This window comes from Tetrao urogallus (assembly GCF_951394365.1).
Source record: "Tetrao urogallus genome assembly, chromosome: 3".
NCBI lineage: Eukaryota > Metazoa > Chordata > Aves > Galliformes > Phasianidae > Tetrao > Tetrao urogallus.
Window position 1 is genome coordinate 79113613 of NC_136815.1, and position 72089 is coordinate 79185701.

General features: G+C 40.8%; 1 protein-coding gene across 1 annotated transcript; it reads left to right on the top strand.

The window, feature by feature from the left end:
- Positions 1-9629: 9629 nt before the first annotated feature.
- On the top strand, positions 9630-35321 carry MYLK4 (myosin light chain kinase family member 4; the record flags this gene model as incomplete). Its single annotated transcript, XM_079533909.1, has 13 exons — positions 9630-10286; positions 20087-20162; positions 21125-21554; positions 22380-22399; positions 25176-25281; positions 26180-26273; positions 27348-27457; positions 28544-28685; positions 31975-32045; positions 32705-32833; positions 33345-33497; positions 33846-33918; positions 35274-35321. The coding sequence occupies 13 exons, from the start codon at positions 9630-9632 to the stop codon at positions 35319-35321; spliced, it is 2109 nt and encodes a 702-aa protein (XP_079390035.1).
- Between the last annotated feature and the right edge of the window lie 36768 nt (positions 35322-72089).

The window sequence follows — 72089 nt, forward strand, 5'->3', positions numbered from 1 at the left end:
CTGCCCTGTCTCAGTGCCCTCCAGGATAGCAAGTTCTGTGCAAATATAATATTCAGAGAATGCATGAATGAACTGACTGTGTGAAATCTCTTTTGTAAGAGCCTTAGAAGCCAGTGATGTTTAAGTGTTTTTTTTATAAGTTACCAAGGGGAGGTAACTGTCAGCAGGACTCCTCTCCCCACTGTTTGCATAAGTGGCAATAGCAATATATGTAGCAGATATGTAATGTCTTTATTAAGTTTCTTTTTCTCTTGGAAGTCTGAATTCGAAGTTTTTTACAATATTAAGTCCAAAAGTTATGTTCAATTTTTGGATTTTTTTTACATTGAACTTTTGAAGTTTGACAACTTTATTCTCTTAAGGAAAAAAAAAATTGTCATGGAAGATATTGATGATTCTCAGTTTAGATAACATACCATCATTCTGCCAGCTACCATCTCATCTTTCGGATCTCATCAGGTAATTGAAATCTGAAGTACCACGCAGGATCTTTTTAATGCCTTGATACTGATGCTGGTATTCATTTCTCTGAACATCTTCAGCTGGACAGTGATGGAGGCTAATCTTTACAGCCAGGTGGCTGGGCATATGGAATGATCATTTACTTGGAACATGAGGGAGTTCAGGGATGCAAAAATAGGTGATGATTGTGATGGCTTTCAAAGTTCAGCTGTAAGGTTAAGAGCTGGCCATGTTTCATTTTGTTGGGATGATTGTTCCACGTGGAAGAAAATAGCTGCAAAAGAAGGCACGTAGCTGAAAGTATCTGAGAATATCCACCATTGCAAAATGGTGTTTGTTAGCACGTACCCGGAGCGGGACAGAAAGACAGGAAGACAGATTTCAGGGACCTTTACCTCACATCCATTCATTCTGTCATATGAAGTTGAGCAGCATGGGTTACTTGTTTGGGAATGAAATTAACGGATCAAAATGGAGAAAAACTATAATTTTTAACTTCCTGGATTTTAGGGCTTTTTAACACAGCTCAGAAGCTGAATTTTATGTAACACTTTTTCTTTGAATTCTCCTCTTCTAAAGCATAAAAGTATGCTATGGAAACTTGCCAGGCACAATTTACAATCTATTAAAATATCAAAAAATATACACCCAAATGAGCAAACCTTATGAAAATCAACTCAAATTACCCTTTCTCTAAAAACACAGGTCTCTGGTGTGTGCGTCTCAGGATGCTTGTCCTTCTTCTACACAGCCTTGGATTCTGACACTTATGCTACGTATGAATGTGCCGTTTATTTCACACTTTTCTCACTAGACTTCTAGAAGAAGAAATCGATCAAGGTGTTTTCAGCACACTGCTTTTCGTGTTGATTTGCTTAGTTAAAATCTGTTTAATTCCAACTCTGGTTGCAGTCATGGTAGTAAAAAAAAGTGTTTGCTTCAGCAGAGCCTGCCTGGGTAAACAAACACTGCTCTGGCTCACCTGCAGAAGGAGCTGGTTCCTGGTTTCGTACAGTACCTCAGCAGCACAGGAGAATAAAATAATTTCTTCACGAGTATATGATGCAAGAATAGGCAACTAGTGTTGTGGAGAGAGTTTACTGATATTTTACAAAACAAACAAGCGAAAAAACCCCAAACTCTTCTTCCCACTTCTGCACTTCCATAAGCAGTCTCACAGCGGAGGCAGCGGGGAACCGCCAACGCAGGTGAAAATGAGTTTCCCTAGTTGTCACTCTGAGGCCCTCACTCGCCTCACTAGATAGGGGATTGCTATCTCTGCATTGTTTCACAGTAAGGAAAACAGTAGGTTAAGGTATGATGAATCTGAAGGTAATTGCCTTTGCTTGTTGAAGATTTGTTTTATAAAGCTATCCGACCACAGAGTGGCAGCCCGAGACCCATGAGGAGGATCTCAGCTGCTCCTTCTGTTAGTATTACCTGTTGGGTGGGCAGCCACCATAGACAGTGCTCACTGTTCCTGTTACCATGGGCTCTGATACTGCAGACTGGACAATAGGTGTTAGGTTTTACAGCTCTATCTGAGCTGTCAGTGTGCTCCTTCTGGAGGAGATAATGCGTCATTTATAACTCTTCTACCTCCCAACAGGCCAGGCAGCTCTGGGACTCTTCTCCACAGCTCTTTTAAAGATTTTTTAATCAATATAGTTTCCCTTTCTCACTGAAATTACTTTTGCTATATTTTTAGTATGTTCTGATGGAGCGAAAGGTGTTACTTACATCCAATTTTCCATATAACCACTTCTGATGACTGTCTCTTTCAAGTCTTTTCAGCCTATCCATCCTGAATTAACTTTTTTGTTAGAAAAGGCCATTCGTGGTTTATAAATTTTAATACAGGATGCTAGCTGCCAGAAAGTTTTGGAATGCTACCAAAGACTTTAACCAGTCTACCCAGCAGATGAAATGAGGTACAGCTCCTGCTGCACCTGGAGACAGTGCTCCTTTCATTGCTCTGTTTCAGAGTTATGACACCTCGGCTTTAGCCTCAGAAAGTCAGGAATTTTCCTTTAAACAGGCTTCCTGGAAATAGAGTTTTATGCTATTAATGGGTAATTTATCACACAGTATTTTTCAGCCTTAAAAAACTCTGGGTTTTGAGGTTTGTTTTGTTTTTAGTGTAGTAAAATGGAGACAGCTAAGCAGAGGTGAGACTTTTGAGGTGGTATCTTGACAGCGGGAGATGATAGTGGTGACTAGCCCTTGGTGGAAGACTGTCATGCTTTTTGATGGTGCTTCCATCTTCAGCTGCTAAGCATACAGATGATGATTATAGTGCCTTCTGTATGCCCTGTGTGGTTCTTACCCAGAGAAACCCATTAGCTGTGCGATGCCACTTGTGACTGAATTGTGCATGACCTGCACAAATACTGCAGCTCACAACTCACAGCGGATGAACCCTCCTAAGCACATTCTTTGCCATACAAAAAAGATCTTCAGAGTTCTGCAGTGTGGGGAATATCACCCCCAGAGTATGGGTATTGTCTTCCATCATCGTTTTCATCTTCAAAGAGCTAGACATTTCCTAAAGTGATACACATAGAATCATGGAGTTGGACTGGATCATTAGAGGTCATCTAGTCCAACATAGATCAGTTCACTTTTTTTTTTAATTTCTTTTTCTGCAAAAGGTGGTCCTATGAACACTTTCAGAGAGGTTCCTAATTTGGAGGTGATAGTATTTCTGAAAGGCCAGCACATGGCATATACAAATTGATCACCGATCTGTAACCAGACTCACTGCAGTTTGTTTCGGAACTTGCTTTTGGGGATTTATCGCTGCAGTATCTCCAGGATACTTAGTTACCAAAGTCATTATAGTAAAGGAAGTCAGAATTCGTAATTAATTAACAGGTCGCAGAATAGCTGTGTGCAGAGAGCCCTGTGGAGCAGTAAATTCCCTAGTCGTACCTCATGAAGTTCAGTGCCAGACTTCCTCGCTGTACTCTCCTGCCCTGTATAAAGCTATTTCCTGTTCTGACCTTGAGCAGAGTTCCAAACTAATGTTTTGGGCAGACCCCGGGGGAGCCATAAACGTATATCACTCATGACACAGTATGTCGCTTAATCTTAGCCATACAGTTATTTCAACCCCCACAGTGAAAGAGTCCAACACGACTGCTGATTGTAGAAATGCTTCTTTTTGGTTCAATTCCCTGATCCATGCTATGTGTCTTTGGGGCGGAGAGGGAGAGGAAGGAGGGGAAGAAGAAGAGCATGGTTTTCCTCGTCAGCTTACCATCACTGACATCTATGAACTTTCAGTACACAGTGTGGCTCTCTGAATCCGTTTCAGAGGTTTCATGCTTGCTCTCTAGTCTGTGTCAGAGCTGAGCAGTTGTAAGCTTATATTGTTTCTCAGGGAGCTGTTGTGTACTAGAGACAGAGCAGACACGGTTTAATTCTCACTCGTGCACTCCTATATACAGTGCTTTCTCTGCTTTGTGACTAGGACATGCAATCCCTGGGTGTTCTAGACAGCAGCTCTACTGTTTCCTGATAGCCCAAAGCTGTTTCTTATTTGAGGCTGCAGAGATTTCTACTTAAATATTCTGTAAATGATGAAGCAATCTTCTCCAAAACATCTTATTTGCGAATGATTTAAGGAGACTTCTTTGCTAAGGATGTCTGCAGTTTATGATCATTTCACAGTAGGTAAGAAAACCTATGATTTCCCTGTGAAACACAACTGATGATTCAGAGATAAACAGTACTATTGGAACTGCTCTGCTAAATCCTATGGCTTAGTCCAGCCATAAAATGTACATCCCTATGGCCAATCTGGGAATAGAACTTGCATCTCCCTTGATCAGAGTTCCATAAAAAGATTTGCCTTTGCTTATTTGCAAAACACCTCCAGAAGAGATCCTTGCCTACTGGTAGCCAGCTCTTAAATAGGTCTAGGAGGGCTGGAGCCTGGCTCCACCTGTTCTGGCAGCACAGGAGAATTGCCTTCACCTGTGCTCCTCTGGCTGGCTCATGGCTCGCCTCAGGTGATCAATCAGAGGTTCAGCCGTTCCTCAGCCATGACTCAGCCGTTCCCATACAACAGGCCATGATGGCATGGTCTAAATTAGCACTTGTAAGCCAGGGCTAGTTGTTCACGCTTCTTTTTCCTTAACATATACCCCATGCAAGCCTGATTCTTGCTCAGACATAGGTTTGGGAATGTCAGAAAAACACATTTTGCTTACACTTAGGAGCGAGCAATGGTTGGAATGGGGAGCATGCATCACACAGGTGCTGCAAACTCCTGAATGGCAGGGATCTACATTTTATTTATGAAGAAAGAGCAGAGGAGAGACATTCCAAGCTTCTGCAGTAGTAAAATATCAACCCAGACATGGGAGTTCAGAAGGTACGTTGTCTAGAACAGCTTACAGTTGATGAGCATGGTACTGTACTCTCCAGATAAAGTTCAGTATAGCATATCCTGGCACACAGCTTAGAGCCCAAAAAGTTGGAATTTGACTCAAACATTTCCACTTGTGCTCTTGTTTATTATAATGGTTGATGCCAGCAACCATAAATTTACGAGGTGCTCTGTCTGGGCCTTTAACAGTTATGAAGAACTGAGCTGAACTGAGCTAAACTGAACTCAGGTTAAAAAAGGGATTGGGGAGGAAAACTCTTTATGATGTGAGTCTGATAGAAGAAAAGGTAAGGCAGGGCAGTTAGCATCTCAGCAGAATGGTCAGAGGACCAAGAGCTGGTGAAAATCAAGAGTACAAGTCTTTTAAGCAGAAAGCAGTTATCAGGCTTTATTTGCACAGATAAATTATCACATATGAAATATATGTTAAAAAGCAAGTATTAGCTCTTCTTGCTGATTAGATTGGGTGTTCTGGACTAGCAGGATATTTTTCTGAAGCTGTGTTGCTCTTACGCCTGTGAGACTGATATCCAATCAAAAAGATCAGAGCCTGCTAAGAGCTTGGTCTGGGCACCTCTGAGCCTGAGGCTTGTGATTCAGAAGCACAAAGCTAACAGAGCTGGGGAAGCAAACTGGCTTGTCTGTGATAATTTCCTAATGCTAGCCAGATTTTTCATATTCAGGTGTACGGAGAAAATAACACTGACCACGGTGTGAGTTCAAGAGAGAAAGCAGAAGGGAGACTTTTTATTTCTCTAGCCTGCCTGGTCTTCACCTTTAACCCCTTTATGAGTCAAATGGCTGAAATGGAACCTACCTATTTCTCTTGTTGACAGATGTAAAGCTGATGCTACACACAAAGTTTTATCTCATGTCCTGCAGACTTGTTGTGTCTTGTGTGTAGAGATGTTAAAAATATGAAAGTCACTGGAACTGTCACTTATCCACTGCTACTCCTTTTGCTTTTTCTTTTGAATTTTAGACGTATACTTTTTTGTTTCCCATTCAAGAAGGGTTACAGTTACTGCAGTTTGTGCCCTTAATCTCCTACAGCCATTTTTGCCATTTTGGTGCTGTGCAAATCCAAATGATTGACTGTTATCACAGTGATACTGAGAGCTGAGGAAGAATGGCATGGATGAGGAAATACCATCCAGTCAAGCTGGTATCACTTTTTTTTGCCTCAGAAGAGAGAACTGAGGAACTTCAGAACTCAGAATCATTCAACAGGCTTTCCAACCATCAAACCAATGATCCTGAAATCTGGCACCAGAGGTAGCAGGGATAAAACCATCCTCCTCTGTAGTCACCATGGGAACTGCTGTTGCAATTCTACATCCAGTGTTCTGGCTTGGCGGGTAGATTTGGGTTGGTTTACATGGACTGTTTAGAATAACAAGAATAGAAATGTGACAGAAGTATTTTTCTGGGGCGAAGTGAGAACTGAATGTAGTCAGTGAGCTCAAAGCTCATTAATGAAGCAGGCCATGGGTAGTTGAACATAAGGAAAACAGGAAGAAACCGCTATAGTAAACTCAGTCATCGCTAAAACTTGTAAGAGGAGAAAAAAATAGCTGTTTTACAGGTTTATTTCATAACCATATATATGTAGTCAATAAGAGATTATTTAAATTATTGGGAAAAACATTCAGGTATTCAGCTGTTAAAATATCTCAGATTATTCATGTATACTGTTATTACATGTTATTAAATTTTATCACGTAATTGTGGTAATGATGCTCACTGCAAAGAAAGAAATGTGCAAATCCTGTAAATAATACTAGTTTTTATAGCAGTCATTACCTGAAATAACTGACTCTCACTGAAAGATATCATAGAATCATAGAATCATAGAATCACCAAGGTTGGAAAAGACCTAAAAGATCATCCAGTCCAACCGTTCACCTATTCCCAATAGCTCCCACTAAACCATGTCCCTCAACACAACATCCAGCCTTTCTGAACATGAAAGAGTATTTCCAGTTTGCAGGGCAAGAGGCAGCAATCAGCTTCCTAGTTCTGAAGAACTTAACTGGCAACACCTCCCTGGACCCAGGAAGAAAACTGCTGTTAAATTTCTTTTTTTTGCTCTTCTAACCTCCACACAGCAGTACTCTCTCCTAACTCATGTCAGCTTCAGACAGAGCTAACACATACAGATAGGCTTGTAGTAAAGCATTTTCATAGCTGGTTTTCTACATTTGAAAAGTGCCTGGCATTTTTTCATGTTGTGGCATAATATAAAATCAATAGAACTTCACTGAAGATATCTGATAATAGGATTTTGCCTCACAGACCTTAACATTTTTATTAGTATTTATAGTATTGGTTTGAGGTATTTCACATAACATTTCCCTGGGCAACTGTTAGAAGAGATTTAAATGTTTAACATATGTGGCTGTGCGCAGTAATATAACACATGATTTTGCCATTACTATCCACGTGTCCTTTTTTTTTTTTATCATTTCCTTGCTGTTACAACATAATGTTCCTTTTGGAGAGGATCCCTGCAGCTGACAGGCTTTCCCTATGAAACCCCCTGAGCAGGAGCCCTAACTGGGTGGCAAGGCACAACAAACCTTTAACCTCGTGCTTGTGCAGGGCAGTGGGGGTTGGAGGAAGCTCCCAGTGAGCTTCTGAGCTGGCACTTCACACAAGATAAATGGCTCTGCAAACCTGGCCATTTTACAGGCATGCAAACACCTCTCCTGGAATTCTGTGTCTAACAGGCTTCTGCAGATGTGAAACTGTCAGGAGGGTTTAGTTTATCTTTCTAACAGGGATGAACGGAAAAAGGCAAAGGGATTTAAACATAACTGCTCTCTGCAGGAGCCTCCATGATTTTCTTTGCTTCAATCTTCTTTTTTTTAACTGCTGCTCTGTGTATTATTCTTCCCATGAAATAGGGATCCCTAAATTCCCTGTCGTTTTCTTCCCTCCTGTCCTGCTTCCTATTTTAAAATCATTTAACCTTCTCGGTCCTCTCAGAGAACGTGCTACGCACAATGACATGTGGTGGTCACCTCTTGGTAATGTCTGTTATGTAAAGAAGAGATTTTGTTCCACGCTTCAGCATCATGCATGGACACAGTTCACCTTTCAGTCACAGTAACACGCTGCTCCCAGTAGGTGACAAATGTGCCCAGGAACTTCTTTCCTTTATTAACCTGTGGTAACCTGAGAACAAGCTGCTGAATTAGCTTATCAACACTGGCTGTATATTGATTCATAAATGACTGTGAGAAAATACTTTTTAAAACGTCAGCTGTGTTTGACTGTAAAAGGCACCCAGAAATAAGGAGATCTTTCATATCCTTCAGTTTGTGAACAGAACCAATCTTTACAGAATATTCAGTGCTCTAGATATTCAGAACTCACTGCATGCTTTAGCAAGTTATCCCTCACGCTCGCCATTAAAAGGATGGATAAACTGAGGCTGGTTTCTCCTGGTTCGCAGGAGCACACAAAAGAAACTCTTGTTCCTTTGAGCAGGGCTACAGTCTGCCTGTTTTCCAGCAGCTGACTTTACCTGTTGCATTCTGTGAGATTCTGCACAAGTGCAGACTGTGCTATGTGTGGTCAGTCTATGACAGCCACCTGTCTGAGGCAGTCTTTTCCTTGTATCTCAAAAGCACCCATTTTCCATCAGAGTGATCCACACCGATGTGCTTTTAGCTCACGTGGAATATGATTGACTTGAAATGAAAAGCTCTGGTTCTAATATTTACTTCTTAAAATCTGCTTTTATTTTTCTAACTAACATGAGAAATGTCCAGCAATTCAGACTCATCCTATTCCTATTCAGGCTGATTCCTCTTTGTCCAATGTTGTCCTTCTGAAAAGAATGAAAGTCTTTTGCAAAAATTAAGCAGACTGAGTTATTAATATTAATCACTGTTTTTATGACATGTTCTGACAAGCAAAGTAAAGAAAGTCTATCAATTTTTGGAATTTTGGATGACAGATCACAATAAAATGTAAGAGCCCCTTAATTTGTAGCAAGTTAGTATAGCCTCAGTAAATACAGAAAATACAGATATAAATTGAGATTTTGGATGTGAAGGGAATTGCTTTATGTAGAGAGCTAGATATGTTGTAGCTGAAATATTAAGCAGAGAATAGGGCTCTCATTTTTATTTTTATTTTTTTCCCCAAATCTCCATTCAGCATCTCCTTCTTTTACTTTCCTCAGTGTATTTGTTTTTAACAACTCCATCAACTTCCTGCTGGCATAAGATGCTTCTCAAGCAATAGAGGCTTTCATCTGAAAATCTCACCTTAAGACGTAGCAATTTCAAGCAGCCATGCTTAAGGGCCCTTACAGGGCCCTTATTCTCTTCAGAGCAAGGATCACATTACATATTGGGCTTCTGGAAAGCAGCAGCACTACTGCCAAAGTGTCTCTACTTCTCATGTATCATGTAGTGTTTTTGCTGACAAATTCCCTTGGAGTGCAAATAGTTCTGTCCCTGCTAGGGCTGATGTCACTGAACCGAGTGCATTTAGGATGCTCATCTCTCTATTTGCTTCATTTGGAAACAGATATATGCATATATATTATTAATGGATTCAAGGCGCTTTTCTTCCTAAGTAATTTGGGTGTCTCTTTCCTCTGTTTTAGTCAAATGTGGAAGAGTAGTTACTTAATTAGTTGAGTTGGAGTCAATAAAGTAGGCTGTATACCAGTGCAGTCTGGATGGGAAGCCTTTGCAACTGATACCGTCCTCAGCAGCTGAGCATCAGAGCGTTTCCTCCCCCAGCCTAAACTTGCAAAATGACCACATCCAGCAGGCAAAGCTCTTCTACATCTATGGTCAACAACGTGGCAAAAATGTTTGATCCAAATGCTTTGCAAAGCCAGAGGTCTGATAATACAATGGAGCCCCTGCAGATTCGTCGTGTTGTAAGCAGTGATGTCAGCACTGAAAGTTTTAACGTCATGGATATGAAGTTTGCCTTCCTTGAACAGAAAATAGATAAGCTGTTGATGCTGCAAGACAATGTGCTTAAGAAACTGAACAGCGTTTCCCAAGAAATCTACTGCATTGAAAAAGATATCGAGATTGTAAAAGCAGAGACATCTGAGCCTGGATTGAAAATGGAAAGAAGCAAAAATCTGAGAAATAATCAGATGAAGAGGCTTTGCCTTAAAATGAAGAAATCTCTTTCTGATATAAACAGGAATGCAGAGCAGCAAGTTAAAAGACTGGATGGACTGGAACAAAGCGTTTCTGCAATACAGAAGCTTGTAGGGCCTCTGGCTGAGAAGGTTAAAGCATTAATAATTCATCATTCATGTGGAAAACATCATATTCTGAAACGTAAGCTTTGCAAGGCAGGTGATTATACAAAAGCTGCTGGACATGGTTTTGGGATGCAGATTTTCTCAGCGACAACAGCTGATGCTCTGCTCAAGAAGAGGAGTGAAAAGGTGAGCCTAGGTTTCTTTCTCATCTTGTCAAGAATCATTGCAAGCCACACATATGTTGTCTTACATGCTTAGCTTTTCCATTTCATTAACATTTAAGAGAGAACAACCCATACTCTTTAGAAAAATGAAATGTATTAGAACAAACTGAGCAAGTTGTGGTAAAAAAAATACAAAAATCTACTCACCTCTGACTACTACCTCTGTTTTTTTCTAATGATCTCTTCATTGTTATAAAACATAATTAGGGTTCACTGACATCAGTGACGAAGATTGTAACAGAGATCAGTAGGTTTGGGTCTTGAACATTTTACTGGATTTATAATTGTTGAGTTAAATCAAGTTGCAGCAGTCGTGTTACATGTTGTGCGGTCCAGAGCTCAGTGAAACTGTCGAAAAACCTTCCAGTGACTACAATAGACTTTGGAACAGGAGTGTGCATGTGTGTGATGTCCTTTATTCCAAAGAGGAACTTAACTGTTCTGATGTTCTGATGTTCTGATCTTGTATTTTTGCTGACATCAGTGGGGAGGGAGGTGTTCTAAATTGGGATCCTAGGTAAGGTTACTGTAACTGGAGATGCAGCTTTTGTAAACTTCCTTGGAGGAAAAATGCCTGTGTCACCATAACGGGAGTTTTGTTGTGTTCTTTACAGGCCAGATTCAGAGAACACACACAAAAAAAGGCTCCTTTGATTATCATAGACTCTTGTAAAGTAGCTTAAATATTCTTCATAGCTTAAAGAAGCCCAGTAGCGCTAGAAAACTAAGAAGTTTCTTCTAACAAATATGTTGAAACCAGAATGAGCTAAAAATGTTGCCTTTGTTATTCTTTTTCGCATTCATTTCATTTCTTCTCCCCAGAAAATCACAGTCAGACTTCACTGTTTGATCATTGAAGAGTAATTTAAGGAATTTATCTCAAATTTTTGAGCAGAAGAAGAACCTTGTGTAGTTATTAATGGAAATGACCTTCCTTGAAAATAGGTGCCCAGTATTACTTGGAAATCTGTCCTCAGCATACCAAGTGCTTTTTAGCTTGCTTGCTCTTAGGCAGTTTCATTTCTTAGACACGATGTGTTTGAGCCATAACAGGAACTTTAACAGTAGCCACTGCTGAGTAGCAGCAATAGAGCATCCTGTAAAGATCAGTCCATTGAACTGGATGATTCACCACTATGTAATGGTATAATCTGTGCAGCCTTGTTTCAGTAGCTAAAGGGAAAAATAGCTGCCCTGCTAAACAGCACAAACAGTAAAAGTGGTTTTTACAGGCCTTCTTTGAACATCAAGTTGGACTAATTTCAATGAATGAATTTGAGCAAAAGAGAATTTTTCACCTTTTGTACCATTACCTCGATGAGAAAAGATTATTTATTTTGATCTCGTGGCTTCTTTTGCTTTTTAAAACATCAGTGATAACATCTGTTGTGAAAGTCCTATTCACAGGGAGGCCCACAAGTCATCCAAGTAATGGCAGGATTGCTGAGACAGAAGCTGTCTGTGTATTAAGAGAGAGAAGGTGACTATGGTTGCTTCACTGGTGAATGTGTGGGTGCTGGTTTGTGCAGCAGATGAGGCAGGTCATGGCTGGTGCTGTGGAGGGGAAGTGATGTTCCTGACAAGGGAGATGGGATTGGAGGGTTTCCAGATGTGTAGTAGAACGTGGCAGGCTTGATTTGATAGAAAGACCCAAAGAGAGGAGGGGTGATTTGGATCTCTGCCTTTATTCCAGCAGCATCTCCATTTGTAATCTCCTCACTATTCCACTGTTGTTCAGAGTGACTTTTGGGGAGGTAAGGAGTCTTTAGTCCTTTAAGCCCTGTCTAGCACCAGGGCTTATGAAAGGCAGCAGGAACATGTCTGGAGTCATGCTGGTGATAGTATTACTTTGCTAATATTTTGTTTGTTTTATTAGATAGCATACATATGTTAGCCTGTCATTGCTTTCCTGTCTGTGTGTTTGATTTATTAGCATAGGACCATCATAAAATTATCTGCCTTTCTTTTGAACAGCAGATGGCTTTAGTAAACACTTAGTCAACTCAGTTCTAAGTAAAAACATGAATTCAGCACTACATTAAGAACAATGGGAGGGTACAGTATCCCTCAGCGGAGACTCAGCATGCCTGTTGGTTTAGTAGCAGCCAGTATTTATCTGCATTCAGGACAAACTCTTCTGCCTAATAGTGAAAAACATTTCTGAGCAAGATAGTAAGAAGCATGATCCATAAGACTCTGTGAAGCTGGTGCCTTGTGCCTCTGCCTGCCACATATTCAAAACAGATTTACAAGTGAGGTTTCAAATTATTGTGACAAAAGGAAAAAGAAAGGCTAAGAAACTGAAAAATAGGGGGTTAGATATCTTCTCACCCTTGCAGAATTTTGCACCTAAGATGTACCAGTGATACCTGGTGGCACAGCAATGAATAGACCTACCCAGTTATGTGACACCCTTGCTTCTGTTAGCAAAATCTTTATTACTGTCCCTGGTCTTCACCTGAAAGCAATTTCCAACAGTGCAGAATTGCCAGCCAGCAGTCAGTAAGACCAACATCTTTGTTATCCCGGTTGGCCTCCATATGGCATTACTGAGCAATCCTGCCATCAGTTTATACATGCTCAGCTCTGTTCTGTTTCCTTATGGCCATTCGCCTGTTTGGAAAGACAGTACCTGTTTTTGTGCACTGCTGGATGTGATCTGATGTTTGGGATGATGTGCCTTGCCCACCTTTCCCAGTGGCCATGCCATGTGCTGCTGAGCTGAGGTGGCTGAGCTGCCTGACAGATAGCTGGCTGTCCTCAGCCTGGATCTGCAAAATAATCCAGTCAGCCCTAATTGCAAGTAGGTTGTGCAAGAGGTGGCCATGATGCATCCATATAAAGCAGTGTGTTGTGTTCACATACTGCTTAGTCACCTGTCCTCCTATCCTTCCCTCTTTAGAGAGGTGCTCTTTGCTTTATTAATTGTAGAATTGGTTTTGACTCTTTCCTAACTGGTTAGTCTTATAGAATTGGATAGAGAGCAGTTGAAGAGGTGGAACAAATAAAAAGGGGACTGCTTCTGTTGGATGGGAAGAAGGGCAATGGGAAAGATGTAAAGAAGTGCTGATAAGTAGCTGATGATAAGCAATTTCTTTTCTGGCTTCAGCAGCATCTGGAACAGTTTCCAGATCACAGGCCCCACTGGGACTTCTTGTGCTCTGCAAAATACAGGGATCACTTTCTTCTGAAGCAAAATTTCTGTTTTCCTGCCTTTTACTGCCATCCTGAAATACCACTGCTGCCTTGTACAGGAGCTTAGTTTATTTCTGTTTTGGGCTGAAGTTATAATATTGTGTAGACTGCAGACACTTCACGCTTTGTCAGCACTGCCAAATGTCTCCCAGCCATTTTCCACCACATACGGCATGACCCCATCACCAGTGGCTGAGAGGAGAAGCATGCATTACTTGTTTTCTGAGTTTTTTTCTTATTACTACCACTCAGGGAAATCAGCAGTTCTACACCAGTGTCTTTAAAATCTTGAGGTTTTCCTCAATTTCACCTTTCTAAGTAGTCCGTGATAATCCTGTTGCAAAATGACACTGTGACTCCACTTTCAGTCTTGTTCCTTCCACCTATCAGAAAGGAGGGTAAAATAATATTTCACTTATTTCCTCCAAATTAAACAGTTTAGCGATTCTATACTATTAACCTGGAAATACTCACCTGGAGGGTCATGAAGTCCGTTTTGTTGCCATCATAAAGTGATGAGGAACTTTCTGCATTTGCTTGCAACTTGCTGTAATTTTGGTCACTTGCCATTTCAACAGGCTTTTCCACAGGACTAAAAACTATGAGCAGTTTGAGGCTGTTTCCCACATTAAAACTCGCCAGCACTGGGAGTTGTGCTTTCTGTTTGAACCCTCTGTCCCTCCTGCACAGGTATCACAGTGCAATTGCAAGTCACTCATTGCTTTAATTGAAGTCGGCAATTAAACTTCTGTTTGCAATCTGTGTTTTAAGATCCATTCAGCCTCAGCTTGTAACCATTATTCTGATTCCTTCATTTTGCCTACAAATACTAACTGGTCCCTCATGCATTATTTTCCTTCTTTCCACATTGGCCATGTTCTGTAAATATTTCATATTCCAGCCAAACAGGCAGAGTTGTTTCATTTTCTTCTTTAATTCTGTCTGCAAGAGTTTTTGCAATCCTCACTAGTTTAGAGGGTAGAGTCTTTGTGCAGGATCTCAGTAGATGTGTATTCTGCTAGGGCAACACAATGTCAGTGGCTTTAGTTGCCTTTATAACTGGGAGTGCTTCTCTGCTCCTCGGAACCAATGCCTTTCTCCAAATCTGTCCTCAGTGGAGGTAATCCAATTTTTGAGTGAGCCATACATTATTAGAGTTATAATTATCTCCCTCACTTTTGCTGTTTATAAAGCCTTTAAGTTTTCTCCAGACAAGACATCTTCATCTCGTTTTGCCCTGCTTTCTCCCTTACTGACACCCATAGGAGGTTTTTCATGCACTTCCAATTCAGAACATTGTATACTTTTGCTTTCTTTTAGCACCTGAACTTGCCCTCTGCTGTCAATGTTCCTTGGGTAGGATCCAGCCCTGGGCACTGCAGTTGTGGTTTTGCTCCTTCTTTACCTGAGGAATGTGTGGAATCAAAGCAGGCACTATCGAATTCTAAATACCTGCACATAGCCTCGGATGGCTTTTTGGTATGACATTAATGCCTGTGTGTTACTGCCACCATTTTAAGAATCCACTGCAATTCCTTTGCAAATCTAAAGAGACCTCATGAGATACAGATGTAACTAGAGAGTGCAGGAGAGCAAGACAAAGGTCATCAGGGAGCAGTCCTGTAAAAGAAGGCTCCTTTGAAGAGGAGAGACAGTAGTAGGAGGGATTTGCCCAGGGAAGAAGTCTTTGCTCGCTCCAGTTATCTACAGTCCACCTTTTGACATCAGGAGTTCTACCTATTCAATCAATTTTCAGATGTCCCCTAGCAGGGGTCAGATATATCTGCTGGTAGGTAGGATACCATGCTTGAATGCCTCCTCCTGTAGGAGAGAGTGCCATTGCAATTAAATGCAGAGCTTCATCATGCTGGCTTTTGATGACAAGGGAAACTACTCAGGAATGTATTTGATTTGGTGTTGCATTGGCAGCATCCTGGGCTTTGCATACATGTGCACCAGTGACACGGAGCAGCGATGTTGGCTGGGTAGCAGCCCCAGCAGAGCCTGGGATGAGTCCAAGCACATTCTTTTTGCTGCCTTTGTGGTGAGGTCCCACAGAAAAATATGTCTGTAAAGGGAAAATGAAGAGAACTTCCCCTCCCCACACACCCAGAGCCCCTTCATGTTAAATGAAGTTCATTTTCAGGAAATCTGTGTTTCTGGAGTCCAATTAAAAGTGAGTCATCAAAGCTGCAGGGAATGTTTTTTGAAGTTTGTAACTCTTTGGAAGTCTCCCAGCGGTGTGATTTCCCAAAAGTGGCTTGTGAAGGATTGTTCAAGAAGTCCGAACGTATTTGCTGTAGATTTCATTACATGCTTAGCACAGATAGGTTAGTAAAGGTGTGAAATATGAATGAGTCTTCTTAACTGATGCTGTAGCACAAAATTGCTCTAGTAATGGATAGGTGGAGATTTTTGAGTTTTGAGCTGGACTTTTCCCCTGCTTTCTCACAGTGGAGTCAGTGGAGCTCACTACAGAGAATGAGACATTTAACAGTAATGTGAAAAATGTGGAGAATGGCACCTAGAAAGCTCTTGGGATGTGGTGCAGGTACATATGATGCACATGAGCAACCTGTGAAGCACATGGGACCCCGTCAGTGATCACACATGAGAAGACATCAAGAAGTGTGGAGAAGGAGAGATGTGAGGTAGTCTCACCTATGATGTTTTCCTAAGGGAGTTTTCTGCTTTTAGAATGTGTCTTCATGCAGAGATTACTACCAATGGCTTTTTGAGACAGCATGTCACACACAAACTCTCTTATATTTCCTAGAGAGGGAATTATGATTCTCATGGCTAAACTCATTTTGATGTGTGATTGAAAGATCCTTGTGATTTGTGTTTGAATTATATAGAAGAGTGATTTCTTATCTACTTCAAAGAGCACTGTAAGTATTGTGGAAGATATTCTTTCTGCCAGAAGGTGTGAGTGGATTGTGTAGCATAGCAAAAAGTAAAGTCACGTGGCAGATGTACCACCTGCCATGAAATTAGAGTTCCCATGTGTGCATTTTCTACCATTTATAAGTTTGTATCAGAATTGTTCAGCATTGCTGGGTTCTTGGAAGGAAGACAAAGAAGGAATGAATATTGAAGAGGAAGATAAAAGTGAAGGAGAGGCTGAGCACTGGGTTCTGGGGATAGTGCAGGAGTCATCACAATGCATTCTGGTACCCCAGGACCTCCACTGTACACAATGCATTCTCCCACGTGTGAAGTACTGAGAGCATTCATCTCACAGTGGTCAGGTGGAAAAAAACATGGCTAATTTCTGGATGTGAATGAAATGAAATCTTCACAGAGCTTGAGTAACTACAATCATATTGATGAATGGATGGTGATCAGAGCTGATACCAAGCCAGGATATCTTGTAGTAACAATGAGCTACAACGTATTTTAAGAACTTGAGAAATAGAAACTAAGCCAGAAAAGTGTTCTAGATGTGTGCAGTATTGCATGTCTTGATCTCAGATGAATGAAATTGAGAATAACGTCTTGTCATCAAATGAAATGTGATGGAGTGATAAAGGACCTCTAGCTAAAAACTTGGGGCTGCTTCATGAGGCCATTCATTACAATTTTTTTTTTTTTAAATAGGAAAAAAAAATCAAAGAGTTTTATTAGCTGTATAAAAAAATTGAAAGTTAGCTAGGAAAACATTCCAAGGTTAAGACTGCTTCGGTATAAAGAAGGAATTTAACTAAGTGCAGCTCATTAAAAAAGGGTCAGATGTCTATAAAAAAACATTAATCTCTCACTGCATTTTAAATCTCTGTTACAGTATATTATATTTATACATATGATTTCTTATTGCTTAATTTCTGCAAGGTTCATGATGTACTTTTTAAAGTCAATTTAAAGAATTTTCAAAAGTTTTAGCCTCCAGAATATCTTGCATTATTCTGTTATCACCATGTGGGTTTTTATTCTCTCTCTGTTACTTAGACTCTAGCAAAGTTCTTTATGAAAGAGTTTGTTTAGTTTACAAAATGTGTTTTTGAATACACAGTACCAACTTTTGTAGGTGAAGACACCCTTTTTACTTTGGTGTATTTTGTGGCATCACAGTGTAACCTTTAGTACTTAACATTTTCTGGTATTAAAATCAAAACTTCATTGAAAACTTTGGGCTGGTATGGATAGGGAAAATGTCTGTAGTGCCATAATCCTAGTTGTATATCTTCAGATCGTTAAATAGAGGCAAAGCAATAGGGTGGAAGTCTAATTGGCACTAAGGAATATTGATTCATATACTTTTAGAAATTGTAGACAGAAAAGAATCACACGTCACCAAATTTCAGGATGAATAATACATGAATAAATGAAACCTCACCGGAATTGAATTAAAAGATCTCTTGAAAGAGCACAGTTATCAGACTGAAGGAAGAAACATGAACAGTAGGCAGGCAGGATGGATGCCACTAAGACACTTCTATGCTTTTCAGGTGAAGTTTTCAGAAAAGCATGATGGCCTTGGGTGCTCACAGGCTGCAGATTCTTGGGGGGACTGGCCTGGCTGCCTGCACGTAGACATCTTGGCAATGGGTGTCTCTACCCAGATGGACATCTTGGGGACACGTGCCCTGGATGAACTCAGGGCAGGTTGCCATGTCTCCTGCAGCAGGCGTCTGGCCAGGAGGAAGGAGCCCATTGACTTCAGCCAGCTCCAGTAGACTTGGAACAATCTGACCCTTTGAGGGGAAGAAATAATGAGAGCAAGCTCGTGCTTTTACTGCTGGATTAAGTTTTGACAAATTGAAGTCACATGTTGCTACTAAAAGCAAAGCCCTTCACGTGGAGAGAACTGGAATGCACATGCATATATCACTGATATGTCTACAGATTGTACTAGTCAAATATCTAGTCCTTGCATTTGTTTTTTTATTCTGCTGCACCACTGCTTTATACTTACTGCAAATAGTTACATTTACTTATTCTGAAGATTGCCAGTAAATGTTTTATTTGTATTCTTTTTTTTCCCTCTAGTTTGAATTAGCATGAGCTCCTCATCTGCTATTAAAATGTAAGAGATCAGAAGTGATGCTTGAATAAACAGTGTAGTATTTTATGTAACACTCTGGCAGCTTCAGATTTTCGGCATCATCCAATATTCCACTAGGTGTGGATTTTCAAAAGCTGACTTCTGTATTTCACACCTGCAAACTAGAGCAGTATTTAGTAGGAAGCACTGTGTGCCTGCAATTAGTTCTGAACGCAGAAGTGAAATCTGGCCCCATGCATCAAAGAGCTCAGAGGCAGTTTCTCTGGTTATTTGCTCAGCTGACTGTATTTGATCAGAGCTGATGTCCTCAGTGGTGTGGTGAGGTTGACATACTTACAGGAATCCGAGTGCATTACTAATTGCAGTCACATTGCAGAATGAGTAAGTCCAAGGGTTTTCCATGCTTCTTTCAGCACTTTCCACCATGAAAAACAGACTAAGCATTGGTTGATTCTTTGTGATCCACTGGAACTGAGACATTTATATTTAAGTTCCATATGAACAAGGCTCCGATTTATTTTTCAAGGGTACTTGGCTAGTTCTATTTAGGCCTTTTTGCAGCTTGCAACTTCCTGGGAACAACTGCATCCCAAATAATTTTCAGCCTCAATTCTCATGTTCACATCACAGTTTCTTTGTCCCTTGCAAATCAACATTTTCTGAAGAAGTCCTGCCGAAATCCTTTCATGCAATTTTATCTTGTTTTTCTTAACTGTTTTTGTTTCTCATTGATTTTCTTTCATGCATGTTTTCTATATAGCTTTATGAAATTAAAGCAACACCACCAACTTACATGGTTGAAACAGTCAAAATTTAGTGCCTGACCCTGTACATTTTGTTGAAACGCATTACAATGCTCAAAGAGAGAATGTATTCTCTCTGGAAAATATTTGGAAGTTTCTGCATTTTTCACACCCTTCAGATACATTACTAAATGACAGCATTGGTTTCATAGTACTGTAACTAGAAGGCAGGTGGAAAAGAAACAGCAGTCACCATCCTACCACAAGTCTAGGAGTGAAAAAACATGCTGAGCAAATGGCATAAAAATATTTGTAAATAGCCATAAATGTAGAGGTAATAGCTGCTTTTGAGGAGCTGGCAAGGCATGAAGCACCTCTAGATGTCACTGTAACATTGTAAAATACAGATGAGAGCACACTAGAAAGCTGTCAGGATGGTTTATACTCTCTTGATTCCTGGTAACTGTCTCAGTCAGCCTGTAATAAATCGTTGGATGGTAAAAATGTTGTTACCAGATGTGGATTAACAGCAAACATCTTTTTGAATTGTTTTCAATAAGACTGCTACTAAAATTTTTGGTAGAATATTAAATATTTCTAGTTTTCCTTTAACGAACCTAGTTTTAACAGCAAAAGCTAGTACAGGGTAACAGCTCATCTCTGGAAGGCTTTTAAGTCCCTGTGGCTCAATCCTGATATTTTCTGGGCAGATCACAGATTACTTGGACTCACCAGATAAATCAGGCTGCAGATTCATGAGGAACAATGCAATGTGAACACTCTGTTTGCTGACTGATGTATCTATTGCTTTTTCCACAGGTCGTCAAAGAAAAGTTGCATTTGAATGAGATGGGAACAAATTCTATACAAGAGGAGGAACCACCAGATTCAGCAGGTTAGAATGTTTTTTCTTCTGATCAGTTTCAAGTTCCTAAGAGTAAAGGTGCAAAGTCCTTACTACTTCAGTAATAATCCTCACAGAAGTCACCTGTGCTCTCCTGAGCAGCTCTTGCTTGGGTTCTGTATGTGCTCACCAGCATACATGAGAGTGGTACAAGAAACATGTTGCCATCACATCCAAGCAACTTGTCATGTGTCTATGTGTAAAGAATTATGGAATCATAGAATCATTAAGGTTGGAAAAGACCGCAAAGATCATGTCTAACCACTGACCCATCACCACCATGCCCACTAACCATATCAGTGCCACATCTGCATATTTCTTGAACACCTTCAGGGACAGCAATTCCACTGCCTCCCTGGCAGCCTGTTCCAATGCATTACCACTCCTTCAGAGAAGAAATTGTTCCTAATATCTAACCTGAACCTCCCCTGATACAACTTGATGCCGTTACCACTGGTCCTATTGCACCTGAGAGAAGAGAGCAATCATCTCACCTCACTGCAACCTCTCTTCAGGTAGTTGTAATGAGTGGTTAGGTCTCCCCTGGGCTTCCTTTTCTCCAGACTAAACAAGCCCAGTTTCTTCAGTCACACCTTGTAAGACTTCTGCTTAAGACTCCTCACCAGCTTTGTTGGTGGTAAACTGCTCAAAGAAAAGCTTTGCACGAGGGTCTCATTAACCTGACAATAAATTTGAATGAGAAAAGCTTTTTCCACTGCTGTTTCTAAAAGGCCCGTGATGTCCCAGTCCTGAAGAAAAAGAACTCTGCTGAAGCTTAGGGCTTTTCATTCACTTAGGAGATATTTACACTGAACTTGAAAGTAGGAGAAGAAAGCAAGTGCTTTGTTCAAAATACAGTGGAGGTGATTTTGAGCATGCAAGTTCTACTTCAATATGGTTACTGACTCTAAGAGAAGTACTGACATATTTCTTGCTGATCTATTTACTTTCAGAGGGGGTCATCCAGAACAGCCAGTCCTGTTGTCACGAAGAAGAAGTCGATAAGCTCAACAAGGAAAATGCTGAGAGGGAAAGTACTGTTCTGCTACAGATGGATCCTCCTGAATCTCATTCTGAAGAAACAGAGGAGAAAGAAGAAATAGCTTTTGAAAGCTGCTACAGGAGAAGCTCAGTACAGAAAGAAAACGATGCTGTTGATGATGCTTGTCAAAGGATAACTGGGCAGGAGATAGAGAGGAAGTCAGCTGATGAGGAGATGAAGGAGGAGCAACAGGTGCCTGGAGTTGAAGAACAAGAAGAGAGGATGAATGAAGGGGAGGGAGTTGATAGTAATAATGAAAAAGAGGATGAGGAGCCATCAGCATCTTCCCAAAATGAAGATGAGGCAGGACAAAGCCATGATCAAGAGGCACCGGAGGGAATGTAAGGCCTGAAACTCAGACTGTACATTCTTAAGAGACCCTTGCTTTAGAAAAACATGTAGGTCAGGTTTTAAGTCAAAGTAACTAATTAGTATAAATACTAGTGAAAATCCAGTCCGATACAAAAATATAAAATGAGTTCATCTGTTTCTAAGCTCTAAGCCTGAAAACAGACAGTCAATCTACCATACATAGTACTGGCAGTGTATTTTGGTTGTTTGCTTAGAAGAAAGAATATGAGAATTGTGATATACTATTCTCAATCACTGATGAGCATTCTCCCACTCTGTAATGTTTATTTATTGCAGCATCATACAACATATGAACAAATTAAGGTTAGGTTAGGCCATGTACCATTTGCAAATTAAGTTACTACAAAATTTAGTAACTTGATAATATAAGATTGTAAAACTTTGCCCAGAAAATTATACTGATAAACTTGTTTACTGTAGTTCTTTCTGTGCTGCATTTATATTTAGCCTTTCAGGGATAAACCAGTTTAAGCTCTCAGGAACCTATAAGAACAGAGTGAAATCCCAGTCCTCTCCCATTGCTTTAAAGGTGAGATTGATAGCCAAATGTTAAAATCAGTAGAACTCAAGTAGGCATTTCAGTAATGAAGAATCATTCTGCTGTCATGATTACTTAGAGGTCATTTTATTCCTCTGAGTATTAAATCAGTTTATTTAACCGTATTATTTTACACCATTAAGCAAAATAGCCTAATGTTTGAATGCAGTATGTGTGTAGGTGTTTTTCACATATATTTCTAAATTTTCTCTGCTTTAAGTGTACCTTGCTCTAATGCCATGTTTTGTCTTTGCAGGTGTAAAGGCTGTGGAAAAGGTACAGGAAATCATAGTTCAGTCATTGAGCAGATCTGCCAATTTCAGTATATGGTAGCAGTAAGCTTTGAGTGAATGTTGAAGGCCTAATCAAAGATGACAGCAGAGCAAGCTACATGCAGAAAGCTCTGATGGAACGTGTAAAACTAAACTAAAACCCAGGGCTTGTACAGGAAGTATTTCTAAAGGCAAAACCAAACCATTTTATTTCACCAGTATTGAGGGTGATGGCCAGACAAAGACATCCATAGAGAATAATGACATAAAGAACATAATTAGTAAGAGGAGAAAGAAGTGGATGGTAGCCCTAATGGGAAGCAGTTGTTCACGGACCACATCGTAAAGTGATGGGAAATACGATAGTTCTGTTTGCTTCCATCAAATTCTACCAACATTTATTACCTGAGGAGTTGGCTTATCTTTTCATAGAGGCTTCTGTTCTTACAGAAATTAGTCACAACTGATTTGCTTTTGCCACAACTACTCCACTCATACTATCCTCTTTCTCTCTTCTTTTGACAACAGAGAGCTAGAACTTTCAGACATGGAGTAGTGGGAGGAATTACAAAATGTGTGACAAAAGTGGTTGACTTGTGGAGGTGCTAAGAACATATATTAACCACAATGTTCTGGATGTAGTCTGAAAAACCAGGTTCCTCACATCAGTGCTATAGCAATCTGAAGTGAGAACTGTAGTCTGTAAAATAAAGAAGTACAAACTGCTGTGTGGAGGCCTGACTGATGCTGCTGAAAAGTTGTATAAATGGTGTTCAGGCACTGAATTCCGAAGCAGAGTGAAGCAGAGATTTCTAACACCTAACACTTCTGCTTGAGAATTTCAGTGCCTATCCCTGCACATAAATGATGAAACATGAGGTGATGGCCTGATGGATTTGAAGATGTTTACATATGCATGCACACACATAGGAAACAATGGTTTTCTTTGCTTTGGGAATGCAGGGTGGAGTGGGAAAAGGAAACAATGAATTAAATATCTGTGTGAGGCTCTTAGATTCTCTAACAAAAACAGGAGATAGTAAGCTAAAAATCTCAACTCATAAGCTGTCCTGAGCTCTGGCAGATTGTTAGGGATGGCATTAAAGTTAGTGTCTTTCTCTTGGAGTGTCTTTCATCTGTAACAGCAAGACATTCTTGAATAGTGAGAAATCCCCTTTGGTATGCAGTAAAACAAAAATGGAGGATTTGTCACTGAAAAAATCTTGAAGGCTAAAACTCAGACACATGATCTGACTTCTTCAAATGAGCACTTTCTTGCTCAAAGTTTGGTAACATTTGAGAGTTGAGCATTCAAAACCCCATATTCTTCCACCAGTTACATGCTGGGGCCCTTGGAGTTTGTGTCATTAGGGTCAAATTCTGCCTTTAGGGTAGATGCTGGTTTTGGTAACATACAAAGGCTCATACTTAAGGACGTGCAATTCAAGCTCTGCAGAATCACAAGTAGGTGGCAAACCTCCCGAGCCCCAGCTTTTCACAATTCCTTGACCATGAACTAACTTCCTGTCCATGTAAGTTATTAACAGTCAAAAAAATCTAGGTACATAGCTGGTATCCTGGATATTTGCTTTGAATAAGGACACTCCACTGTTACATTAATGAGTGTTCCTGCCAGCTACATGCTGTCATGTTTTTCTTTTGTTTTGTTTGTGGTTTTAATCATTTTCATTGGATGAATGAATGGTTTTCAAATTGCTCGACAAGCCCCTCACAAAAAAGACCTGGCATTCCAGACCAGAGAGCTCATGTTAAAGCACTGTGGCTCTAACCCTCCCAACCAGCTGAAGTATTTGTCACCTTGGTCAGCCAAAGGTCACTCCTGGCAATATCAATCAAGTGAAAAACAACATGAGTATGAATTTGGAATCGCAATGTCCTGCAAAATATTCAAAGAGAAATCATGCATGCAGGGCTGGTATCCAGCAGAGATTTTGACATGAGGATGGCAGAACGTCCCGCGTGCGAAGGTCTTGACAATAATAATGGAGATCTACATTTGTGCCAAAACTCTGTGTCTGTGCTCCAAGGAAGCCATCTCTTTACTGTGTCCCTCTTTTCCATTTACCTGTCTTCTTTTTTAAGCATAGCAGCTCTTCAAAGCAGCGTGTGTTTACCACATCGGACCCTGAGCCATATTGGAAACCCCAAGTGTTACATGACAGGATGAAACTCCATTGTGTGCACAAGCAGTTAATGCAATCTCTAAAGGCAGACACAATGCTGGGGAGCATGACAAATTGTATCAATCAGACGGCCAGTAGAGAAGGGATTCTTTGCTATGAACACCATAAGAAGGGAGATGACATCATCTAGCTGGGCTTACAGAAAAGCTCTGTATCTCTTTCTATACCAGGAGAGAATTACAGTATACACTCATCTATTAACAGTTCCTGGGAAATTAAAAATTGGATAGGAAAAAAATCCTTCCAAATCTTCTAAACAAACTGTCTTGTGGGCATGAAGCTGCACTGGCTTAGTCTAGCAGTCTAGCCTCATGCTGCTCCTGACACTCATAGTGCAGAAGGTGCTAACTAAGTAGAGGAGTACTTGTCTTAGTGTAGCTCCCCTGTGACACTGTGCTTTCTGAACCAGAGCTCTGGAGTAAAACCCTTTCTGAATAACGGAGAGACATACCTATTTAACTTACAGTAAGATTATTCAGTTCTTAAATTAATTTATCTCGGGGAAAGAAGGACTGAAATATATGAGGCAGACAAGCACTGCATGTGACCACTCATACGCTGTTTTTTCTTCTGTAGATGATACTTCTACTCCACCAGCACCATTTGATCACCGGATTGTTTCAGCCAAAACGGTGGGCATCAGCAGTTATTATAATGTCAACAGGAATGAAATCTTGGGAGGGTAAGTCAAGTGAACCCAATCAACGTGTAAAGCAAGGCAAGAGTTTACAGCCAGGAACCCCAGGAGGTAAATGGAAGCATCGTGCCTCCCTACAAAGGCTAAGCTTTAACAGTACCTAGAGAGGAATTAAAACAAGAGGTTGGTTTTACTGTGTGAGTGAATTTTGGCTGAAGGTTTGGCACCAGATTTTGCTTGTATTTGGTTTTGTTCTAGGTCAGCCATCTGCCCTCAGGTTTTGTCATGATGCTTTTAGGATGTGACAGTACTTCACATCGAAGCCAGTGGAATATAGAAACATGTTGTAGCCTTCTTTCCCTCAGCATAGCCCATCCCTGAAAATACCTGTATGTTTTCAGGTAGATCAACAAGCTAGTCTGACAGACCAAGTAATCGCTAGATCTTTCATGCTGCCATAGTTCATGATAGAGTGATATTGTCATTTCTGGTAGCAACATGATCTTGAGTAGGCTTTGTTTCACCGTGAAATCGCAGCCTTCCCTTGGGGTAGAATGATGAGGTGGGGAGAGGCAGATTGTGCTCATAAGTGAGTTATTATGAGTTATTATCATTACAGTTTGTATTTCTGTTAGCTTGCCTTGATTCCATGATTCTGTTAGCTTGCCTTGGATACCTCATCACACATTAAAAGATGTTAGAAGTAATGAAGTGAATGTTAATGAATCATAAAAGTGGAATAATATCAATTGCAACAGTGTAATTTTGGTGTGCCTAAATGAGCGGTAGCAGGTCTGATTTACACAATAAAATAGCAGCAATAGAGCAATTGAAATGGAACTCAGTAGGGAGAGGATTTTTTCCATTCTGTATAACTTAGTTTGCACACAAGGGCAATGCAACTGTATGGTTTTGGTTAATATTTTTTCCCTTTTTTCCCTAGAGGACGATTTGGTATGGTACACAAATGTGAAGAGAAAGCAACAGGTCTCAAGCTAGCAGCCAAAATTATAAAAGCCAGAGGAGATAAAGAGAAGGTTGGTAGTCTTTGTTCATTAATGGACCCCACACTGTTCTTCACTTACTCAACAGACCATGTCCAAGTGGCTCACAAGCCATCATAGTCATAAAACCTGCTGACTTACCATTGGCTCTGCAGCTCTGTTTCTCTGCTCATCAAAGTCTTCTTTCTGGCTTTTCTCATATTTTTTGTTTTACTTTTTTAATCACAACTTTTCCTACTTTCTTTTCAGATCTTTGTGTTTCTTTGGCTTTCCTTTCCTTTTTTTTTTTTTTTTTTTTTCCCCTACTTTTAATTCTATTAGTGTTTTTTTCTGATGGTCTGGCCTGTGAAATAGCATACTTCCCCCTCCACCCCACTCTATCCTTACTGCAATGAATTCATGTCACTGTGAGGTATGCTGATTACAGGCTTGATTTGGGCTCCTGACATCAACACAAATATAAATGAGAAGAATTAGTCTGACCTGTTTTGCAAAACTCATGGCCATCTGGTGCTTGCTTTCATAAGAAAGACATTCCTAGCATCTTTTCTGTGACAGCTGTGTCATTAATGGTAGTCAAGGGTGGGATTTGTCTCAGCTATCTGTGGTTCTCTAAGGCATAGCTGTCTGTGGGTAAGCTGATCATCAAGAATCCCATTATAGTCAGAAGAGAGATTGGCACCATTGGATAATGACTCAGCCACCCTAAACTGCACATTTAAAATAGCTGGACTGAACAGAGGCATCAGTCTTTCCCCCCTGATTGAATAGGGAGGTTTTGAGGACTGTCCTGGACTTTTCTTAGACAGATTACCCCTTGCCCATGTGTGCTTTTGCTCTTTTTTTCCCCTCCCTTTTTCTCCTAGCATATTACTGAAGCAGCCCCCTACTCAAGCTATGAGTTCAGTCTAGTGCTTAATGCCTTGATGTCTACCATTGCAGGAACAATCAAAGGCAAACCTTGGATTTGCTTAACACAAGTGAAAACATGAAGATAACGTAGATATCTGATTCAAACTGAATTTGTCTTTGTCCATGTACCTGTCTTAGAAAATAAAAAAACAACAAAAAAACAACCTTTGAAACAATATTCATGATTCTTTACAGAATGAAGTAAAGAATGAAATCAGTGTCATGAACCAGCTGAATCATGTCAATCTTATCCAGCTCTATGACGCCTTTGAGTCAAAAAATGACATTGTCCTAGTCATGGAATAGTAAGTGTGTTCTTCCAATTTCTGTCTTTACCACTTTTGCTAGAACTGTTTGTTTCCTTCTTATTTTGCCCGAAATTAGAAATAAAGCTTTTAGCAGGTAGAAAGGGCATATGAAATATGTTCCCAGGAACAATAATTGGGAAAAAAATAAGAAAAAGTGCCATGGAGCCATTTATGTATTTTTTTCAAGTGAGGCTCCACACTCCAGGTGATGTAAAGCCACTATACCATTTGAGGATAGAGCTGTTATGTAGCTTGTCTTTAATTTCAAATGGTATTTTGTGTCAACTAAGAGACAGGCATCTCAGAATATCTCCACTTCTGTGAGGCAAATGAAAAGACATCTTACAATGAATAGATGCCCACTGTAGATGCTGTGGATGATCTTTTACTGGATGCCTGGATGTATTAACCTGTCTTTTATGCTGGTTTATCAGGCTAATTAGTTTCCAAATAGCTGCCTTAAAAACAAATAGATGTTGCTTCTTTTTCTGGAAGCCAAAAAGGATGCAACTAGAACACTGAAATGCATGGCAGAAAAGCTTGACTTTTCTGTATATTTGTAGGCAGTCCCATGGACTTGATTTACACAATTAGTATAACACAAAAGCTAGAAGTCAGCATAGATATCAGTTGGTAAGATGGAGGTATTCTAAAATGTAATGAGAAATTAAGAAGTCATTTTCATTGATTTTATGTTGCTTCAAATTGAAATTTTATATCATGCCCCTCTTAAGCTCTGATGGAGAAGACCAAGGATTTAATGCAGATTGTGTAGCATGTTGTCTTGGTTTTCCATGTGATTTCATTAATTCCACTGGTGTAAAATTATGTCCCAAGACAGCATCTCTCAATGAATGGGAGACTAGGTTCTCAAACTTTGAAGAAATTATGGCTAGTATGTATCAGTACCGAGTATGTGGGAAACTCAGATCAGAATACAAGCTCATGTTGTAGACCCCTCTCACTGAACCTGATTGTGAATCCTTAAAATAGTCAACAGCTTAAATTCTATACAATTGTAATTGCATGGGTTTGGATTTGGACTTGAACTTGATGATCACTTCATTGTCTTTTTCTCATCAGTGTGGAAGGAGGTGAATTATTTGATCGAATAATTGATGAGAACTGCAATTTGACAGAAATGGATACAATCTCATTCATAAAACAGATCTGCGAGGGAATTCAGTACATGCACCAGATGTACATCCTTCACTTGGATCTAAAGGTAGAGAACTTACATGTTTGTTCTGCGCGATGACAGCTGTGGAAATTTTGTTCTTTAATGTTAGGCCATGCAGCTTAGCAGATTCCCATGGCAGAAACAACAAATAACTTTATTCTGCTTTTCCTTGAACTGATGTGTATTCACTTCAGCCACATTGAGGTCAGTTAAATTACTACAGAAGTAACTTTGATGAGAATCGTGGTCATATGTCATCAAGCTACAAAGCTCTTGAGTTTTCTGCAGAATGATTTTACAGAAAGCCAGAAAGATATTGGCAACAATATCTTGCTATTTTCATTTTTTCCATTTCCATCTATAAATATTGTGCAAATATTATGTAATTCAGCTGCACAAGATCTCTGTCTTATGCATCAGCCATGGGATAGAAATTAACTCCATTTACACCATGCTGAGGCCAAATACATAAGAAAGTATTTGCTAAATGAAAGTAATAAAAAAAGTGGTTGATGCAAATAATACAGCATCTGTTAGGTTAGACAAAAACTGCCAGTACAGCTGAAAGTCCAGAAAAGAGTGATGCATTCTCCATTGAGTATTTGCTTAGCAATCTGAACTATTCAAGTGTATACACAGAAAGTCCCGTCTATCTAAAACCAAATTTACCAACTGCATATTCTTACACTGGCTGACTGCTAATTGCTGTCACACTTAGAAAACAATTTGTAAAGGTATGTTTCAATAGTCTGGACTCGAGCTGGATCTTCTTCCCTTGAACCAAGTTTTTATTAAATAATAAAATGGAGAAATATGGATTTGAAAGTTAGACTACTAGGTGGATAAAGGATTGGTTGGATACTTGTAGCCAAATGGCTGTTGTGAATGTCTCTATATTCAGATGGAGGGCAGTCATGAGTGGTGTCTCCCAGTGGTCCATTTTGGGGCTGGTGCTCTTTAAGATCTTTATCAATGACAGACAGTGGGATTGAGTGCACCCTCAGCAGGTTTGCTGATGGTACCAAGCTGAGTGGTGCAGTTGACATGATAGAAAGCATGGATGCTATCCAGAAGGAACTAGACATGCTCAAAAAGTGGGCACATGAGAACGAGAACTTAATGAGGTTTAACAAAGTCAAGTGAAAGGTGTTGCACTTGAATTGCAGCGATTCTTATATCTGGAGTACAGGCTGGGAGAAGAACTCATGGAGAGCAGGCATACAGAGAAGGACTTGGAGGTCCTGATGGATGAAAAGCTGGATATGAGCCAGCAGTGTGCTCCTGCAGTCTAGAAAGCCAACAGTATCCTAGGCTGCATCAAAAGACGGGTGGCCAGAAAGGGCAAGGGAAGTGATTGTACCCCCTCTGCTCTGCCCTCTTGTGGCCACATCTGGAGTACTGTGTCCAAACCTGGTGCCCCAGCACAATAAGGATGTAGAGTTGTTTAAGCAGGTCCAGAGGAGGGCCACAAAGATGACAGAAGGCCTGGAGCACCTCTCTTATGAAGAAAAGTTGAGGGAGTTGGGCTTGTTTAGCTTGGAGAAGAGAAGGAGCCAGGGAGACCTCATTACAGCTTTCCAGTGCTTGTTGGAGCTTCCAAGCAGGAGGGGAACAGCTGTTTACATGGTCTGATAGCAAAAGGACAAGGGGCAATGGCCTTAAATTAAAAGAGGGGAGATTCAGGTTAGACATGAGGAAGAATTTTTTTACTTATAGGGTGGTAAGGCGCTGGCATAGGCTGCCCAAAGAGCTGGTAGATTCCCCATCCTTGGAGGCATTCAAAGCCAGGTTGGAGGGGGCCCTGGGCAGCTTCATCTAGTGGCTGGAAACCTTGCCCGTGGAAGGGGGCGTTGGAACTAGTTGATCTTTAAAGTCCTCTGCAACCTGAACCTTTCTATGATTATATATTTCTTACCTTTATTTAGTCCAGAAATAAAAGGGGATGATGTCTTTAGTTTTACAAGTGTCTATAAAGTCCCCATAACGTATTCCTCAGCTTTATAATAAAGCAAAAAGAACTAAAAAGTGCAAAGAGAGTTTTGCCTTTGTTGAGATTTTTATTACAGCTGCTGTTTTTGGCTTGTAATAACTGAGTTGTTAGCATTTATATTATTGCACATGATAAGCAAGTGAAGAGATGATTATTGGGATCTGTTGCTTTATCAACTCACTTGCTTTACCAGACTTACTTTTCTCTTTCTTTATAAACATCTAGATACCAAAAACCTATCAAGAATTTCACATCAGTCTTTGAGACATAATAATTATGTTCTTGGAGTTGGCACAGTTTTTATATGTCATACTGCTGACAAAGAGGCCCATATACAATGTAATGAATTCTTCTCAGAGACCTTTCTTTTCATGTGCTGGCCAGTTACAGATTCTCCATTCTATTTTGCTTACTCACAGGTTGTTGTCAGTAACAAATGAGTTTGAGGAAGAATGTTTGAAATTGAAAGAAATTCGTCTTGACCATAATCATCCATGACCACAGAAACTATGGACCTATGATGTTTACAAGTCCTGAGTTTAAAATGAATTAGTAATGGTGACGAAGGTTAACTAATGTTTTAAGTGTTGTGGGCTGTTTTATTTCAAAGAGGACTCAACGAGCAACGAGACAAAGTATATAAAACTATAAAACTGCTGGCAGTGAATTTATTTTAGGTATTTACATTTTGAAGACAACTGGCCAGATTCTATCCTCGCTCCCTTCTGTTTGATTTGTGAGTAATTTAGTAAGCAATGGATTGCTTGCAGGGGAATGAAGAACCATTGGCCCTGTGAAAATCCAGAGGGATTTAACCTGTGAATCCCACCTTCTGGTAAAATATGTGATGAAAACATAAAGCTGCTGTAACTAGCATAATATGTCAGTGCTCAATCAGACAGTTACTGCCAGAACATCTATGAATACAGAAACTTAAAGACATAAATTTCAAAGCCCAGTAAATTTGTTTAAAAAAACTTTTTAAAAATTCCAGTGTCAGCTTACTAAGATCTGCAAAATCACCATGCCAGCATCCTGAAACCTCACTACTGAAGTCTACGTTCTCTGTCTCATTCCCTCGACAAGTTCTTTATCTGAACTGCTGCCTTATGTCAAATTGAAAAGCAGAAAAAGAAGCAGTTATCAAGAAACAGAACACCCAACCTCAACTGCTGTGTGATAGAAGAGGTTATACCCATACTGAGAAATCTGATCAGGGTGGAAAGAAAAAGGTGCTTATGGCATGCTTACCTTTTTCTCAGTGGTTTTCACCCGATGGTTTTCTAAAAGCCCTGTTTGTCATGCTTGTTTCTCACTGAAGTGTTTTCTGGTTTTTCTTGGTAGCCTGAGAATATCCTGTGTGTGAACCGATCTGCAAATCAAATAAAAATTATTGATTTTGGATTGGCAAGAAGGTATGTGCCTATGTTACTAATAATTGTAAATGAATGAGGAAAGAATCAAAGAAATATTACTTCTTTGCAGTTACATCTTTGACCCATAATGGTCTCCTACTGCTCTTGTGACAAGTTGGTTCCAAAGACATCCTTTAATAAGTAATGTTTGAAGTTGGGTAAAAAAAGTTTTGTTCTGAAGCCTTTGTTCAGATTGAAGGTTCAAAGAGTCTGATTCTAACAAATAAGTATACTGGTACAGCTGAAGTCGACAAAATTTGTGGAACCTCCTGTCTGTTCTATTCTCAAAAGAGAGCATGAGAGAACATCAGGGCCTTTTACAGTACAATTCATGCTTTATCACTTTCTTGTTTAAGCAGATACCATAACTTATGATATGGGGAAGATTCCAAAGCATGATAACAGCTGCCCTAAGTCATCTCTGAAATCTGAATTTCTTACTTTGTTTAGTTGTTGAATTTTATCCTGAAGTATGATATAAGCTTACAAATGTTTTTCATTCCTATGTATGGCAGTATTTATTTTTAATTTGTACTTCTATCTGTCCTTGATCTCCTCCTGAATGTCACATATGCTTCTGACATCCCACTAAGTGCTGGACAACTTACGATATAACTTTAGAGCTATAATGTTCTTTTATTAATGTTTCCTTTGACTAGATATAAACCCAGGGAAAAACTTCGAGTAAACTTTGGAACTCCTGAATTTCTTGCTCCTGAAGTTGTGAATTATGAATTTGTCTCCTTTCCTACAGACATGTGGAGTATAGGAGTCATTGCTTACATGCTGTAAGTAGGATTCAATCTGCTTTGTAAGCTGTTTTCAGGTTATCTGTGTCAGTCATCCAAATTTGTTGTTATTTGGAAGACTGACAAAATCTGTACACAAAGGAGAAAATGTAGGCCTCTTTCCAAATTCCATATTCAGGAATCTGACCCTTTTTCCAATCACCATTAACTTTCCTTCTTTGTTTCACTACACTATCTATCTTGAGCAACTAGGTATTAGACTAGAATACTGTGGACCTCTTGATAAACTCTCAGTATATGTCTGCAAAAGCAGTCAGAGATCTGGAAAATATGACCCTCAATGAAAGACTGTATTGTTTATTTTGTTAGGGAGAAAAAGTGATTATTTAAAAATGTAAATAGAGAAAATGAGAATGGTCTGGAAATTTTCTTAGATAATAAAAATTCTAAGGTGGGCCAGAAGTAACATAACAATCATAGATGTCACATCAGAGATCATGTACAGGAAGGGAAAGAGACAGAAAGACTTAACGTATTCCTTTTTCCTTAGCCTCAGTGGATTGTCTCCTTTTTTGGGTGATGATGACAACGAGACTCTCAACAATATCCTGGCCTGCAGCTGGGATTTTGAAGATGAGGAGTTTCAAGATGTTTCTGAGCAAGCCAAAGATTTCATCTCTAAGCTTCTCATCAAGGAAAAATGGTACGTGATTCCTAGATCTTTGAAACATGTGCTCGCTACCATTGTGTCCTATTTTTATCACTTGTACTGTTCCACTGCAGAATTATCATTACAGATCAAAGTTTTTAATGTCCATGTAATTTTTTAATTTTTTTTTGCCATTTTATTGATGTTCATTGAGTCCATAACATTCTCTGAAGTTACCTGAACGAGTTTTTGCTAGTGGTTTCCTGGACTAGCTGCCATCTGGCATAAAATATCCTAAAATGACAGAACTGCATGACAGCAGAACACAAGATCTATAGGAGATAATTGTTGAATTATGAAATTCTAGGAAAAATACTTAAAAGGATTCTGTTTTTCTTTTAGCTGGAGAATAAGTGCAACTGCTGCCTTAAAACACCCATGGTTATCAGACCACAAGCTCCACTGCAGGCTCCAGGTTCTTAAATTTGAATATATTTGTGCACTGTAGATCTGCTGTTGCCTGTCTCTGTTGGCATATCATTATTTGCTTTGAAATTTCCCTCATCTGTTTTTGAGTCCACCTTGCTGCTGAATTTCTTGCCAGTATAAGCCATGTGTGTTCCCTTGCTTTTAGTTAGCTGCTGTAATTAGTTTAACTGATAAGTGTGGGAGATTCAGACTGTTGATGAGCTTCTCGTTGGATGAATCTGAGTCCACACTGTAGTTCAGTGGTTCAAGGGAGGGATCACTTTAATCACCTTCCTGATTTTTTACAGCATTGAGTGCAATATTCACTACCTCCTTTGCAGATAAAGCAAATCTAGGTTAAGTAAAATGCAATGCCTAGGATCATAGAATCATAGAAGCATAGAATGGCCTGGGTTGAAAAGGATCACAATGACCACCTGTTTTCAACCCCCTTGCTAACTGCAGGTTCACCAACCACCAGACCAGGCTGCCCAGAGCCACATCCAGCCTGGCCTTGAATGCCTCCAGGGATGGGGCATCCACAACCTCTCTGGGCAATCTGTTCCAGTGCCTCACCACCCTCTGAGTGAAAAACTTCCTCTTAGTAGCTAACCTAAACCTCCCCTGTCTCAGTTTAAAAGCATTCTCCCTTGTCCTATCACTAAGACTATTATTAATTATTAAAATGATCTTCATAAAATAAGATGAAAGATTGTGATGATAGTAAAATAGTAGTAGATCTGCTGATGAGAGGTGTGGGTTTGAGGCGGGTATGGACTGAGTAGTGTTCTGACAAGGCTGTCTCTGAGAGACATTCCTGTTACACAAAGTAAGGGTAACCAGAAGTAGTGTAAAATGGGAAATAATAATCAAATAAATTGTTATAACTTTAATTGAAATTTAATTTTCTTGGTCATTTCCCTGAACAGCAATGCCCTTGAGCTTATTAGATTTTTATATTGTGAGCACAGACAGTAAAAATAAGAGAGTTTGTTTCATAAAACAGCATTCAGTCCCTTTAGTCTGGCTCCAGAGAGGCTCTGACTGTTGTAACCTGGGGAATGGGCTGTCTTTTCCAAATGCTACAAGAGCACAGGCTGCTCACCTGGCATGCTGCTTCCTATCACCAATTTTCTTTTAAGAAGAGCCTGCCCCTAACAGGAACCTTACAATTCATGCACCCTTTGTGGCTCCTCCCCTAGAAACTTTTTGTTCATGCCACTTGCACTTTCCAAACCAGCTTCGCTAAAGATGCTGATGTTGCAGCGTTTTAGCATTACTTTAACTAGAGCTGAGATGTGACTGATCTTCAAATAATGCTTCAGTAATGGCAGCTGTCTTTCTTTTTTTGTTTTTCTCTAGAAGAAAGTTAAAGGAGACTGTGATTCCCGGGCACCTTCAGATCCGTAATCTCTGAAAGAGCTGCAAAACAGAAGGTTTGTTTGGGGTCCTAAGTGTCGTTTTTTTTTTAATAAATAAATACCACTGCACAGGGGAAGTGATCAGTGGGAAGCCGAAAACCAAGCACAGTTCTAACTACACATTCCAACATGTATTCACCACTATCCTCACTGTTGTTTGGAAAGCATTCAAAATGTAAGCTGGCTCTATCACTTGTACCAACTCACAGCAACGTACAAAAACCCTTGTATATGTGAAGCCATATGTGCTGCAAACCTCATGGGGCAATATTTCACCCAATAACTTTTCAGTGCTGAAAGCTTTCAGATTTTCATGCTGTGGTTAGAGTATGGTTTTTAAAGGGTAGGAATATGAAAAGTAATTACTTTTTAGTAAAGGCATGGCCAGACCCTCAGGGCAGTTCCAGTAACTGTACTGAAAGGAAAGTGAGGTGTTCCCTAAAAGAATTTGCTCCACACTTCTAAGGACCTAATTCTGACAGGACACTCCTCTGCCCTTTCAGCCCATAGCATCCAAAACAGTGTTGACAGAGCATCTCTTTCAATCTCCCCATCTTTGCCTTTTCATTAACAAAAACTTCATTAGTGGTTCTCAGTCTGGCTTGGCTGCCTCCTCCATAGTGGCCAGGGAGATTCAAGCCCACTCTCATGTTCCGTCTGTACTCTTTGACCAAAGCATACTTGCTCAGCCACTTTGAAATCCAGCTATCTATCTCAGGAGCTGCTGTATCTCCATAAACCAGTATAGCAATTCCCAGTCCTTTTACAAAATACCACAGATGTTAGTGACTCTGCTGAAGGACCATGGGAACAACTCAGATGTTCTGAGGACATCTCTGGGCAAAACTCAGTGGGTCAAGATGTGGACAAGGCTGAGAACACACACACTGTATAACCACTTCCTCTTAGTCATGCATCACGAGTAGCAACCAGGGTACCAAAATAAAAGTAGCGCATTTTTCACTGCTTGCAAGTTTTTAGTGCTGCCATCATCCACTGTCTGCTTGATAAGGCAAGGGATGCGATGGATTTTATTCGCAGTAGATTTTGTCCAGAAACATATGAAAAAGATTGATTGTTGTGAGAGGTTGAATTTTTCATCCTGTTTTGACTAACCAGAGGATTTAAACAGGTACTATACAGTGTGGTCTAATCCCACACAAATTAATGAACTTTAAATGAGCAATTCTGGGTACATGAAGTTGTCTTTCCATGGTACACTGGAGGTCAGTGAGGACTAAGGTACCATTATTATCTCCTGCTTGCCATATGAAGCCACATAACTGTCTGATACGTAACGTCTCAGCTTCACCTCCTGCAATGGGAATCCATTAGGAATAAATTTTGCCCTCAGCATTCATCCCCACTTCACTGGTGCTGGAAGAGGTTACATGAAATTTTGGTCCAATCACTTGTGTACTTCTATGCAGTACATTTCAAAAGAGGTTTTCTTGACCTGTTGCAAGACAGGTTTTGTCTGTATCTACCATTTCAAGTTACTGTCTGCACAGCAACCAAATACTAAAAACGCACCAATCCAGGAAGCGCTGTATTACACACATTTCCATTGGAACCAAGATCAACTCTGAGATAAATTGACTGCTCAACAGCAGTCAAAACTGTTTGCTAATAAACCTTTTATTGCTTTGTAGCATAGTAACTCACCCATGATATAACATGGAGGGAAACCTCGTTTGGGCTTTTGCAGTGTTGTTTCCTCTGTGTGTTTATTTCTATTTGTAGCTTATTTGAGCTTGCTTTGAGTGGATCTAGTCCTGCTTTGTTTTTGAAGCTATTTTTATCAAGCAAGTAGTGTGGTTACCACATTTACCCCAAAATAATACACCCAAGTGCCAGCTGATTTAGATCATCATAAGTGCTTCATCATAAGTGCTTGCAGTGGTAACAAATAAACGGAGAGGTATGCACTCTCCTTTTCCATGCTGGGATGTGTACAGCAAGAGGAACAAAAGCAGAGTAAATGTGTTTCATGGGAGACATCCAGGAGCTGTTCTCCACCTAACAGAGAAGGCCTTGTCTTTTTAGTGTTTTATAAAACATCTCACAAATAAGATGTTTGCAAGAGCCCATTGTAAACAAGAATCTTCAGCACTGCTTCAGCACTTCTTTTCCTTAAGCACAAAGAAACCACCGAGTGGTTGTCTTAGAATGCTTAACCAAATAAAAAATGTATACTGCTGAAGTAACTGGATTCTTCTTTTGTTTGTTTTGCAGAAAAGCTGCTGTGTGGTTACTGCTGCTAAGAGATTGGAAAATATCAGCAGTCTTGGTGCTTTACCTCCCTGCCATGACTGTCTTTTACTAAATGGACCAACAGCACTTTCGCTGCAGGATAAATCCCAGAATCTCTGAGCTGCTGCTTCTCTATTCAGCTTTCAAAAGAAGGAGAGTATTTTTCTATTAAGAAGTTGTTTCTTCTGGAGCTCCATGTTCTCCATGTCCAGGAGTGTCACATTTGCTCAGTTTCATAACAATGTTTTTTCTATTTTGTCCTCCACTCTCATTTAATAATCAAATGCTCCTTAAGGTTCAAATTACCAGGTTAAGTTGTCTGTTTCTTGTCAGCCAAGAAGGCAGCTTGGCACTTTGTTATCTGTGTAGGCAAGGCTGTTTGACATTGGAATCAAATCATAAACACACACACACACACAAAAACCAACCAAACAAACAAAAAACAAAAAAAAGTCAATTTAAAGCTGCATGATGTAGAAGATTTGAAGTTTATGAGCTAAGGAATCGCTCAACTTAAAGCCATGATAATTTAATACCAAGAGAAGTGAGAATTGAGGCTTTCCTTGCAGATAGGCAAATTTGCTACAACCATAATACATTTTATGATTTTTTAGCCTGGTGAATTACTGTTCATTTTAAATACACTTGGATTAGTTCCATGAGAAAGAAAAGAAGGCACTATTCAGTCTTGCCCAAGCAGACTCTCTTCTCTGCTTTGCAAGTTATTTTAACAGAAGCTGACTTCACACCAGTGACTTTCCTTATTGCTAAGAACTGATTAAGAGTATTGGCAAAGAGGAGAGTCAGTCTTCTGCTCATTATAACCCCTGTTTTTTCTAAAGATTTCTTTTCTCTCTTTTTTATCTTACTCCCAAGCCTTTCTAAGTAAGGAAAAAACTGGGAGTCAGAACAGCTGAATTCTGATACTGTTTGAATATGGTTCTTTATTAAGTGAACCTCAGTCTTACTTGCCTAGGCTGTGAGGTTGGAATGAGACTTATACCCTGCTGTATATGACTGCCTGGTTTCAGATCTACACACATAGCAAGTATTTTATTCCATGATGCTGACATATTGCAGTGCCTTTAGTTTTTCTTTGATTAATCCAGTTCTGTTCAAATTAAAGATTAACATAGTTATCTCTATATATTTAATTATATATTTCATACATGTTTATATTTATGTCTTTTATTAAAGGGGATCAACATGAAGACAAAACCGAACAGCATTATTCATTACCACCCAATGAATTATTTTCACACCTTTGTCCTTTCTGAATAGCACTCACAAATGAAATAAAAGGGCCCACTAATGGGACATCATGGCCATGACATTATCTACAGCCAGTTCAATCCAATGTTTTAAAGCCATTGTGGTAGATCTATTAAGACTGCTTCTGTAAGCCAATAGGGCTTCTTACAACTCTGAAATCTGAGAAATATTGATGTGTTGTAATAGCTGTGAATAGATGAGAACCATTGCTACAATCACACAGTTATTTGCCATGTAACTGTGATACCACGTAGAGCACTGCCACCTTAAAATCCTTATCTGTAGTCTTAACTGAAGTAAGATTTGACTAGCAGAAATGGAAGTTTTTCTGGGAAAGCAGCTCTTGAGCAGCCTCAAAGCAAGAAAACCAAAATATAACCTTTAGGTAGAAGCTAGGCTGCTTTATCTTTAGTCACCATTCATGTTTCCCTGTGCAAAATAAATAGAAAACCTACCTTTCTGTTAGGGCTGGAGTTCCCATTCCTGTCTGACTACCTTCAAAATACTGGTAGCTTTTTGTACAGTAAAAAAGTTAATGATCAGTCTCAAATACAGCTGGCTAACTCTGGAATGACAAGATCTCATTGCACACTTTACTGCCAGTATTAAAGATTTGGGGTTTTGTTTTTCCTGTGGTGGACATTTACACGAGTACGAATAAATTGCATGGCATTTTGAATCTGATTAAGTGTACTAAAAACAACAGCGTGACTATAGTCTTATCTGCTTTGTTGTTCAGTTGAATTAAGAGAATTTATCACTTGTGGATCTGTTCAAGTGAGTTGTGTTTCAGAGCTTCATGCCATAAGGATCAGCCCACGTTAGAGTCCAATGTGCTGAGTTGGCCACTGATACTCTGGAAGATTATTGAGGAACATGGCCTCTGTTACACACATCCACCAAGGTCAGCTGTACAGCTCTCAGTCAGAAATACACATGTGAACTATTAGGAAGGATGGAAGAGTTTGACACATTTCAACTGTTTTGAGAAGGAAGACCCTTTCAAAAGGCAAGAGCTTAGGGCAGGGTACTTCTCTACTTCCCTGCTTGTGCAACTGGGCAGGGTGCTAAAATATTCAAGGGATTTATCTTTTAGTCTTACTAACATGGATAATGATGGTTGTATTCTTGAGTCTTACCTATAAGCTGCCCAACATTTCATCCTTGGAATGGCTACTGTAGCAAAGGATGAATGGGACAGTTGGAGGAGGATTGCTTGAGTGAGAGCAGTGACTGAAGGCACTATTTGGTTCCTGGCACAAGCACAGGTCTGCAGGTGTCCAGCTGAAGGGAAAGCTCCTGAGCATACTTCCTGCTGCTGCCTCAAAATCTCTAGATTGGCAGCACTGAGAAATGCCCATTACTAAAACCATTGTTGCTATTAAGGATACAAAAAATTACACTGCATAATTATCACTATAGCAGTGTGCCTGCAGTAAATGCCTGTAGATATGCTTGTTCGTAGATTTGCTGGCTGCTGCAATTTTAGTCAAATAATACTTGACATAGCTTCATTTTACTGTCTTTCTAATTTTGTCTCATTGCACTTTGAGCAGCTTGCTGTTCTGTGTATGTTGTTGTGTTCCTTAAATACATCTAAAAATAACTAAACACTATTATATTAAGTTATTGTTTTGGCACAGCATTATTTATTTTCTACTAGGTAAAAGTCAGTTGGGTTCTATTAATCCAACAGCATCCATGGGAGTTTGCTTATTGATCATTTGTGTTGCATGTTGGTTTAAGATACTTTATGTGGAAACTGTGAATTACTGTGCTTGAGAGCTGGAAGCGAGAAGGGCACTTCATTATCTGTGGTTACTCCATTTAGCCTTGTATCCACAGACAGTCAGAGGTCACCAGGGAACAGAATGATATTAGCAACATCACTGGTAGCAGCAGGGATGAAGCGTCATGATTGACTTAGGAAAGCAGAATTTCATTTGCCTGGCATATTTAAGAATTAGGATGCTGTTATTCCTACTTATGTACATACAGCAGAGAGACTCAGCCTGATAAAATCTCAGTTTTACCCAGGATACACTAGAGTAGTCTAACATTAGCATCAGAGTTACTAACAAGTCTATTTGATTCAAGGTGGATGCCACTGGCTTTCCAACTCTTTTGACGCAGTGAACAACCTGTAGGCTATGAAACTGATGAAAACATATACAACAGAAATATTTCCCTACTATCATAACCATATTTGTGAGAACCTGAAGCCAGTCACTCCTGAGTACCCTCAAAGAGTACGCAGCTGGCAACCTGTGAAATCTGGTCTGGAGATAACAACAGAAGCTACTTCTTATTTTCTTTTTTTATGTTCCTTCCAATGTCAGAATCTGAATGAAGTTAAAGCCTAAGCTAAGCTCTTCCATAATTTGATTCCTACCAGGAATAACAGTGCAGCTCTACAGAATTAAATAAGGAAAATTTTTGGTCCACGTTTTGAGATGCAAGTAGCATGGGAGCTCAGTTTAATCTTCCATCCTCACAGAAAAAAAAAAAAAAAACTCAGAACACCTAATTTGCCCTAGTCTTGACCAGTTAAAATGAAGAGAAACTTAATTTCTTAGCAGTTGAAGAAGTTCAGTGAAAATACATTTTTCTGGTGTGATTAAATTGCTGCAGTAAGTGCTGAGATATTTTAGCATCTTTGGTTTTATGCTGACATTATGAATTACAGGCAGCCTCTTTCAGTAAAACTTCTCCCACCAGGAGGTGTTCTGCTCTTCTCCACCAATAGGGATCTGAAAACATCCCATTCCCTTCATGTGGCCCCACCAGTGAGCACGGCACTTTCCTGCTGGTGAACTCTTAATATGGGATAAGAATTGTAGTTCTGCTTAGTGCCAAAGACACAGCAGTGATGACTGAGCACCGATGCTCCAAACTCCTTCCTGCTTTCCAGGAGCATGCTGCATCTTCACGTACTACTTTTATCATCACCAATATATACTTGTCCTCATGTCTTGCGTGAATAAAACTAAATACTGCATGAATCCATTTAGGGACATTAGATTCTTTCACCTTCCATGAAGGCTTAATAGCTTGAACAACTAACTACCTGTCTAAAGTATAAGTCGAAGACCTGTAGAGGTAATGCTTTGTAAATACATTTTTAGCCACGTCAGTAGAGTTAGCAAGCACATCCTGGTGTGGCAGAACTAATATTTGTGTACCCCACAGCAACTTCCCTTAGAAGACAGGCATATGACAACTAAATCTCAAAGCATGGGGATTTTCATGCCATCTTCCATATCTGGTTTTGTAGATTAACTCATGTTTCTCTGGTACATGTTCACTTGGAAAAACCTAAAGCAATCTTGTAAACAGACAACAAGAATAAACGCTGATTTTGTTTACTATAGAGTTTTTGTTTGTGGTATTTAATGTGCTTGTCATTTGCACTAGAAAGTAATGGAGACAGTGCCTTTATCCTATGTGCTGGCTATGAAAGTGTATAGATACACAAAGGAAGAGGCAATTCCATTAAAATAAATTTAAGTATCTAAATCAAAGATCTGCTCAGGCTCACATCTTGTACTCATACCTTGCAGCAAAGCCTCTGCTCTCTCTGCAAACTAGGGCTTGAAGTACTTCTGGCTGAAGCTGAAATCTTGCTGCAAGTCCTTAGATGAGATCTCTAGAGAGAAAAGAAGAGATTGCTGAAATTGCTAAAAGAGCTCCTTTCTCTCTGAATTGTCATGCATTTCACTGTCGGCTTGTTATTTGGTGTTGCTGTCTGAAGAACACACACCCCACCTGTGTAAGGTCCATGCAGCCCAGAGATCACTCATCATTTCAGCACAGCTGTACTGGGTAGCCTCTTCCTTTGGCATGTGGGCTACATAAGGAGGTAAGAGATTACTCTTCCAAGTTATTTGACTGTGTAGTCTTTGCATAAAGGCTTTGCTTTCCCTTTCTCCCCAAAAAGTCTTCTAGCAGTCCTTAACTTTATCAGTGACAGCTGCAATATTGTTCTGCTATTGAGATGCTGCACCTGCATTTGACCTTTGTGTTTTTTTCTGAAGCCAGTCACTATGGTTCAGATTTTAATGCCTTTGAGCCTCATCAAGGAGGTGTTGTTGTTATTTTTTTTGTTAACATTAGCAATTTGTGCATTATGGCTGATGAGGAAGACTTTGTCATAGCATTTCAGTCATCTCAACAGCTCCTGCTAAATACACGCCACTGGAAAAAATAAAATAAATGTGGATAAAATAACACTCAGCTCCCACTGTGTGTCTGTAAAGCAACTCCACACTTCTAAAATGTGTTCACTAAGTGCATGTGGTTAAAAATATGTTGACTACAGGAAAAAAAGTCCAACAAGGGACATTCATAATTCTTCATTAATTAATAGTCAACCCTTTTTCTCCCCCAATTATTTCAAACACCTGCTCACAGTAAATTTCCTTTGCAGCTTTTTAATGCTACTTTAATATTACTCAGGACTTGGAAACATACACTAAGCTTCTCCTATTTTTAATTATTTTCAAATTAATTTTAGTTTTCTGAATATTTTCAGTCGTGCCCATTTGTTCAATAAAACTGAATTTTAATTTTAATTTTTTTTTCCTTCTTAAAGGCCTCCTAAAGTTTCCAGAGACTACTTTTATGGGCTGTTTTAATGAAAGGTTTTGGAAAGGGACTGGAGATTTCCAAATTCCTCTCTTCAAGTCTCCTCATACAAAAAAAAAAAAAAAAAAAAAAAAAAAAAAAAGAAAGAAAAGACTTCACTCAGGTTGACTCACATCTTGCACACAGCAGGTATCCATTCACCTTTGAGCTAAGCCATTTAGCCCTAAGGACACAGCCCAACTGGTGCCATCTCTGGGCTACTGTAAAGTGTGCTGAAAGTGCAGTGAATCAGAATCAGAATATCCCAGGTTGGAAGGATCTTCAAATCCAGCTCCCGGCTCTACACAGCACCACCAAAAACCAAACCCTATGTCTGAGGGCACTCTCCAAACACTTACTGAACTTCAGCAGCGACCTTTCCCTGACCCCAGCTGCCCTCCCCTGACGCAGCTCCATGCCGTCCCTCGGGCCCTGTCGCTGTCACACAGAGCAGAGCTCAGCGCTGCCCCTCCGCTCCCTGTGAGGAGCTGCAGCCGCCATCAGGCCTCCCCTCAGCTCCTCTGCTCCGGGCTGAACAACCCAGGGACCTTAGCTGCTCCTTGCACACCTTGCCCTCCAGACCCTTCGGCATCTTTGTAGCCCTCCTTTCATTGCTCTCTAAATGTTTTATGTGGCACCCAACCCTGCCCCCAGTGCTGGCGGTGCAGCTGCACAGCACAGAGCACAGTGGGACAACACCTCCCCTTGCCTGGTGGCAGTGCTGGGCCTGGTGCACCCCAGGGTACAGTTGGCCTTCCTGTCTGCTAGGCCACACTGCTGCCTCAGATACAACTTGCTGCCAGCCAGAACCCCCAGATCCCTTTCTATAGGGCTACTCTCAGCCTCTTGTCCCCCAGTCTGCATGGATATCCAGGGTTGCCTTGTCCCTGATGCAGAATCCGGCACTTACTCGTTTTGAGCTTCATGTGCTTGGTGATTGCTCAGCCTTCCAGTTTGCCAAGAACTATCCACAAGGCCTCTCCACCTTCCAGATTCAGCAGCTCCTCCCAATTTGGTTTAACCTACAAACTTCCTTAGTATGCATTCAAGTCCTGAGTTCAGATCATTTATAAAAACACTGAAGAGAGCTGACAGTAAAATGGAGCCCTGCAGAGCCCCACGAGTGCCTTCTGCTCTCTTTGAATTGGACCCTAACTGGAGCACATGGCAGAGCTGTGCCCTGTGGGCCACAGGCCTTTCTGGATGCAGCAGTGCTGCTGTCACCCTCTGCAGTGCCTCTCAGTGCTGAGCTAGCAATATCTGCCCTTCGGCTGAGCATGGGCAAAGCTGTGGTCATGAAAAAGCACGCTCAGAAACAACCTTTAAAAGGAAATAAGCGCAAGCCAACAAACACTAGCATAAGCCAGGTAACATATGCAATGCTAGAAGGAGAGCAAATTCCTTGAATTTATCAATCCAAATGTGGACTGTATGAGCTCAGGGGATGGAGATGGCTTAGAAATACAGGGCAGGGTCTTGTTTCATTAAAATGTGGTGGTCTCAGTGTGGCAATGGAGCACTGGTGCTGCAGCACACTGCTGCCTGCCGCTTGGTCCCCTCTGTTCTGTTAGGACCCAACAGGTTCATAATCACTTATCAGCAAAGCTTGCTTCACCAGTTGCATTTGAATAAGACAAACCACCAGACTGCTGAAAGGAGCGGTTTAATTGGCACCTATATCTGCTAGAATTCTTAGTTTTGCTTTTAACTTCTTTTTTTTTTTTCTTGTTATGATTCACTTGTGCAAACTTAAGAAAAATTCATTGGAAGGAGCTTTTATCATCTGGTTTTAATGCCTGCCAGTGCCCACCTTTCAGGGTCTGGTTGAAGCTGTCTAACGATATAATTTATTATTTTTTCTTCTTCCTGTGACAATGCTATCTCAGTGCAATTCAGAAGGCCTGAACTGTTGAACTTAGTCCTGTGACATTGGCAGGCAGAGAACATATCAAAGTTATAGAATCATAGAATCATAGAAAGGCCTGGCTTGAAAAGGACCTTAACAATCATCTTGTTTCAACACCCCTGCTGTGTCCAGATGCAAATTAAAATTGTCACATGAAGTTGCACTTTGTAATTTGGGTGGCAGTGCCACATATTAATGACCCAGAAATTTTTCTGCAATGCATTTAACATCAGATCAAGGTTGAATTTCATCTTCTGATAATCTGTTGCCCAAATGCTTCTCTATGGTTGTTGTTTTTACATTGAATTGCAATTGTACGCTGAGCTTCAGCACCACTTGGCTGTACTCAGCGCTTCATGATTGCTGTCCTCCAGCAATCTGCACAGCACATCAACCAATCCAGACAGCCAGCTCCATCCCTCAGCCCTTATACCCCAAGGCCAGGCAGCCGTGTTACCCTGCCGATGAGCAAGGACTTCGGTTGAGACACCGTGCTGCAAAGGGCTCGCGCGGCCACGAGAGGTCAGCATTGCTGTTTCTTATTTAATAAAACTGTCTTCGATGCACTTACTGGGAGGGCGTTTTTGGAAGACAAAGCAGACTTTCCAGCATGGGCTGGGGTAGGCAGCATTGTGGCACCCCAAGCCTCAGCTAGGGAACACCTTGACATCCATGTGGAGATGGGTGGCCTTTAATATCACTCTGACCACCTTATTTTCAGGCTCTGCACTAAATAAGGGTTTTAGCCTCTTCTCAGCCCAGGCCTGTTCTCAGATAGTGCAAAAGGGCTCAAGGAAGAACCTGAGGTATGATACCAGAAATGGATCAGAGTTTGTGCAACATGAATACTGGCTAAGGCAAATGTGAATAATGAATGGAGGAACACGGACTTCTTCTTACATACTATCATTTCATACCATTCCCACTTTAGCAACCTTAAGCTCCTCTGCAGAACCTGAGCAGAAAACAGATCTGATTTCAGATTTGCATGTAAATCTGCTGACATAAGTAGAAAAACATGAAGAAACTTGCACACTCCAGGTATAAATAGAAAACTTCACACCATATGGTTTGTACATCAAGAGAGAGGTTCTATAAGATGTTAAATACATCAAGTGAGATGATGACTACTCTTATTCTGGCTTAAATGGGATGTGAGGGCATTAGGCAGGTACGGGGTTGGTACCTGATCTAGTAAAACACATATTCTGTCTTTATCCATGCACAGGAATGCTTTGGTAGTCCTAAGGGAAAGGGTGAGAACAGATGTGAAGATCCATGCATCATCTTGGTTTGTTTAAAAACTAAATGATCATTATTGAAATAGAAATAGAAATTATATGGTCAGAGAAATCCTCTGTTATGCCATATCTGATGTTCAGTACATAAAATGACATAAGACCTCATACATTTATTTTTGTCTTACTTTCTAGTATATTTAAAAAATACATATCTTATGTCACCTGCTTTTGTTCAGCAAGCCTTTGATTCTCGCGCTACATTTGCCAGGTTGTATAAATTCTTGCTAGCAAGTGTCTTCTCCTCACCTAAGTACTTCTAGACTGACTGACCAAGCCCGTTCTTTACCTTTTCTATAAAATAAGCAGAGTAACTGTTTACCTTTTTCATCACGTTTGAATCATTTTAATGGATCTCTTTCATATACATATGCGTTTTTTACAATGACATACTGTAGGCACTGTAATACAACCCAGCATTCCATTAGCTCCTCAGTGTCAGGCATAACATAAGCATCCTTCCTATTCATTCCCCAGTTGCCAATTTCCATGCTCTTGATTGCCCTTAGCCTCAGTAATCATCAGATCACTGGCTTTCAACAGTGACCTGCAAGTTTCCAGTTCCCAGCCTCCACTGCTACTTGCATATTCCCAGTACTCAGCTTTCACCACATTTTGTTCTTCCAACTGATGTTGGACTAAGCCCCTCACCTGCACAGTTTGTGGTCCAAGCAGACAAACAAGCCAAAGGCAGCAACAAGAACAGAAGTGCAAAGTGCTTTGACCAGAGTCTTTACCATTCCAGCATTGATCACACATCTGTGTGCCCACTGAGAGCAGTCCTGAGGAAAAGGACTGAGGTTCTGGCAGATGAAAAGCTCCACACAAACCAGTAGTGTGCTCGTGCATCCTGGAAAGCCAACAGTACCCTAGGCTGCATCAAAATAGGGGTAGCCAACAGGGAGAGGGAGGTGATTTGTCCCCCTCTGTTCTGCCCTCATGAGGACCCATCTGGAGTACTGCGGCCAGCTCTGGGGCCTCCAGCACAGAAGAGATGTGGAACTGTTGGAGTGGGCCCAGAGGAGAGCCATGAAATGATCAGAGGACTGGAGCAGTTTTCCTGCGAAGAAAGATTAAGGTAGAGTAGCTTTTTCAGTCTGGAGAAGAGAAAGCTCCGGGAAGACCTCTTGGTGTTTCATAAAGTGAGCTTAGAAACAAGAGGGGGATCAACTTTTTGCAGTCTGACAACGATAAGACAAGAGGAAGCAGTTTTAAACTAAAAGAGGGAGATTTAGATTAGGTTATATGTTTCTTAGAGGGTGATGAGGCAGCGGTACGGACTGCCCAGAGAAGCTGTGGGTGCCCCATCCCTGGAGATGCTTAAGGCCAGGTTGGATAGGGCTTGGGGCAGCCTAAGCCAGTGGGTTTCATCCTGTCCATGGCAGGGGGTTGGAACTGGGTGGGCTTCAAGGTTCCTTCCAGCTCAAATCATTCTGCGATCCTCTGATTTTGTGATTCTGTGATTCTATGATTCTGTGATCTGCTCTGGAGTGCTGTCTAAATCAGCGACATCCCTACCTGCTGGCCACCACCCAACCGTAGTGCCACAACATACTTGCCACTCGCGTGTGCTGCATTACTGGTTGTGTGAGTGCTCCCCTGCCTTTCCCAAGCAAAAGCAAAGCTCAGGCAGTAGATCATCTATAACCCAGCTCATGCTGACAGAGTTCAGCTAATAAACACTTATGCAGCTCTGGCAGCAGGTCTGGCAGACGGAAGATGATGAACAGCCAGGAGAGAGATGAAGCTCCTCTTGTCCACAGCCAGTTCAGCTGCAGCCTGGTGGACCAGTGAGGACATTCTGTGTTGGGTCTCTGGTTCTTATCTCAGCTGCAGCCTCTGCTGCCTGCACAAGCCCTGGGCATAGACAGGGAATGGGGCTAGGTCAGTTCAAAAGGGTGACCGGTTCACTGAGGATCTGAATGTGGGCCCCAGCAGCTCAATCAGACTAATTGAAAAATCAATTAGTCATCTGGAGGATATAGAGGGAGGGAGAAGGCTGCAGAAATTGGTTTATTACAAATACACTGCTTCCTGCCATGATGAGCAACCAAGTTATGGTGATGTTATTGGTGATTTGACTGGACAGGATGGGGCCCTTGGTGGCACTGGTTTGTGGGGAAGTGTCTTAACCACTTGTGAAGTCAAATGCTGGCTTGATTCTCTTGTCAACCCCAATCCTGTGTTCATGAATTCACATTTAAATAACAACAAAATCCACATATGTACTGTATGCTGATGCCAGCTTTCACTTAAGCAGTGAGTTATCACTGGGTGCCTTATGAGCAAACGCATGAAGGCTTGGCAATCTCAGAAGACAGCTAAGATGAAGTGGGCAGCATCTTCTCTCCATGCTACTACTTGAAGCAAAGAAATAAGAAACAGACTGAAAGGTCTGGCAAAGCAAAAGCAGATAGTCTCTGCTCTTAATTTCTTGAGCAAATCCCTGTGTAGTGGCACATTCTGCATAAAGGCAGTATTGGCAGTTTTGAGTATCAAAGCTCCAATGCCTTCCAAAATCCTTAGAGTGGCTTAAAGATTCTGAGACTTCTTAAAAAAAAAAAGGTCAATTTCCTTTTATTTTCCTTTGGGTTTTGGGGTCTTTTGAGGAGTGTTTTTTTCCTCTTTGTTGCAAAAATAAAGGTTTACCTTTTGCTGCGAATGAATGCAGAGGGCCTTATGGACTCCCCTGGTTCCAGCCTCTGAGTCTTTAAGGGAAACACGAAAAGTCATTAAGATATGCAATTAAATCATGACCGTGGCTAGCACAGCAAATATAAATGCAAACCCTGCCCTAGAGAACAAAGACCCATTCATTCTACCTAAATTGGTTTTGTAACTTGCTTGCTGCTTCTTTTTTTTTTCCCCCATCCTTATTTCTTCAGAACAAGGGGGAACTTTCTTGGCTAATGCCACATCCTGGATAGTAAGAAAAGCCTGTGCTCAGCTGCCTGAGTCTGCTGTTGCTCCTGTCTGCCACCCCTCTAGAAAAGTGAGGTTACAAGCAAATATCAGCAGAGACAGAACAAAAATAAAAAGCCTTGATAACTCTGGTAAAGTCACCATTATGCAACTACAAATGATAGGAGTGGAAATATAGATGCTGAAAATGTTTAAAGGCAGCTGAGGTTGCATTTCTTATTGGAAGTAAGAGGTGAAGGAAGATCAGTCGATGGCAAGCGCTCTTACTCCATATATTGAGAAGGATTTGCCAGCAAAGGATATTAATGACCTGAGAGTGAATTGCAAGACCACAGGGGAAATCTGAACTGAAAATGGAAAAGACAGAAAGCTAGGCAGGGGGATTTGTATCGAGTTAAAGTGTCAACATTTAGAGATGGATGGATCACTGTAGCTCAGACCAGGAGGAACAAAAAAAAAAAATAAAAAAAGCTCAACAAAGAAACCAAAGTATACATCAAACCATACCACCAGTGTTTCCCTTTACTCCAAAATTAAAGCTCTGCCAGCCTGACCTTTAAATGTGCAACCAGATTGGTTCAGAGTGAAAAGTAGCAGTTTAAAGAGTGGGGCAGATTGCCTCTGACACCTCTCAAAAACTTTTTGTTCCTCCTCAATATCCCTCAGGCCTTCTTTTTTGTATCCCTGGAGTGTCACTGAATACCATCTCTTTGGTACTTCATTAAATTTAAATAACCCAACACACATAAATGTACGAAGGGCTTTCAGAAGGCAATGCATCCAGAAAGATTGCTGGCCAAGTATATTGAAGGACCAGTGGTGCAATACTTAGGGTTAGTTTTTTGAAGACCACGATTTGTATTGGAGTATTCTGTTTTATAATCCCCTCTCTGTTCCTATCATGAATACATACTACAAGATGTAATCTATGAAAAGTGTCTCCCATGTTTTTCGTTCTCTTATTTAAACATGAGGACCACACATTTGAGACATCATGAGCAATTGAGCTCATGCTGCAATTTACAGAATGGGCTGGGGTGTTGAGTTGGTGTTGTTTTCTTACCGCTTCTTAGGAATCATTTAAGTTCTAGGCATTTCCATGGCTATTTTTGCCCTTTAATCCCCACACACTGGCTGAGTGCTTTGGCTTAGTCTTCCTCTTTCTGAAATGAGGCATGGTCCTGTTGATCCCCTAATGTGAGCCAGAAGAGGGGTTAGGGGAGGACAGGGAGGTCTGTTCTGCCAGTATGGGGTAGGTCAAGGGAGGACCCTGCCCAGGGGTTCACAAGCCTCAGCAAGCATCAACAAATGTCAGTGGGGGTAATTTTTTCTGCATGGAGGAATACGATTCTACACCTTTGCTTCATACACACTCCCACCATTTCATCAGACACCATTTTGTCAGACTGCCTCTCTGCTGCCATCTATCCCAGAGCAACAAAATGTAAGGGAATATTGGCAGGAAGGTTCAATCGTACCCCCATCTGCCTCTGACATTGTGGGTCAATATAATAAAATTGGAGGTCTTACCTTCAGAGCAGCCCTCATCGTTAATGTCAGGAAATCAACAATTATGTGATTTTGGGGATGTCCAGCAAGACTCATTTGTGGAGCATTTCTTCCAACAGAACAAGAGAAGGAACAGGATATTTGTGAAGGATGGAATTCAAGATAGGATGAGTATATTAGCTGGCACCATAGCAGAAAGCAGCAGGAGCAAGCACGCACAAAGGTTTTTTAGGCACTTCATTTGGATGTAGAGTTTGTATATGCTCAATTGGCTTCCAATTACTGCAAACCACTGATGGGAACTGAGAAGAGGCTGCAGCTTCTTACGTGCCTTCCAGAGTGAAGAAAGCTGTTTTCAAAAAGAGGAACCATACTGCCCAACTTCACAAGCACCTACACCTGGAGCAGGTGTTATGAAGGCAGGAGCTCTCCCAAGGCGCTTAATGTGTTGGGCTGTCACTTCCAGCTGGGGCTAGGACTCAGCTGGATAGTGTTGGCTGAGTCTCTATTGGCAATTGTTGTCCCAAAGAAGTCACCAAGACTGTTTCACGTGGTTAATTGCTGGCTGACAGAGATCTCTCAGCACATCTCTCCCACGTTTTTGGCAGTGGTGCTTAGAATGAAAACAAATAAATTAAACAAGAGAAAAGCAGAGCCCTCCCTCAGCCCCCCAGCCAGTGTGTTCCAATGTGCTCAAAGCCTTTGACTGGCAAATATTTGGAATCTATTTTCAGAAAGAGTTCCAAAGGTTTCCCAAAATCCAGATTTGACTAGACTCTCACATTCTCAGTGCAAGGAAACAGAGTGAATAGATAGGGTGTGATACAGACTTTTCTGAAAGTTTGTTTGGATTTCAGGAAGTGAACAAGATAAGCCATACAGCCCCTTCCTGCTTTTAATTTTTTTTTCCAATACATCCCGACAAATTCCTGAAAGAGAGAAATCTCAGATGAGTTTGTCAAGTTCCTTCCACCTCACTTGTCCTTTTAAAAGCCATCCATACATTAAATTGGGAGCTAGCATGAAATCAGTCTTTACCAGCTGAGTCCTTGGGCACATATGAAAGCTGTTTCCTTCATCATTTCTGCAGCACAGAACACTATTTTCTTTCTTTTTCCATCTCTTTCAAAACTTGCAGAGATTGGGAAATAGTTCACTGTGTACCATAGAATGCACCGTAGGTATGGAAAAGGGGAGAAAAGAAATAATCCTTATCATGTTGAGCACTGCAGATGTTGAAGTGCGAATGAGGCCTCTGACATCACATTGGACTTGCTGCCATAAAAGCCTGAACAAAGACCAAGCAAGACCATTCTCCAGCCTAGCTGCCCCAGGTTCAGAAAGGACGACTGCATGACATCCAGTTACAAAAATCTGCCCTTCTCTAGGCAGATTTGTTCCTGTGCATGCTCATTTACTTGGCATAAGGTCTGGTCTTCATGGTCATTCCAATGTGCTCATGGATGTCTGGATTGCCAATATGTGTCTGACTCTTTGTCTTAATTCAGACAGACCTCTGAATTTTCAGATATCTGATTTTCATGCCGGGGTACCTATATAGATAAGCTGTTTTCTGAGTGTGTCCCCGTCTAGGATAGAGTATTTCTAAGTGAGAGAAAAAATCAGGTATCTCAATAAAAAATAATTTTATTTCCCCCCCCTCTTTTTCCCAGCTCTCACTTCTCTGATACTGTACAAAAAGCAAACATTTGTTAGTGGCGCTTTTCAGAAAGCAGGCTTTTAATACTTGATCAGACAAATCTCTGGAATGCTGTATGTTACTGTAAATATGAGGCCGGGCAAACAAATTCTGTTTCACTGCTGGAACATGCTGACCTTCCTTTCCTCTTGTTTGTATGATCTGAACTAATTTCTTATTTGAAATCAACAGCACCTAAAAGTATTCCCTAGAATTAATTTTTAAAAGCAACTTGCTGCACTGATTCTACATGTTGCATGGATATTCAAGGGTCATTTAGTGCAGTAGAGATTTTTCCCCCAGTAGATGTTACCAGAGCCTAACAGGGAGATGGAGAAGAGCTACAACAGCAAGGGTATTAATGGCACTAAAGAATGTAATGGGTTAATGCATCAGATAGTCTTTGAAATATACATGATGAAAGCTTAAAACAATTTTATATTTGTAGCAGTCAGGTGAGTGGCAAAGAAAATCTGTACCGTTCCTGTAATAGTTTCTGAGAATGGCTTTTTTTTCTATTCTTTTTATAGAGGCCGTTAAGTCATATGCTGATAGTTGGTGCTGCTTTTTTTGAAGATACATTCCTGTTGTGAAACATACAAGTACTGAGAAACTCTTACTGAAGCATATGTAGAAGTATGAACATCTGCCTACTCCTACCAATGAAGCTTCTTCTCAGCTTTGGAGATCTTTTAAATGGGGGGAGATCAGTAAATTTTCCATACTGATGAAGAATTTGGCCATTTTGATGAGGCTATCAATAGGGACTATAATAATTAGACATTACATAGGGCCAAAAAATACCCAGCTTTTCTGTTTCTTCCTGAATTACTTTCTATATTTGTCCCAGTCAACCTAATCCTTTTCGTGCCATAACAGTGCAATACATTCAAACAAACATTCATGTGGTATCATTTCAAAACTTCCAGATAAAATACATGCTAGCCATAATATCTCTGTAGTGCCAAGGAACCAGCTGTGTTCTGGCTGTATGTGTGCATGCATGGTGCTATTACCACTTCACAAGGAGGTATCCCATGACAGAACTGATGCCAGATCATAAATCTGTGGCCTCCTCAGCAGTGCAGTCCTCTGCAGGCTCAACCTAGAAAGCACTTCCAACAAAGTGTTTTTAAAAAACAGTATATGTGTTTCATTACTTACTCTGCTGCAGCTGGTCTTTTGGTTTTTTCTCTTATTTTTATCTCTTTCAACTCTTCATTTATCTCCCTGTTGGGAAAAAAGATGAGACAGTAATACATGGAAACCATAAATGACCTCACTTTTAGGATATCTGAAACAAAGGTGGAGATGTGATTTGGATAGAGCAGGGTGGTCTAAAGAAAGAGGATCGCAAAGAAAACTAAGAGTTGAAGGAAATGTGGGCCACTCCAGCTAACCAATTATCCAGTATTTTGGGCTGCCTAATTGCAAGTTACATACACTTGGGTCAAAATTTCAGAAGAGAAGTGCATAAAACAAGTGTTAAAATCACTGCAAAAGTATTCCTTCCACATTTACAAATCCAACTGCAAGTGCCCAGATTTGACCAGTACCTGTTGCAAATAGACATATTGAGTAAAGCTGTGACAGCTCCAGCTGTGCCTAAAATGGCTGAGGGTCCAAGGACACTCTTTTCAGTGTGGGTGGCTACACAAAACTCCAACCCGTGTGGGAGGCAGTTAGACTGCAAGTCTCAATTTGTCATGCCTAATTTCACCATTTATGGCTGCAATACATTATGTTTGGAGAGGGAGTATCAGCAGCATGCCATGCATCAATCCAAAGGCTGAATTCCTTAGTAGATTAAATAGCCTTCATCTCCGATAAGTGATTGCATTTCTGTTGCACATACGGTGCTGTGAAGCACATAATGCTGTTAATAGCTGGGAAAGAGTACAGCATGAGAAAGTCCCTTTCCAGACTCACTTCCTCAGGATGTCGTTTGGATTTAGAAATATCTGTGGGCTGCAAAGCTTCCACCCACGTTTCTAACTTCAATATTTCCTGGATGCTTGAGTTCCCTTAGGACCAACATATCATGGTATACCAAAAAATATTATACATAGCTTTGCCCTCTAGATCAGCAGTGCCCTCTGGAAGAACCCTTTGTTTTACTGGCAGCAGCAAGTACACACGTTATCCAAAGCTGCAAGATCAGCAGAAATGAAGAGCTTTTCTCTTTGACAGCAGCTGTAGTTGTCTCGGCTGAAATACCTCAGATTAGTATGACAGTTTACCACAAAATATCCCCATCCTGCCCGAAGAGCCTGCCCAAAACATGCCCTTTCTCTCCTTACCTTCCAGTCTTGGCAACGTGTGAATGCTTATTTTCCCAGTGTGTCACATAAGAAGCTTTTAAGAAATGTTCCCTCCTCAGTCATTTCTGCTAACTCCATAAAAAAAAAAAAAAAAAAAAAAAAAAAGTTTAAAATGCAAGGGGACCAAACTACAGAAATCCATTTATCAAGGGAAAAGAGCAAATTGTTTCTATGCACAGAAGCAATAGAGAGCAGTCTATTACCAAAGTTCTGAGCCAGTGCTGCTTTTAGATCTGAGATAATCGCCAAAGTATTTAGCAGAACAGAATGTTGTATTTTATGGCACTCTCTCTACCTGAAAACTGCTACTTAATGGACTGAGGTGACAGTAAAAGGCGCATTTCTAAAAATTTGGACTTATACTCTGAAAAGTAAGGCATGTCTCTGTACTCTGAAAACAGAAATGAATGTGGAATTAAATTTATTGGCCTAAAAAAACCCCAAAACTTTGCTCTAGCTTCACTTTTGGATTTTTAAAAACCCACGCTAACCTCTTGATGGCTTCCAAGACATTATAATAATAAATAATGCTCTGCAGTTTGTTTTCTGTCACATCCTCCAGTTTCAGATGTAATTGAATGTGCAGTTTGGTCTTTTGCATGAATGTTGAAATTCTGTTGGCGATCTTTGCGGTTCTGTTCTGTTGCAGACAACACCAAGCTGAGTGGTGCGGTTGGCACACTGAAGGGAAGGAATGCCACCCGGAGGACTTTGGCAGCCTTGAGAGATGGGCACATGCAAACCTCATAAAGTTCAACAAAGCCAAATGCAAGGTTCTGCACATGACTCAGTGCCATCTCAAGCACAAATGCAAGGATGATCAGAGGGCTGAAATACTTTTCCTATGAGGACAGTTTGAGAGAGTTGGAGTTGTTCAGCCTGGAGAAGAGAGTACTCCAGGTAGACGTTTTGGCAGCCTTGAAGTGGCCTATAGGAAAGTTGGAGAGAGACTCTATCAGGGTGTATAGTGATAGGATAAGAAATAATGGCTTTGAAATGAACGACGGTAGATTTATACTAGATACTAAGGAATTCTTTACTACGAGGGTGGTGAGGCACGAGGAAAGCTTGCCCGGAGAAGTTGTTTAAGTGTCCAAGTCAAGATTGAATGAGCTTTGAACAATGTGGCCTAGTGGAAAGCATCTCTGTCTATGGCAGGGGGTTAGAACTGGATGATCTTTAAGATCCCTTCCAAGCCAAACCATTCTACGATTCTATGTAAGAACTGGAAGAGGCCACAGGGCATTCTTCTCAAGCTTCATGATGTCTTAGAAGTAACAGCAGGAGTAAAAAGTAGTTACAAATCATTGGCGAGACTGGATTAACTCTCCATGGTCTAGGAATTTAACAGTCTTACTGCTCATGCAGAATCTAACTTACAGTATATCTGTGTTGCCTTGGCAACAGTGTATACTGTGCTGCTGTTTTACACATACATTGATACAAGAACCCTCTTCAACTATCAGTCAAAAAGCTTTTGTATTGTTCTGTCCATTTTCTTCCAACAGTAAATTTCCTACCATGGATAAGTTCCCATACCAAAATATACAGTGCTTTTACTGGTTATAGGCCAGGGAGTGGAATTCTTCGCTGATTCTTCCAGGCATCAGCCTTCTTCAGAATCCAGGAGCAGAAGAAGGTGACCAGGATACACGTATGAGGGCTATTTTACCTGCAGTTTCTGGTGGCCTCTGATTGCCATCAGCAAGGGACAAGATGTAGGATATAATAAACATGTCCCTTAGCCTCACCTTCTTTATGTAGGGGATATGAATGAAGGAGAGGACAAAAACTTGGCTCCTTTGCTCCCTCCTGCATCTTGCTACAAAGGAAAATATTTCCATCTGGAAAACGCAAGTGTAGTCACTGATACAACTGCATCTTGTCACTTAGTAAATAAATGAAGGCCATTGCCTGAAAATGAACATGAGGTGGTCCTCTACTACTTCAGTATCACTTGAGCACAACCTACACACATAAATATTCTTCACTTATGGGCCCCCAAATGTCCTCAACCACAAAAGAGGAAAATGTGAAGAGAAGAAAAGAAGTAGAAATGTGCCAGGCCCCGCTTCCTGACTCTCCCAACCGTGGCCTAAAAACACAGCTGAGATCACCGAGAATTACTCTGAATTCTCTCTCAGCTTAATTCTTGCCTGTGTTTGAGATGATCTGAACACACACCTCTGCCTCCTGTGTAGGTGTATGTAAGCCACAACCAGGCTATATGCAGCATTCCAGGTCATGCCTTTCCCATCACTAAGCTGTTTTACTTTGCTAGCAATAACTCTTCACTGGACTGGAGAAGGTGAGGCCTAGAGGTCAGGGCATTTATGTGGAAAGAAGGAAGTCTGTGTCATTCGTCCCATGGGAAGGCTTTCTGTGTGGCCTCAGACACTATTACTCACTTTCTCTCTGGCACACTGGCTATTTTTGCAGGTTCAGATTACTGCAGAGGGAGGAAAGATCTGAAGCAGGGCCTACCAGGTCCTCAGTGAGTCCTGTAACTTATCAGACACTGGAGGAGACAGCAAGAGGGGACCATCTTCTTTGGCTGTGCTCTGTAGGCACCAAGCCAGTTGGCACATCTAAGACTGACTGCCACTGAAGCAGGCATGGAACAAGTTTCTGTGAATCATAGCAAAGTCCAGATTTCAAGCCCTCTCTTTACCAGATAACATGATAAATCTGAGACAATGCTGAGACTAAAGACCCAAGCTTTAGGTGGCTAGAAGATGGCAGTGGTGGAAACACAAGTGACAAGGGATTTGACACACTTCTAGAATTAGGTGATAGCTGAGCAAGGGCTTTAGGTACTCTCAGGTGCAGCTTTTTGAAATTGAGACCAATGTGTTTTTCTCAGGCCAGACTATCAGAATCAGTGCCCCCAGACTTCACCAGGAGCTTTACCACTCAGAACTAAACCCTTAGTGCCAGCTACAATTCCAGTAGCATTCAAAATGAATGCTCCCATCCTCGTCTTCAGTCCCACACCTTCTCCACTGATGCTTGCTTTGTACTTGGAACAATGATGTTATTGGCTATAGTGCCCACCTTTACAAAAATGGGGGTTTTCCAGTCATTTCTACTGCAAATGGAAGGAGAGGCTCCAGGGAACCTCATACCTTAACGAACCAAAATCCCTGGATTAGCTTCCTCCAGGCTTGTCTTCAGCAGTCATTATGTATGATAGCTACATAATGCATAGGTGAGACAAAGATCTCATAAGACAGCACAGCAGGGAGCAGAACTAGAAATAGAAAAGTATGCTTTTCAATCCTGCTGTAAAAAAAGAGGGGCACATTGACTGAGGGCCTGTCAAAAACAAATGCTGATGTCAAGACTTGTGCCTCCTGCAGAGTTTGGTGCTGGCTAAGTTGTCTCTGCTGGAGTTTGGCAAGGAGTGGTACAAGTGAAGAGGCTGAAAGGATATGCTTATTTAGCACCAGCAGGTTTGTGAGTCCCTGCAGCAGAGGGTTGGCATGTAATACTCCAGCAAAGCATGGCATAACATTGATGCTGCCACTTTGGCTTCAGTGGATCTCAGCAGCAGGAGTTATGCAAACACAGTTGTTAGCAGAGACCTACTGTTACTATCTATAGAAAACCAAATGTGACAGAAGCCCTGAGTATCCCAGACATGGACTTGTTCCTTTTTAGTTGAAGTTCTTCTTAGGTTTTACTCAGACTGTGCACACCAACAGGAGGACGGGTGAGTTGCTCTCCAGAGAACACATCCTGATGTGACTAAGCATCTGAGTAAGCACACAGAAGTGTACAAAGGTTATGAAAACTGTCTTATAGCATTTACTCCATTCTCACGTATGGAAAAGCAGCAAGAGATTTTGCCAAAGTAAAGACTGAATTAATACCCAAACATTTGGTCATTACAGCCTGTTTCTTATTCATATTAATGTTCTTTTTGACAGCTGTGATATCTAAAAAGGGCCTGGCACCCAATTTACCCAGCATACAATCCATCAAAATTGTCATAAAGTAAAAAGGGCACAGCAGAAATGAAGATTTGCCCCTTTGTTGTTTCTGCTATCCTGCCTGGAAATTTGTGGTGGTGCAGAAGCAGAAAAACCTCTCTCAGCCACCACAGTATTCGGGTTAAAATCTCTCTGGGGAAAAACTAGGAGAGTATGTAGGCACAGGAATCAGACAGAGCTAGTGAATTTCCAACCTCATGGCTACCAGGGGACAAGAACAGCAACTTTGGGTCCCTGCAGAACCAGCCCACCCATTTGGCTGCCTCTACCCCTGTGCACTCCTTGAAGAAATCTGAGACACAGCAGGCACCTGCTCTGGCAGGGACAGAGGAGAGCCACCTCTGGAGGGCAAGGACTCAGCCCAACAAGGTAGCTGGATGGGAAAAGCAAAGGAGAAGAGCAGGCAGTGAGGGGAGGAGGTCACAGGGACACCAGGCAGATGGCTATGCAAGAGCCAGGGGCTGCAAAAGGCAAAGGCTGAAAACTAGGGACGAGGAGGCCATAAAGTGCATAAAGAACAGCAGACAAAAAGGGCCAGCTCTGCAGAGTCTACCTCCAGCCCATGCTCTGGGCCCATCTGGATATTGTTAGGCCCCCTGCCCACCCACCTACCATGCCTGGAACGTGCAAGTACCTTATCTTGCATTTCTTGTAATGCAGAACACCAACTTCTTTTTATGCTTCTTGGCACAGTTTATGACCTTTTTACAACTCCTTCCCTGTCAGGATATAGGCCATAAAGATATTTTAAATGGCTTCTCTTGGTGGTGATCTATTAGTTGGAATAATGGCTCCATATGCAAAATATGAACCCATAACTACTGCAAGCTAGCCCCATACCTTCACATCGTTCGAATCCTGCCTCAGGAGCCACTCATCCTTTGAAGCTACAAGAAAATAACCAACAAAAAATTAAGTAGAAGGACTGTTGAGCATAATTTATGTAACTTTTCCCATTTTCAAGCTGCAATTACCTGTGTAAAGACTGGATGAATAGTGGGTTTTCAGTTCAGTTGCTGAGCAGAAGTATCAAACAAAAAAAACATTTGGTTTAAACCAAAGCAGAATTTTTCAGATTTTCTTGAAATGTGAAAAGGTCGGAATTATTTATTTTCTGTTTCAAATTACTTAATCCTCTTAAAATGCTTTAGAAGCTGTAGATTGCCTGTGAAGTGAAAAATGTTTCAGAGTGAAAGTCTCAATGTCCCATCAGTTTTCAAAGAGGTTTGGCTACCCTAAACTTAGTACTCTAGGAGACCATTAGTACAAACTGCTTCAACAATTCAAAATTCTCTCATAAATTCACTGTATTTTGTCAAAAGTTGGGATTCTGAATTTATAAAAAGCCTCACCCAACATTAAAAAAAAAATAATCATTTTTCATCTATTTTGTTGTTCAAAAGAACAAAGATCAAAAATACAGAGCTGTGTTTTCTCTTGACTGTATTTGCCCTGACTTCTCCGCTTCCTTTTTTTGACTACCCTACAGTGTCACTTATTTGCATTCTTTGGATGCCAGAACTTTGGGATTATGCTGGCCATGTTAGCTTGGAGTATGGCTACCCCTCTGGCTATTGCCACCACGAGTGACTGAGTAGAAAGTTGAGTTTTCCCCATGTAGAAGCATATAAGGCTGCACCCTTGTTGCAAGGAGGAATTAATAGCAGTAAAATTCCTGTGAGCAGTGGTTCTTCCCTGAATTCCTCCAGATCTTCCTCTGGCAGAAGAAGGGTGCATATGCTTGAAGCCTCAACACAGCATGCTTCAGGCGTCCCCAGTCTCTCCGGTTCTTCACACTTCTTTGGTGCTGCTCACACACATATGATGCACAACACACTGGCTATCCAGAAAAATAAAATACGAATCCAGACACTGGAAGGACAAAATCTATCACATGCCTGTGGAACAGTTGAGGCAGAAAATGGCTGTTTCTGAAATCTTTTGCAGGCCTTCTTTGTCAGCATAGTACTGGTAGTAGTTTTTGGGGTAGAGAAACTGTCCAGTGGAGGGACACAAAGATGGTAAAAGGCCTGAAGAATCTCCTGTATGAGGAAAAGCTGAGTAACCCAAGTCTGTGCAGCCTGGGGAAAAGAAGACTGAGAGGGGATCTGATAAATGTTTATAAGAATCTAAAGGAAGGTGGGAGACAAAAGGATGAGGCCAGGCTTTTCTCAGTAGTGTGCAGCAATAAGACAAGGAGTAATGGTCTAAAACTTTAACATAGGAAGTTCCATGCTAACATGCAGAATAACTTCTTTACAGTAAGGATGATGTAGCACTGGAACAGGTTGCCCAGAGAGATGGTGGAGATATTCAGGACCTGCCTGGATACTTACCTGTGTGACGTATTGTAGGTTACCTGCTTTTGCAGGGGGGTTAGACTCCATGATGTCTTGAGGACCCTTCCAAACCCTGCAGTTCTGTGAATCTGTGATTTCTTCTCCTAACTTATTCATTCATTAACCACATAAAATATGTTGCTGTATTTTCAGGAACAGACAATTGCATACTGGTATATTCATTTACATATATAGCAATGTATATATCCATTTATGTTTAAAAATCAATACAGGAGTATTGCTGTGGGTTACCTACCTTAAAGTTCAATAAGAAATGCCAATTGCAAAGGATCAGACTTAGTAACATAGGAAACAATTGGTAATAATAGGAGAAAAAATCGTCAAAGCTTTCACACAGCTCAGTGGCACTAGTGAGAAAAGTGCCACAGAGGGACAAGCTCTGGTCCCATGTTGTTATTGGTGTGAGAAGATATTTCAGTGAATCAGACCATGGGTGAGGTTCACAACAGGTACAGACAAATCCATACATGCATTTAAGAAAATTTGTGCCAGCATTCACCCAGTTATATCTAAAGTGTATGTGTCTATGGGCTTAGCTCCAGTTGGATACGAGGAAAAATTTATTCTTGAAGAGACACTGGAACAGGCTGCCCGGGGACATGGTGGAGTTGGAGGTGTTCAAGAAATATGTAGATATGGCACTGAGCAATGCAGGTTAATGGGCATGGCGGAGATGGGTAGATGGTTGGACTTCATGATCTATAGTGGCCTCTTCCAACTTTAATGATTCTATGATACTATGAAAACTGTTCTTAGAATTATTTATTTGAGTATTTAGAAATGCAGAGATGATAAGAAAACTTGTTAAGGATGGCTGTCTGTAAGGTTTGATACAGCAGCAGAGGAGTCCTCAGGATATCCTGCAGAGATGCACGTTTGCCTGGGTTGTACAGGAGAACCAACAATGCGCACAGCAGCACACACTGTTACAGACAGCAACGTAAAATAACCTACACAGCAATGAAGAAAAACTTGCACAGCAATATGCAGTAACCTCAGAGGGCAGATGTCCCATTTCATGACATGGAAGTGTGGTCGTGCAGTGCAGTGGATTTGAATGGGATATGGCAATTTACGTCCCAGCCAAATGGAGCAAAGTTACTGTAGCAGAAAATTTGGATGGTGACTGTAATTGTGAGAGCTGGTGAAATACCTCTTATCACTTTATTTTCCAACCCACAAAGATAATTCCCATGCAGGGAACATTAATGACAGTCACGCACTTGAAGAGTCCCTGCACCATGCTGTAGTTGGACTTCCTTGGTGGACTTCCCTCAGCTTCTTCACCTGCTTACCTGGGAGATAAAGGGAAGCTGACTGAATAGGCAGCATCTTAAAAAACAAAGATATCCCATTATATCCCACCAGGTCTCCATCACCTGCTTGACTTTTCCAGTACCGAGAGTGGGGTCCTATCACGTCTCATGTCGCTGCAGCCTCTTTCTCCCATGGGCCCCTCACAAGGGAAGTGGTTGTGTGGTTAAAATTTAGAAAGTGGTTCTCTGCAGCTAAAAAATGTGCGGTTTCACCCGAACCGTAAAATATCTCAAATCATTGGGATTAGCCATTTTCTGCTTTCCCGTGTGCCTTCAATTAGCCTCATGAAAGTGAACCCGCGGCTTTAGGACTGAAAATAGCTAGAGCGAAGTGACGCAGGCTTCGCCTGAGATGAAAGAGCAGCTTCCAGAAGCCTAATTAAAAGCAACTGAGAAATCAGCACTTGATACAGCCTTTACTCACCTGAAAAAATAAACGGAGAGCTTCAGCGTGGCTTCGGTGAGCCGTTGTGGGAAAGGGCTGGAGGGTTTCGCCCGGGTCACGGGAAGGCGCAGCTCCGCCAGAGCACAAAATCTTTCTGTTTCTCTCTGCCCCGAGTCAGGGGGAGGTCAGCCAGGCAGAGAGGCCACCAGCAGTCCTTCACACCATGGTGGGTGACAAGACAGCAGGACCCGGCCACCCTGCTCTGTTTGCCCTCTCCTCTCTCAGCATCCCAAGCGCACTTTTGCAGAGAAAACTGGCTTGAGGATGAGTTTTTCTCATTCTCCTGTTGGCTTATGTCTGTAAGCAGCCATATGCTTGTCATAAAAGAGTGCACTGATATATCTTGGGCAAGCCAACAAACCACAGAAAAGCCCTTTTTCTCTTTTTAACTTCAACATCCTTGGTCATCCCGGTGAAGCTTTGTGTGAAACTCCACTAGTTTCACAGTTCTTATCGATACATTTTACATTTATTTTTTTCTATCAAATATCTTTCTCTTAATCCACCTGCATTCAATATTATTAGAGTGGAGGACAGTCCAAAAAGTCCTGCAGACGAGTTTAGCAACACCTGAACAGTACTCTTGACCACACTGCAGACTGTTGGTGCTTGGTCTGCTTTCTGCTTTTGGTGAATAATTCTGACTGGGAAAAAAGGGTCCTGACAGATTAAACATTCTCAAAGTAAAACAGCTCATTTTTGGTCCTGCAAATAGAACTATTTAGAGTTTACAGAAGTTAGATGTTAATTGGCAGAAACATTGCAGGAAAGGAACTGCCCTTCTTAAAATACTTGTTTCACAATGAAATTTTTATCTTGTTTGGGAAGAAAAACAGTAATTGCAGGACAAGATGAAAACAGTTAAAAAAATAGAGTGTTTTTACCAACAACCTGGAGAATAAAACAGATAGACAGCATTGCGAATGCAAACTAACAAGGACTGCAGTGCCTGCACTAACATATTTAGGAGTGAAGAATTTGTGTCTTAATGTGAAGAAGTGAGCAGCAGTTTGCAATATGCAGTTACCACCCTACGCTGCAGGCACAGGAATGGGACAACAAGGTGTGAATAGATTTTCAATTTGGGAAGCTAAAACTGGAAGCAGCAGAAGAGAAGGAACTAAATGTTGTGTCTTTGGTTTGCTGAACATTTTCATCGATAGACGTAAAATATTTGCTTTGTTAATTCTCTCCTTTGGGGAGAAGGGCAGCATGTTGGTCTATACAGTACACTTCTGTTCCTTATGCGATTATCTGAATTAGGAGCTGAGAAGCTGTTGGGAAACCCCCCTAGAATCAACAGCATGTGGCAAAGAAAAGCACAGTGCTGATAACCCAAGCCTCATAGAGCATCTGATAAAGTCGACAGCAGTAACTCTGAAGCTGTCACTCAGAGCCCTGTGGAGCAGAGATCCATAGTGTCCCAAAATGGATCGTCACATGCAGCACAGAGGTTTCTTAAATTGTATATTGGCACGGAGGCACAAACCCTTTTTCTGTTGTAACAACACAGACCAAACAGCTGAGACAAAATTAAAACTGAAGCAGCATATTGGTGGTCTTTCTGCAGCAGACACTTTCTGCAGCACTCCCTGTAAATGCTGCTCAAGCTACTAGCTAAGGAGGATGGACATTTTTGGTCAACATGTTCTTGTTCCTGTGGGAACAGATGTGCGTGTGATGTCTGACTAATGGGTATATTCTGCTGTACTGATGGAGCTGTGAATTCAAAATGGAAAGAAATAGGAAACATTTTTAAAAACTTAACTCAGAAAAAGAACCAAAGCCCAGATGAATTACAAATAAAAACAACACCACAGAAAAGCAGTGGTGAGGGTTCTGAGAAACAGTTGTGGGGTTTGCGGAGTCAGTGAAAACTCAGCAATAAAATCAGGGCTGACCGGGAGACAGGAGAATACTGGTGATTAATGCACACTGGAGAAAAGGCGGCCGTGTGGCAGTGAAGCTGACAGAAAGCACTGCTGTGTTTTACGAGGCTCTGTGAGGAACTCTTTTCCCTAGAAATCTTTGGAGTAACATACTGTCTGTTCTTGAGCTAGCTGAAGTGTGAAACGTTATCCCGAAAGCTGTTTATTTATGAGCCCTCTGCAAGGCACAGTGAATTCTCGAGGCTGAATCTCTCAATTTCTTGTAAAAATATTTGAAAAGCGTTTCAGAGGCCTTTGAATCAGCTACTGCCGGCTCTCCTGCCGCACTGACAGAGTGGAGTCATCTCTGGGGCTGCTTTGAGGAGTTACTGCAGAGGAGGACTGCTGCCGGCGTTATTCTGCGCGGCACCCCACAGAAGTGGGGCTCAGCCTGCACAGTGAAGGCTGAAATGGCCATCAAGCTTTCAGTCCCACTTTCGTGAGTGTGGGGGTCACTTCTAGAAGCATGTCTAGCAACAAAGCACAGCTGGCCCTCCGGCGAGCCTGGAAAGCAGAATTATAAAAAGGAATACACTTACAGACTTCTTGAGGCAATCAGCTTTTTCTTAGTCAAAGAAACTGTTTATTTACTGAGAGGCTTAATTGCTAATTATTTCCCTTTTTGGGAAAAGTGATCAAGAAATCACCCATAATTTAATTAGTACTCAAATGCGAAATGAGTTTGTGTTTAGAAGTAAAAAACAAAAAACAAAAACAAACACATTTCTTTCTAAACTGCTAGGATATTTAACAGATGAAGTCAGTTAAGAGTGCATTTTTGTCCTTAGTGGGGATTTTCAAAATGCTTTTTACTCTCGACATTGGGAAAAAGCCTCTTTTGCTGTGTATATTATTTCTCCTCATCGACGTGTGAGGCGTGAGTGAGGGATTGGAATGAGGTGTGAAAGCAAAATTTTGTGTATGTAGGAGGGAGAGAAATAAGTGGGTGAGTGCTGAGGGACGTGTTTAAAAGGCAAATTTTGTGAGGAAGACAAAATTGCTAGTGGGTCTGTAAGGCAGAAAAGATTAGTCGTCTTTGTGCTTTAAAAGTATGTGTAAAGAAAGTTCATTACACGATGGAGTTACGAAAGAAATCACCATATCCCAACAAGCATACATTTTCAAGATGACAAATCTGGAGAGCAGTGTATGTGTGCATGCTTTACAATATAGCAGCCACGTGGGTGCTTCCCATTCCTTTGATAGCAGCACTAATAGAAACTTATCACTGTATTTCAACTCCCAATGTAATTCTTAATGTAATCGACATTCTCCAGCAGATTCTTTACTACATCAATCCTTCGCTGTCTTTTTATAAAGCTGTATTGTCATGTGTGTCATTGTATGTTTTGAAGAGTAAAACTGAATCTAGGAAAAAAAGGCCCAATTCAGCGCTCCTTACATCCTCGTGAGACAAAGTTTGCATTGACCTCAGCTGAAGGGACTGATCTGAGGAAAGCAGAAAGATAGGGGACCTGAAGAGGATCCAGAAAAGTGACTTGTAACAGTATACATCCCCTTCAGAATCCCATTCCTTAATGAGGAAGCAGTGGTTGGAGTGCTCTGCTCTCTTCCTCCAGATGCCTGGCCCCTGCACACTCACCCTGTTTTTCAGTAATATTAAAAACCATCCATCACAGTAATCAGAACAAGATTTGGGTGCTTAGGAGCATTTGCAGACTGGACACTTCCAGCTGTGCAGATCCCAGTGGAATTACTAACTTGCAACATCTAAAGGCCAGGTCTGTCTGGACGAGCAGAAGTGATACAATGATAACTAGTTACCCATGAAATGTCTACACTGGTAGGGACTTTAATAATGGAGAAATGGTTCAAGTGTAGGGAAAACAGGAGAGAGGACCTCCCTGGTAGTCAGATTCAGCTAACCAGTGTTCTGCAATAGGAGGCCACCAGGTCTGACTCTCAGTCTAACCCATTGTAGGTGCTGTCAGGAAAGAGGGGAATGAGCTGCCTGTGCCCATGTCTACCCAACATAAATGGGGTCATGTGGCGCTGCATTTACAGAACTGTAAAAAGATACCTTCACTGTTTTATTCCTCACAACTTGTTCTATTCAAAATCTTACTTATGATTACATGTCAGGGTGTTAGGATTAACCTGTGGGTTTTTTTAGCCTAGTCTTAATTCTCTGAATTAGGGTCCAAATGTGAAAGGATTAATTTTTTTTCAGCTCACCTCTTCCTTCCTTCCTCCTCAGTGTCTTCTCCATTTAGGAAAAACAAGAGAGAAATTTACTCCTCCCAAGAGGCAACTTATTCATTACACGCCTCAGCACAGGGAGAAAAAATGAAGGTAAAATTTAATTTTAATGTCACTAAATTAAGCCACTAAATTACCTTCTTAAAATGAGTTTGGTAATCCAAGAGGGAAAATCTCTCTCTCTCTAGGCTTAATTGAGAAAACAATTAGATCTAGATAGAGCCAGTTCTTGCCAGATGATACAGTCCAGAGCATAGTGGAAGAAACCAAACCCTTGAAAACAGAATGGAGAAAAGATCATTAGAAGGGGTGTCTTTCTGAGATAGCCCTGGCATTTGTCTAGGTGGTCTTGCAACTGCTGTGTGGAGACTAATGGAAGAAGGCATAAATAGTTGGCATCTGCTTGGTGGTGGCTGGGGGCACTGGGGATTTGCTCAGGGTAATGCCCCAGGACTGTGGTCACCACAGGGATAGACACATATACCTGGTGGGCATTGCAGCTCCCAAATGTGCTCCCAAATAAATCATCTTCACTACCTGGGCAGAGCAGGCTGAAATTTCTCTGTGGTGGAGGACTGCTGAAAATAAATTATCATCAATTATCAAATTTGAATCATCAAATCATTTGAGTTGGAAGGGACCCTTGAAATTCAGCTAGTCCAGCACTTATTAGAGGTCCCCTCTCTTCTGCTGGAGGCAGGCTCAGGCTTTGGTTTGAAGGTGCGGATTTCTTTCAGGGCTGCACAAGAGATGATAGAAACATCAAGCAAGCACCAGAGTGGAAAATTAGTTGTGAAGGTAGGTTTTTGGTTTTTTTTTGAATGCTAAAACCTTCAATTATTCACGCTTCCTGTACGTTTGCCCAGAATTGCCCAGCAGAGGAGCTCCCCAGGCCAGTCTGGGAGCAGGCAGTGTTGTTCCAGCTGGGCGGTCGGTCTCTGCAACAAGCAAGCAATTGTTCGGTGCCGGGGGCCCTGGGCAGCCCCCAGGCACCCAGACAGAGGTCGCAGGAGCAGGGCAGGGAGCTCCTGCAGCCTGGTCCAATGTTTCAGTCACACCATATATGCATCCTGCCTGCTCTCCCTTGTGCTTGTCCTTTGTTTTTTCCCATCTGAGTAACCTCACCTTTTTATTCCCCTTTTCTTTTCTTTCTTTCGTTTTTTTTTTTGAAAGTTGATTGGCTTTTATTTTTAATAAAAGGAAACGTAATAGAGTAAAAGCACCACTTTCACCTTTTCACACTGCTTTTGTCTGACAGGCTAGAAGTACAAAATAATTTGGTCTTTGTTCTTACTTTCCATATGTTTAAATGTCATTTCGTGTTTTGGTATGATATCATTTTCCAGGAAACTGTGGCTTTCCAAAGTGAGTGTCCCCTTCCTAACTCCCCTCCCAAATTAGTCTTTATGAACCATAGCTGAGAAACTGTATGTGTCAGTGGATGTGTGGATGCACATGTTTGTTTGAAAGGCAGAATTTGGAGGCAATGGGAAGATAATTAAATAACCATACATACCTACAGTGACAACACATGTCCATCTTAATATGCAGTCAAAATCTTTGGAGAGTGTGTGTCACTTAAATTACAACAAAACAGCAAATGTTTGTTTACTTGCAGAGACCATAGAAGACTCCTTACATTTATTCTGTGTGTTCACCAGTTAGGAAATTCTTTTTTCTTCTTGAGCTGAAGGAAGTGGTCTGCAGGGAATAAAAGGCATCTCTTTCAAGCTACGCACAGTCTAGTACGTTCTGCAAAGAAAGGTAGTTCTTCCAAAAAACACTTCATACTTTCTCATTGCCGTCTGCTGGAATGACTATTGCATAGGCCAACTGGCAACTATTCATGTGCATTCTTAATTCAGCGGGGAGTGAAACAAGGAAAACATTTTTATAAGGCTGTTTAAAAATTATATGTGAGGGAAACAATTAAAAAAATGTGCAGCCATTTTCTTGATGGTGCAGAAATGCCATATCCAATGTCCAAGTCAAATGGGCCAATTTTCTCCAACTAGATTTATGTAGCAAAACCTGCCAGGCAGACAGAAAGCTAAATAGTGAAGTGTTTCATTTTAATATAATTTTAATTTAACAATAACGCCAAAAAATACCCAGACAAGTTTATAACGCGCAAGTTATGCTGTTCCACCACTTCTCTTCCGGCTGCCTCAAAATGATAATCAGGTCCTTGTACACCTCTTGAAAATAACTTGGTTTGTGGGTATCTGGTTGAAACTGGTTTGGAGTTAAAATCTTCCAAACCTTCTTAATATCCATATTCACAACCTTAGCTCTGCAAATGCCATGTCTGTAAGCATACTTGGGCCACAACTGCCACTAAGCGTAAGGGCTTTTTAGTGCTTCAAATTAGGTACCTTGATTATAGGTCTACCTATGCATAATTTTTGTAGTATTTTGACTAGAAATTGCAGCAGTACAGTGGCTTGCTCACATGAACATCAGCTATCTCTGCATATGAGATAGGGAATACACGGGGACTGTTTTCTCCCTAGCTGCAACAGTTCTGCCAGCCCTTCACAAATCAGAGATACAAAGCTAACTAATGAAACTTCCAGGTGTGGCATAAAGCGTGAATATCTACATCTTGCTTGACGGCTTTTCTGATGGGTTCATATCTCTGGGAGTTCGTATCTCTTGCCAAATATCCAGGTAGGTAAGCTGGGAACGGTCAAAGAGAAAGTCTATAACTTTGGTTCCGTTCATGGAAAACTTCAGCACAGGTAGAAGATAGGGCATGCAAAGAAATGGGTAATAAAATAACTCAAAGCACCCAGAAGAAATACGACTGAAGTGTAGGTAGAAATTATCAACTGAGCACATTTCATCAACCCGTTGCCCATTTTTCCATGTCTTTCTCAAAGAAAGATTTTGTGTTTGGATTTGGATTTTGTGTTTGGGATTCTTTAATTTCACCTGCACGTCTTAATTAGTTGTAATGAGGCTCTCTGCTTTCCTGTAAAATAGAAATAGCTCAGTACCGCAACTTAACCTAGTGCAGTTTAATTTATTCATAGTCAACCAACTCTTGGCTAGTCCGCAGAATTGTTTCACACAGCTCTACACAGCTTCATTGTTTCTGCATATATACTCACATAACTAACTAGGGAGAGTTCAGTTATGTCTCTGGCACAACTCATTCAAGCCAGTGGAAAAGATCAAACATTCATGAAGATCAACTGTTTTTGAGGCAAAGGCAAAATAACAAAGGTCTCCAGAACGGATAGGATGATATTTTCAATGTAATCAGCAAACAAAATCCACACTGAATCACAATCTGTATATGGGTTATTCGTGGGCTGAGAAAAGGAACATGGAAAATGAAATAATCTAAAAGATGGATCCTGAAATTCTTGACCACAAGAATGTACCTAAATCTGTACCTAAATATATCCATACTTAAAGAAACAAACTACTTTCTGAAATCCAATTATTTTATCTTTTCTTCTCTTACAGAACATAAAATCTGTAGTAATTAAGTACTCAGTAGATTATATTCTGTCACAAAATTTTGGAATTTGCCTGTGTTCTAACTTACAAATATTAAATTAGCCATTGCCCTTTTGCTACAGAAAGAGATGCAGGACAAACAGAGATTAATTTCATTATAAATTGCTGGATATCTAGCATTTTACAAATGGATGACTTCCCAAAAGTATTCATGATTTACTTTGCATCCTTATAACTCACTAGAAATCTTACTTCAAGATGTAATTATGCTTGTATTTAACTTTAAAGTTCCCTTTCAAAGATGAGGAAAAAAGCCTGCTGTATATTTTTTTGGGGGGAAAAAATGAAATAAAATTTCCAAGGACTTCCTGGAATTAAAACTATTAGTAGCCAACGGTATAATGCTACTCACTACATGTACCTCTCAATGGAATATGTAACTATATTTGCCTTTTTTCTACTCTTGTCCCGTATCCTGCCATTTCCAACATCTTTGTGACATATGAAATTCAAAGAGATTTTTCTCTTTACCTGTTTTCAATTTCATTAAACTAAAAATATTACATTCATAGTTACGAATGAACTGAATTTTAGATAAGAATCCTGCAATATATAAAGAGCCAAAGTCAAACAGCACAAGATTTTGCAGAGAGAAAGCCTAGAAGCAATATCTCTTGGAAAAAATTCATTCCAACCTGTTTTGCTTAACTCCTACAGTTGTTAAATATGCTTCTTCTGAAGTTTTGGCATTCTTGCTGCTTCTGTGCATTTTCTGTGGCTGTGATCTATTACAACCAGTTTAAATCCAATCTTTCTTTCTTGGCACTTTAAATATTTTGCTTTTATTGTTAGACTGTGGCTGTTGGAAAATGTTTGGTGGAAAGAAAGATGAGAAAGTTAAAAGGGAAAGCATACATCATTGTAGAGTAGGCTACTGAAAAAACAAAGAAGTACTGAGATTTGGGGTTTTAAGTGAATTCTATCATTTTATGCTACTGCACAGAGAATGGAAAGAAGTTACGAGAAATTGTTTTGAACTGTGTGTGAGTATTGGGGTGGGTTCAGAGAGAGGCCAGACAACCAACCATGCCTGATGGAGTTGTGTCAGCCGCAGCACAAAGACTAAGAGAGTCACTCCATACTGCTCTGCTGCTGTGGGGGAAAGGGACATTGTCTTGTTTCCAGGGCTTTGCTCTTTGCTTGTCTTCTTTACCTGCCCAAACTG